This window comes from Callospermophilus lateralis, chromosome 13 (genome assembly GCF_048772815.1).
Source record: "Callospermophilus lateralis isolate mCalLat2 chromosome 13, mCalLat2.hap1, whole genome shotgun sequence".
In the NCBI taxonomy this organism is placed as follows: domain Eukaryota; kingdom Metazoa; phylum Chordata; class Mammalia; order Rodentia; family Sciuridae; genus Callospermophilus; species Callospermophilus lateralis.
In genome coordinates, this window is record NC_135317.1 from 74,061,642 (window position 1) to 74,133,730 (window position 72,089).

Genomic DNA, 72,089 nt, shown 5'->3' on the forward strand with positions numbered 1-72,089 from the left:
AAGTGAAAGAACAGGGCCAGGGGAGACTCTGAAACTCTATCTGATTGAATAACAATGGTGCCACTTACAGAAATAGGGACATCAGTGGGAGACAGAGGGAAATGGTGGAGTCTGTTTAGGTGACAGGCCTTTTATCAAAAACAGTTGCCAAAAGGTTAATTGAAGTGTGGTTCTTGGTCTCAGAAATTAGATGAGATCTGAGACACGGGTTTAGCAATGATCCTCAAGATAGTCCCTATATTGGTCAGCTTTCCATCGTTGTGACAGAATACTCGAGATAATCAATTTATAAGGAATGAAAGTTTATTTTATCTCACAGTTTCCTGTGGTTTAGTTCATGGTCACTTTGGACCTGTGGTGAGACAGGACATCTTGGTGGGGAGCTTATAGTAGAACAAAGCTGCTCACTTCATGATGAATGGTTAGCAAAGAGAATAAGGAAGTGGCTGGTGTCCCCTCAAGAGGACTTCCTCAATGACCTAACTTCCTCCCACATAGCTCCCTCTCTTAAAGGTGTCACCATCTCCCAGTAGCACTTCAGTTTGGTGACTAAGCCTTCAACACATGAGTCTTTGGGGGCATTTAACATCCAAACATTAACCATCCAAGTAGCACTCTGAGGTGGGGTCAGCTGGAAGAAGAGGTCCAGCCACTTAAGCCCACTCATGCCATGGGCCCAGATTCTCCCTCTTTTCCTCACCACCTATTTTGGCTCCCTCATTAGCCCAGAGGTCTACATGGATTTAAAAATTGTTCTGTCATTGGCAAGAAGAGATTCACAAATAACCTGTCTTTCCCAATTTGGATTCCAAGCTTTTCGACTGTAGGGACAATATCTTAAACTTCTTTTTCTTCTATTCCAAATGATATTCTAGTAGGTTGTTAGCACAATACCCTATTGGGTTTTTCATTTTTATAAGAGCAAATTCCAAAATGCAACACAGATAATCATTCCCCTTCAGTTCAGGGCCATTCAAAGCAGGAATATCTAATTCAAAATGCTCTCCTAAAGTGCCTTCATCTACCTCATTTGATCCTCAGACTTTGGCAGGCCTTTTTCCACCCTTAACCTTCAATTTCTGCTTATAATCAACATTTGAGCCTCCCACCTTCCCTCTCCAGTCGCTAGCCTCAGGCAGTTGAGACATAGGAGCTTTGCAATTAAATTCTTCCCTCCAGCCAAACTGACCCCAAACTGTATTTATGAAATTGCTCAAGTTTATTGATTGTGTTGTTTTTGTTTCTCCATCTTCTAAGGCATACAGGTTCCCCCTTCCCAGGCAGGGATGCTTTGCTGCGCTCCAGAAGGTACACTCCTTAGGCCAGGAAAACAGATTGGCCAGAGAGGAGCTTAGCCTTTTGTCCTGTCAGATCCACAGGTCTCTTTGACCACCATAGCAGGTCTATCAATGCCTGTGGGCAGTTCAGGCCCCTGCTAACAGGAGGAAGGGGAGAGGAAAATCTGCAAAACACCCTTGCTCCCCTATCCCCATTGGTATTATCTCTGCTGACCAGTGCCTACCAAGCTGTGGCTAACTCCTCGATTCAGCCCCCAACCAGGTCCATCTTATCAACAGTTCAACACAGTGTGAATATGCACAGTGACTGCTTATGGGCTAAACCCCAGATTAACTTTGCAGGAAGGATTTCATATTGAACAAAGCAAGGTTCTTTTTTTCCAGGAAACACCCAGGTTAGAGGGAGAGGCAGATGTACAAACAGATAACCACAGTACAGAATATAGAGCAAATGTAACATTACAGGGAAGTATATAGGGACATTTTTGGTGCTAAACTCATTCCTTGTTAAGAACAGGAAAGGTCTCAAGGAGAATAGGAAGACAGACAAAGTCTCTTAGATACAGGTCAACTCCATCAGGCCTGTGATGCTCAGTGCTCAGAGTCCAAATTCTTGACACTTTTAGGAGTCCATGAAAATTAAGTTTATTTTAAAATTAAAGCAGATGAATTTAATATTAATAAATAGATAATGATGGATGCAGTCGGTATTATATGTGTCTTTATACCAACAATTGCAAAATATAGTATGTATTTATTTGCTTTTTGGAAAAGGCTTCATAAAAGCTATATTGTCAAGGTTAATGGGAGTCATAAAATGGCCCTGCCAAAGCCATATAACTTCCAGGCAGAGTAGAAGATACCTAGGTAATGTAGGAGGGGCAGAGTGGATATTTTAGGAGAGAGACCAGTGAGAGTGTGTATCAAGAATACCAGTAACCCACTGATGCCAGGGAACAGCTGGGCATCAGGGAGTGGTTGAAAGATGAAGGGGAATGTAGCAGGGTTGTGGTAAGCCCTAGCTGCAATGTCAAGAACCTGGAATGAGCCCTGTGAGCCTGTTCCTCAAGTGTTCACTTAACCTGCCACACTCAATCACAGTTTGTCAGTTCTGTGCTTCATTCTCTCCCAACTAATATTCTCCTTAAAACATAATTTAGGTAAATCCTAAGTACCAAATGTAACTGCCCAGGAGCACTCTCTCTGTCACCCCCATATAGAAATAGAAATGGCTTAAATAAGGGAAGCATGTTTCCAAGGGCAGATAAGGGAAGATATTTGGAAATAGGAGGGATCTGGGCATTTGCTGCACCCCTCAGCCTTCAACAGGGCTGGAGCCCTTTGCAAAGGCCGACGGTGGGCTATCGGCAGCTGTTCTCCTTCTGTTTACAAAGTGCCCGAGCTCTGTTCAATCAATGACCATTTTTGAAGCATAAAGGCAGGATAAAAGAACAGGCAAAAAAATGTTCATTATGCAGGAATACAAGAGCCTTCCCTCACCTCCTAATGCATGTGTCATTTAAATACACTCATGAGAGGTGTTCATTATTTCCCCCATTATTTAGAAATGCGCTTCAAAGACCCCTCAAACAGCAGTGTGCCATCACGTTGTTTAAACATATGATTTGTTAAATCACTACCCTCACAGCCTGGGAGCTCAGGGGTTATATTGTCTCGGAGCAAACTCAACTTGGGGGTCGCCCTGCTGCTGAGGATTGTCTCAGCAATTCCCCACCCCATCCTGATGGTTCATAAGGACCAGCTTTTGAAAAGCAAGGTCAAAAGGAGGACTGAGTGAGTCCTGAAGCTGGCTGATGGTGTGTGAATTCACAGTTGCCAGAGGCTGGTCAGTGCCCAGGGAGGAGAAGGCCCATTTTTCTCCAGGATCCAGTGAGATAAAGCCTGACCAGTGGGGGTGTGGGGGGTGGGGTGGGGGGGTGTTCCAGAAGGATCCAATCTCAACTTTTAGAAATATCTGTCTTTGGGAAGACCTATTGACATGAAGATGGGATCCTACACAATGATGTGTTGATCATTCGTTATCAAAGAATTACCTTTAAGCGCCTGTTCCCCAGGGAGGTGCACTAAATATTTACAGCTCTCTAACTTGTAGTACAGAATGCTCATGGCAAGCCACTGATTATAGAAAATCTAATTCTGATGCATTCAGTGATTTGAGAGGAAAATAAGAACAATGGAGAAAAAGGTTTCAAACTTTAAGAAAAATCCATTTGTGTAAATTTACCAAGAAGATACCTGCTACTTGAAAAGAGGCACGTCTGTCCTTCCTCCCACTTTTGGCACAGTGACTGCCAGTGCTCATCTACTGACTGCCTTTTTGTCCCCACAAACCCGTCTGCGTACCTTGTCTCCCCATAGCTATTTCACAAGTGTATGAATTTTTTTTAGGAAACCAAAGATGAACCCATAGAAAAATACATAAAGACCACTAGGGCAGCAAATAATTGAACACCTTTCTACATGTGTTTGTGGACTCGCATGGAAATCTGTAGGTGGTGGCTATCATGTTGGGACAGCTGCAAATATTGCCACCAAGAGTAGAATCAGGCCTCAGATGATTCCCCTTCTCAGAATCCCTTTATTCGGCTAACGGTACTACAGATCCACAGAAAGCAGGTTCAAGCTCTTGGAGATAATATCATTTTCTCCCTTTTCTTAATCCCTTCTGTGTTGCCCGCCCCCAAGTTCAAGCTGTTTTTCCTTGATAATCATCGCTCACATTCATTCTTGCCCACGCCAGGCCTGAAGATCTGCGGCAGTCTTTTCTCTTTCTTCCCGCTACCCTTCATTCTCAATGTTTCAGCATGTTCAATTTCCTGTCATGCTACGGCGGGCAAACCACAGAACAGTTTAGGCTGAGCCTTTCCAGCTCCTAATCATTTCCTTTTGATGGTCCCTTCTCCAGCATGTGGTGCAGATCCTGCCTGCAGCTCCGCCCTGTTGTCTCAGAGGCCTGAACGCTCCATCTCTTATGAGCGTTGCCGCAAACAAGAACACAGAAGAGCCAGCCATGGTTTGTGGGCATAGTTCAATCTAAATTCAGACTTCAGAGAGAAACACCCCTTCAAAGGAAAGAGACTGAGGAGCCTAGCTCCACTAACCACACAGACAATTCCTTCCCAGGTCACAGAGAACAGTCTCCTTTTGGAGCAAACACTTCTTAGTCACCTCCAGGACAGACTGGGGCTGGAGTCTCACAGTTCTGTAGCTACAAGGTGGATTTCCTAGGCCATGGGAAAAGTCTATATCAAAGATAGTTCTGCATGGGCCAACATTTCAAGTGAGGTTTTCCCGCTCTACTATTCTATCAAGTTTTCAAAAGTCATAGGCCCAAGTTTCATGCAGAAATGAAGCTCAAGAAAATCTGGCTTTTTATCTATCTCCAGATCAGAGGATAAGGGGCAAGGTAAATAATTTTAGCAGAAATACTAATTGTCCAGGCTATAGCTGATGTCCTTTCCTAATGAGAAACGAATAAACCAGCCTGAGCATGAAAGGAAAATTCCAGGTCTCAGTGTGAAATCACAAAGAAAAAACCCTGCATCCCTTACCTTAAGAAAAGAAGACCCCTCCCTGTTCACATCACTATTTTTTTTTTTTTTTTTTCCTGAAAAAGCCTTGAGTTAGATCTGAGTGTGATTCCTAGCTTTCTGCTCTCGTTGGCTCTTCATTTCCTTCCTCTGGCCAATGTTTGTGTTCCTCTGTCAAATAAAGGAAGTTGGAATGTAAGATCTTTTTGGTCTGCTTTGATTCTTACAGTGCCATGACCTTGCAGGAGCTGCTAGAATGTTCTTTACCAAGTGTGTCCTGAGGCTGTTGGGCAGCTCTGTGAACAGACAAAGAGACGTGTCTCCAAAAGCTTCCTGCATTAACCAACCACAATGGCACTCGACTTAGGCTAACAAATCATTGACTTCCGATTTTAGATCCCACAAGAGAATGGGAGGAACACAGTATTTTCTTCCCTAATAAAAGAAGAAAGGATTTGTTCCCTAGTTCATCATCCATCCTAGCATGTTTTATATAAATGCCCCTAGAAAGCTCACACTTTCCCTCTTTGCCAAAACTGGCTGAGCTCCTGGCTGGGGCTGGGGAACAGAGGAAGAATTACGAGTGCGGTTGAGCGCTCTGGCATGCGTGTCGCTGAAGCAGCTCCGAGTATCAGTAACGTGTAATGACAGCCTCCCATCTGTTCTCTGGAACTCTACATCGGAGCCTTCGTCGAGCTGGAAATCTGGAAGGAGATAAATGCAGGGGGCTGTTCAAAAGTCACACATGAGCTTCAAAGTACCTGCAAACATGGATTCAGCATGGGTTGGCAGTGGGGAGGTTGGCCAGCTGCAGAGCTTAGGGATGTGGGTCAGGAGCCTATAAGGTAAAAGGGAAGAGAAGGGATGGGAGGGACCTTCTGCAGTCCACACTTGAAACACTCTGTGTTTTAGAACAGGATCTTGAACATTTCCCGCAATGAAGTGTCAGCCCAGAAAGAAGTAACCATTCCCCGAACTCCATCACTATAACGAGACAGTGATTTTCCCAGCATCCATCGCAGCAGAGACCCGTTGGCCGAAATTAGAACTGAAAATCTGACCAACAGGCAGAACATCCAGTGCTCCTGCTGCTACCCTGTCTCTGCTCTTGGGGAAAGAAGAGATGAGTATCTGGGAAGGGAGAAGTTCTGAGACAGCATACCTCTCTGGCTTGGTGATATCTGAGAAGAAAAGAAAACCGAAAAAAGGTCTAGGTTCCTTTGAAGGTACTGAGCTAGAGCTATGTGAGCCCCCAGGAGCAGTGCAGAAGCACAGCCCAGAAAAGGCAAGCAAACAGAAGGTAATTTTCCAGTTGCATTTTGAGCACCGACTCTGCGGTGAGTGCCCGGGTGCCAGCATCTCTCACTGCCTGATCTGGGAGCCCAGGACTGCTAGTGTTTGCCTCAGGTGACTGATTGGCCTGCAAGAAAAGTTATTAGCTCCCCGGCTTCCCCCTGGTAAAGATTCCCCCTCAGGGGACAAGAGGGGGACTTTGTCAAGGATTTGATAAATGCTCCTGGGAATCTGAGATCACTGGCTTGGGATAAAAGAGGAATGAGAGCAGGAGATTATGGAATTTGTTGAGGTTGACACGTGACCCGCGAGAAGCCAAGGGGGAGAAAGATGCCCGGCTTGGGGTTCGGCCAAGGAACACTTCCTGGCTGCAGGTCTCATCCTCTTCATCCTCCTGATTGGCCTTCCCAGGCCTTCCCAGATGCTCCCCGGGCCTCCTGGAATTTCTCCAGCCAGCCCCTTCCATCTTCTTTCCCCAAAATTAAGGCCCCAGGGATACACCCATGAAATAAAATGTAAATCAATGTTACCTAGCACTTGAAGTCATTGCTAAACATCCCTCTGAAAACATCTTGATAGAATAAACACTTTGAAGGAGGTCTCATTTCATTTGTTTAACATTTTAGAATGTTTCCTAGATGGTTTAGGCCTAAGGATGGAAAGACCAGGAGCACACGCATCTAGTCAGAGAGAAAGAAAGAGTATATGTGTAAGAGGCCGTTATCGAACAAACCAAAAGCAATTTTTAAGCAAGGAGAGAGGATAAGAGACGAAATGCAAAGTGTTGCTATGGAGAGAAATGCTTGGGGGCTTGACCTGATCGTGAAGAGCTCAAAGGAGAGGAGACATCAGGCAAACCATACAGGATGCTACAGTTTTGATTGGGGCAGAAGGGCAGGGGTGTCCTAGGAAATAGGACACTCCTAGGAAGAGCCCTAATCAGGCGCAATGTCCAAACCCTACCCTTCCTCCCATCCTCCCAGAATTAACAGCTGGAAGATGTAGATCTAAATAAGACCTCCACAAACCACAACCACTGACCTAAGACAGAAAAGGCCTGACGCCCACAGACAATACATTCCTAGGAGACCCTGTGAAGTGTGGGTCCCTGACCCAGCAGCACCAACACCATTTGCAAATTGCTTGGAAATGCAGAAACTCAGGCCCCACTCCAGACCAACGGAATCAGAATCTGCAAGTAAAAAATCCAGGAGATTCACCGTCATGTTGAATTTGGAGCACAGAATAGGCTCCCAGATACCCTTCCTCAGGCCCCAGGCCCCAGGCTGGTCTTCTCCTCTGCCTTCCAAGCAAAGAGGACAGAGCCATCTGCATGCACAGCCCGGTCAGACAGAGGCTCTCAGTGCCCATCAGCAAATCTCAGAATGCAGAGCTCCAGGCCGGACCCCTCCCCAGCCAGCCTGTCTCAACAGCCCCCTCTCACCCATCCTCGCTGGCTTGCGGGATAGAGTTACACATTCTGGGAGTCCTACTTTTGGGAACACACCTCAACTTCCACAGGCCCAGCTTCTTCATATATAACCTCACTCTGAGATGCAGGACTGCTGAGATGATAACAGCAGGCCCTTTGGAGGAGAATTAGACCTGAACTTGAGGAAAGAACTGGGGTCAAATATATGACTCTGTTGTGTGACCTGGGACCAGCCACCTTTTCTTCAAGCCCCAGGTTTCCTAACTGTAAAGATACCCAAGCTATGATGCAAATGATAGAATCCCATAGAAACATAAAGACAGGAAAACAGAGTGGCTAAAATCATAGACTTCAAAGCCAGATCCTGGGATAGATTCTGATTCCACTACTTAATTACTGAGTGATATCAGGCAAGTTTCTTTACCTCTCTGTACCCCCGTATTTATAAAATGGAAGTAATACTAGTAACTACCTCAAGTGTAATTCACTCAGGAGTATCAAGTTAATATTTAAAACAATATTTAGAACCATTTATAGCACATTATAATTGCTACATAAGTGTTTGCTATATAAATAAAATAAAGCACACAGCAGAGTTTCTGATCAAAAGCAAATGCTGGGTGAAGGTTTGTTGTATTTACATTTGAAAGTCAATAAGATAAAAAAAAATAAGTCAAAAGCAGGAAGGAAGAGAGAAACAAAGAGAGAAGCATGAGTCCTAGGAAAAAGAGACACACACCCTCCTTTACTTCAGTGGTCCAAGTACCAGATGAATGAGGTGGGGATGGCTGAACTGGGCTGCAGCCTGCTAAGTGGGGACAAGGGAGAGCAAGAGAGAAAAGGGTGGGGACCAAGGAGATACAGCAGGGTATAACAAGGTAGGCAGACATGCCTGCCTTTTAGTCCCTGTCAATCATTCACCAAGCTGCTGATGTGCTGCCCTGTGTGAGAGGGGAGACAGTAGCAATCTGTGCTGGATCTTATGCATCCACCCCTGGGGAGCTGGGTTCTCACACTTAACTTCCACACAGTGAAAGCACAAAACAGAAGCAACATTTCCCAGACCCCAGGTATACAGGTATACAGGTAGCTTAATGGCCTGGCTGCCTAGAGCCAGGAAGTAATTCTGCCCTGGTCCTTGTCTCTTTCTGGTCTATCCTCTGGAAAGACCAGTGCTGAGGGTTTCACTGGATCCTTCCACTTCTGCTGACAGCCTATGTCTATACCTTAGTAAGTCTTGTCCATTCCTGATTGAATCAGTTCTGACACTCCTACCAGATGTATCTGTCAACAACTGCTTTCCCTGTGTGGTGGTCTGCTAAAACCTTTCAGTAACCCCTATTCCTACTATTTTAAGTTGAAGCCACTCCACCCAGAGTGGCTTCAATGGTGGCCCAGAGCAGCTGCCTTCTAGTAAAGGTTCACTTTGTAATGGTTGCATGCTAAGAACTTTGTGTACCTTGTCTCACTTTTCTATCATCATAACAATCCTAAAGCATGACTCAAGGAAGTTAAGTGATTTGACCATTGTCACCATCTAATAAATTGCTGAGTTGGGAACAGCTCATCTGAGTTTAAAGCCTACAATGTTGACTCTTGTGCCTGTTTACCAGCATGTGAGTCATAGAACAGTAGTCTCAAGGTTTGATAATAGTTTTTATTACCAAGAATAGTCTAATGGATGGCAGGGGTGCAGGGAGGAGTCTATGATGCATATTTGAGAAATTTTATGTTAAATTAAGTCAAGGCATTTCTTTTTTGTACAAATTTTCAAAGCCCTGAAAATATAGGTAGAAATAGCAAAGCTTGGAAATGACTACTACTTATTTAACTGAACAATCCCCTTCCCCCTCCCTGTGCAAGGGTCCAGGTTAGGGTTCTCTTAATGCATTCAGGAAACACTTCACTATGCCATGTTGGCACTTAACAACTTTTTCCCTACAATATACACCTCCTTCCATGCGTTCTGATCTCTTAGTCTCCTTCCTGTACCATGACTTCTTCCTGTCATTCATGCCTTGCCTCAATGCCTTGGCATATTTTCTCCTTTTCTCATTGATAAATTTTTGTCTTTCAAAAGTTCATATAGCCTTCAAAAGCCAAATCAATCCCCACCCCATCGTGAAGTTTTTCTTCATACATACCAGCCTTCTACACTGTGTGTTTCTCTCTGGTTCTCTCAAACTTGAAATCTTACTTGGATAGTCTTTGGGTTACTCATGGTTTCATGGATGGTTGCCTTGTGTCCTCAATTAGTCAGAAAGTCTGATTAGGATAAGGATCATATCTCCCACTTCCCTATTGCTCCTGGGGTTCTCATAAGGCATAAGAAATACAGCCCTCTCTTGGTGTCCCTGAGGGATGGGTTCCACGACTCCCATGGGATACCAAAATCTGCAGATGCTCAAGTCCTTTATTTAAAAAATGGCATAGTATTTGCATTTAACCTATGCCCATCTTCCTGTACACTGTAAAACATCTCTACATTATTTATAATACATGAAACAACATAAATGTTATGCAAATCGTTGTTACTTTGTATTTTCAAGGAATAATGACAAGGAAGAGTCTATATGTGTTCATTCCAGATGTGATTTTTTTTCTGTTCCGTTGCTTTTGATCAGTGCTTGGTTGAATCCCTGGGTTTGGATACTGAAGATACAAAGGACTGTCTGAACTTTATTGGGACTTGCTATTGGTTTATGGATTATTTAAAGCAGAACTTGGATTTCCCTCCTGGGTAGCAGCCAGCTCTGAGAATACAAAACCGGACAAGAGTAATCCTGCTTCCAGACTCATTTGGTTCCCATTTGGGGCAATGTCGCTGTCTAGGGTCCTGGAGGACCCTGTTCCAGAGCACTGTTCTCAACCTTACCAGGCTTCAGGAGGCTTTTAGATAACTGCAATGAGTCTACTGGTTAAAAACAAAGCAAATCATGTTAGGGGACACACGTCTAGCTATAGCTGGCCAAGCTTCCCACCCCAACCATAAGTGAGATGGGAAAGGATTACAGCCTGCTAACTCCCCATTTCAAGTCAGAAGGGATGAAAGATTCTTCAGCCTCTAGGATCACTGCCCATTTGTAATCTTTTTCTCTTCTTGAACTTCAAGTCTGCTTGTGTGACTCATTGTGTCTGTCTCTGCCTGTCTATCAATTTGCCTCCTTTTAAAAAAAAAAAAAAACCTGAATAAAACAGAGTAAACTGTCTCCCTTTCCTTTCTGAGAGAAGAGAATAAAGCAGTCACATGTCGGAGGCACATTTTGCAGGTTTTATTTCCGTCAGCAATATTCTCCCCCCCCATAATTGCTATAGAAACACAGAATCCCTCCATTCTTTTGTGCCTGCTGACAGACTTCACTTTAACTTACCCTCAGATGAACCTGACCCCGGCTCAGGGCTGGCGAGAGCACACGCCAGCAACCAGGGACGTGGAAGAGTAGCTTGAAAAGCACCTATCCTGTTGATGCCAGATGTGCCCTCCCTTCCCCAAACAGAGCTCATTCTCATCTAACTGAAGGTGCAGCACTGAGTGTCAGAAATCAGACGTGATGCCACCCACATGGTGACATGAACCACAGAGGCAGTTCTGGAGAAAGAGCAGGAAAGGGTGTGCATGCTCTCTGGAGGGCTGCTGGATGTGCCCATGCCTGGGCACCTGAGGGTCAGCCTCACAGAAGGCTTCAGCTTGGATTTGGATGTCCCAGAACTCTGAACCACCCAAAGGAGGAAGAAGAGGCATCTGCCCATCTGGCTGCATGAGTGCTCTTTGCAGGCTGACCAACAGTAAGAAACAAAGTCAAGCCCCTGCAGGTCCAGCTTCTCCATTGCTGGCACAAATGCCTTCAGCTCCTGGAAGCCAGAGACGCCGCCAAAGAAGGCTGTTCCTGTTGTGCCTAAGCTAATGTAATGGCCTGCTATGACACCTGCTCAGGGACTCTGGCACCCAGGAAAGAGCTGTGTCAGACTACAGGGACAGGTTGGTTGTTATAGCCATAGTGAGATAACACAGAGGCTCTCCGTGCAGAGGCCAAGATTTTCCTAAAAGCCTTTGCATGGAGATTTGATTAAGCAGAGACTGGCCGAACCTGTAATAACCCTAACCCTCTACCCCGGGGAAAGATTTTGTTCCAGGCAATGTAGGCTGCCCAAATACACAGAGTGTGGGTTATGCATTTCACAAAATTATTCCATAAATCCTGAGATGAGCTTCTAGAAAAAGGAAAATCAAAGTAGATGAAGATGAATAAATATTAATGAATCACTTCCTGTCTGTGGCAGGAGGAATGTGAGGCAGAGTTAATGACTGTTAACAGACAACATCAGCACTGAATATTGCATGGAGCAGTGGAGGTGGACCTCAGAGACGGGGTCACTCACCCATGTGTGCAGTGGGCAGCACTTAGAGACCTTACAAAAGCTATAGGAGAATGACATTTCTCTGAGCAAGAGGCTAGACTTTCTAGCAAACTTTTCAGAGTGAACTGGTATATGGTATACATACTAACAGCACATTTACTAAGCAAAGACTGGCAGATGCAAGGTAGCTATTACTATGCCCACTTCCTTGTTGAAGAGACTGAGGTTTAGAGAAAACACTGTGCTCCACATCATATGTCTGGTAAATGGCAAAGCTGGGATTCAAACCCACAACTCTCTGGACTCCAAAGTCCAGCCCTACCCAATATGGCTGCTCAGCACGTTTCTTCCTTCCCGCATTACTGTGTAAGCTTTGGACCACATCTGCATGGCTGAATGTAGACCCTCCATTGGTTTAGCATAAGGCGCAGCATCTCACACATAGTAGGTGTTCAAACAATCAATAAATATTTGTTGAATTAGATTGAGTTTCCTCCAGGGAAAGAAAATAACTTTTCCTTCTTCTCATAAGTAGGTAGAGGTTCACGAAATAAATCCCTCCCTCGGGGAAAGATAGCTAACTGGTGAAACCTGACCCCCTTAGAGGCAGACACACCGATACCGTCGTCCCCATCATTATGGTTATCATTATTATATGGCTGCTCAGATTTTGAGCAGCTGATGCAGAAATGAAAGATCTGGCAGCCCATAAGTGGTGCTTTAGCAACAGCCCCCACTTCAGCACCTTTTCTTTCAAGGGGGACCTCCCAGGGGCTGCCAATCACACCTCTTTTCCTCAAGCACAAAACTCACTTAAAACATTTTTTTTTTTTAAATTAACAAATGGAAGAATGGGAACAGACTTTCTTTAGCCTCTTTGTCACATCCCCACCCAGACAGCTAAAATGTTTCACTTGTCAGTCAGCAGTAAATACCAGGTTCATGCTTTGTACTGTACCTCCCTAGAATAGACATCGCTAATGGCCTTGATGGCATCCCTGATTTCTGAAGCACATGTGAGAAGGCAAGAGACAGGGGAGGCCGGGGGAGGGGAGGGGGTGGGAAGGAGAAGTTTGCAGGCTGGAGTGGATGCTGTTGCATGTCTTTGTTTTTGGAAGCCTCGTCTTTCTAATTCTGGTTTCATGTTTTTTTTGTTTGTTTGTTTTCATGTTCTTCTGAAAGTTTTTGCAAGTGTTCACAATACTCTCAGTGATGAGCGGTTCTAACCCTTGGATCTAAGGGAGAAAAATAGCCCTTCTTTCTACTGACAGCTTGGCTTGGATGGGGGAGGCCTGTCTCAGCCCTTTCTATGGGCAGCGATGGAGACCACAGGCATAGAGGCATCCTCACTGCCCCCTCGGATGCAAGCAGATGCCACCCATCAAAGCAAGAGCCTGCTTTCCTGGGACCTGAGTGTTCAAGCTTCGCTGCAGGAGATGGGCTAGCGGGCCTGGATGGCAGAACACACCCGTTAGTGATGTGCAGACAGTCTATTTGTCTGAATAATTGATGATCATTTGCCAGGCAATAGTTGGGGCTAGCTATTCCTTTCAATAAAAACAGAAGGAGGAAAAAGGCAGAGAATGATGGCCAGCTAGGAAGTTTCTTTCCTACAACCACAAGTTATTGGTATCATGCTATGCCCCGTGGCTGTTTAGATGAATAAGACCCAGCCCTGCCCTCAGGCAGCCATAGTCTCTATTTCCCACCCCTAGATTCACTGATCAGATTGCCAATGAGCAGATGTTGTTGGAAAGACTTAAATATTAATTACATGGTCCTGAACAAGGGATGCTATTATGGCTTAGATATGAGGTGTCCCCCAAAACAACGAAATGATTGGGTTATGATAACTTTAATCTAATCAGTCCATTAATCCACTTGCATGGATTAACCCAGTGGTAACTTTAGGTACGTAGAGTGTGGCTGGAAGAGTAGGTTTCTGGGGACATGTCTTTGGGGTACAAATTTTCTCCCTGGTCAGTAGAGCTGTCTCTTTCTCTGCTTCCTGGTGGCCGTCTCCTGAGCTGCTTTCCTCTTTCACACTCTTCCACCATGATGTTCTGCCTCATCTTGGGCCCAGAATAACCGAACAGCAGCCTATGGACTGACACATCTGAATCCCTGAACACCAAATAAACTTCCTCCTCTATCTTGTTCTCATTGGGTCTTTTGGTCACAGTGGTGAAGAAGCTGACAAAAACAGACACAGTAAAAAGTATCTCCTGAGCATTTTCCCCCAAACATGAATATCCTTTCTGTGATATTATGTGCTGCTCATGTAAACCTATTTCCCCAATCCACCTCTCTACAAAAATACTGGCTTTCCCATCACCACCTTATTCTAGTTCTCTAACCCTGAACATCCCACAGCTCTCTTCTTAATACCATGGCTATTCAATCTGTTTCACGTTTACTGTGTGTCACTTGCTAGTCTAATTCCTTAATGGGCATATGACATAGATAATTCAAATATTTCTTTTTTTTTTTTTTTTTTTGTACCAGGGATTAAACTCAGGGGTACTTGGTCACTGAGCCATATCCCCATACCTATTTTTTGCATTTTTTTTAGACACAGGCTCTCACTGAGTTGCTTAGCACCTCACTTTTGCTGAGGCTGTCTTTGAAATTATGATCCACTTGTTTCAGCCTTGTGAGCCCCTGGGATAACAGGCATGCGCCACCACCCCTGACCAAATATTCCATTTTATAGATGAGAAGACTGAGGCTCATCTCTGATAAGTAATTTTTCCTTGTCGATCACTGCATGCTGGTCACTTCGCTGAAGAATTCCCCTTCTGACTTTACTGTCTGGCTCAATCAGCCTTGGTTCTCATCCTGACCCCTCTTGGTGACAAAGCTTTGCTCTCTTCTTTCCACAAGGGAAAATAACATCAGCTCCTGCGTCTGCTGATCATAGCATGAAAATTACAGGTGTGGATATACTTAACTTCCTCCCTTCTGTTCTTGTAGAGAACTACAAGGTGGCCTGTGTCTGAACCAACCCAGTAGAAGAGGCTTCAAGGCTCAGGTTGGCATTTGTACCATGCCACATCCAATGGCACAATCTATTCATTTGTGTGGTTTTTCTTGACTTATAATATAAGCATTTCAAACACCCTGGGAAAGAATGCCAGCTTTCCCAACAGTCCAGCGACTCCTGATGCAGGGTTTCCATAGACCGATTGACATACCACACACAGTCAGATCATGAAGGGTTTATTTTTAAAGGTAATAATAAGATCACAATTTTCACGAGCCCTGATTTGACTTCATCCTCTCTGGAGGCCTGCACCCCCATTCTCTCCAGAACATCAACTTTAATTTAAAGGCCTGTCAAAGATCTTTGAAGGCCTAAATCTTTCCCTTCCAGCTGGTCAGAGATATTGGCATATTAATCTATTTAGTAATTATGCGAACAAGCTCTGACCATGTGTTATTGAAAATTAAACTATCAAAATGTGTCCAATCAAATCGCTCAATTCCTCAATCCCGTTGTGTCATTAGATTCAACACCAAGATTAATTACAAAGCAATGGGCCAGGTTTGCCAGATGTTCAGCTGACACTAGTCAAGGTACATCTGTTTCCCCACCTTACAACTGCAGACTCGGCCTCTGATTCTACAGTTGCTGAACTGGCTTGGGTTCCATTAGCCTAAAAATGCCTGGTATTGACTCCATCAAAACGTCACTGTGCCACCTGCTCTTTGCAACTGCTGCACAAAAGCCCCTGTCAGCAGATGATCAGTCCTAAAAGAATGACAATGGAGTAAGAACTGCCCATTTTGTGCTTTGAGATAAGGGAGGAGGCTGTTGCTTTGAGGAGAATTAAAATTACAAGGACTTGGAAGTCACAGATTTGGGCTGTAGCCCAGAATCTCTGGCCTTTTCTCTCCTGGTGCAATGTTTTGGTAAATGACTTCCCTTCCTGTCTCGGCAGTGTCACCACCTGTTAGGTAAACACCACCCAGCTAGAGCGCTCAGGGCACACACAGAGAGAAGAATCTCAACCGTAATGCAGAATGGGTATTACCCTGGCTCCCTACCACTTCCTGGATACATAACCAAGAGAAAATCAGGCTTGCCATTTCTGAGCTTTCTCAGCTATAAATTGAGGAGATAAAAATACTTACCTTGCAGGGTTTTGAGAATTGTGAAAGAATATACAAAAAGTACCTGGCAGATTGTGTAGTATTAAGCACTTAGATTCTTGAGTTAGACCAACCAGACTTCAATTCTTGCTCTGACGTCCACTAATTGCAAGCTACATGACTTTGAGCAGTAACTGACCCTCTTCAAGCCTCTGTTTCCTCATCTATACTGTGAAGACGACAATAGGACCTATCTCAGATAATATGCAATATGTAATTCATGTCAATGTGTAGTAGATTGCCTAGGAAAGTAGCAAACATTTAATACTGAGGAACATTATTTTATAATTATGTATAATAATATATATATTATAATTATGTAACAATTATAATTATAGGTATCATCACGGAATATGTAATAGCTATTGTGATAAATATTGGTTTCCATCTCAATTCCCTTCTTTCCTTGCCCCATTTGTGTTACTATGTGGTCCCTAGATTTGCAGGCATAATCCAACCCCCTTTGTAATACTTGCCTTTCATAAAATGGCAAGAACAGGAAGAAGCAGAAATAGTAGCAATGTAAACCCAATTTCTTCCTTGAGAGTGTAGACCCTATTACATGGAGTTATTTTTAATTAAAAATTTTAAGACATGAATGTTATGCATGAAAGGGAAAGAAAATAAGGGCATCTCAGGAGGGAAGTCAGGAGGGAAGGGTGAGCAGAGAGAAGGGAAAAGGAGAAGAATAAAGAAGTAGAGAAGGTGGAGGACAACATTTCATAAAGTGATCTTCCTCCCAAGGATTGCTTATAATATTAGTGAAGTCCCACAAAAAGTTTGATGTGACTTAATTTCTCACAGAAGTCACTAAAAGAGTTCATTTTTGTTGATAGAGGAACAAAGGTAAAGGAAAAATCAGATGAATGAATATAGAAGTTAGAGGAACAGGGGAATCAAACAGGTCAGTCATAATGTTACAGGTAATTAAGTAATAAAAACTTCTCAGGGGTGTAACTCGGTGGAAGGGCCCTTACCTAAGCATGCATAAGGCCCTGGGTGCAATCTCCAGGATGGGAAAAAAATTGAAAAACAAAATTTAAAAAATGAAAAAAAAAAGAAGCTTAAAACAACAAAGTTTGACTTCAACTTTGGAAGATACAGAAAATCATAAGAAGATGTTGGTACCACTCTAACCAAAAGAACAAGCTGTATAATCCACAAAAGCCAACCCAAGGGCCCAGTCTGTACCCAGAAACCCTAATGAACCCTTATGATTCAGAAAATCATAAGGCCTTCTAGCAGAGAAGAGACGCATGATGGTTTTCATCACCATAGATAGTAGAGGGAGGAAACTGGCACAGAAACGTTTAAGAAGAAAACAGTTAAGATTTCAATGACATTATGAAGTTCAAAAATGAAACTGAATTTTTGTTGTATAATCAATAGGAACCCTAGACACAAAGAGAGTCTGGACCTGCTTCCTGACCTCTTCTCCTTTGGCCTTCATTAGGTACTCATAAAGAACACTGAGGGTCAGGTCAGGAGAACTGTGGAAGTCATCTTGGAATGTCAACATGCACAGTCTGCTGAAATCTAAAAAGGTAGAGGCCTGATGTGACTCTCCCGGAATTCAGCTCCCAAATCCTGCTAGGTCTAGTGTAAGCAACAACAAAGCCTTGATCTAGTTCCACTACAAACTGGATTAACCGAGACGCCTCCAACCTCCAACACACACACACACACACACACACACACACACACACACACACACACACCAGGAGCCTGACAAAATGGAGGATGTCCTATTCCTGAAGAATGATGGTCAATTTGGCACGTCTACTTGACTCAGCCAATGGGTGGCCAGACATTATGCCAAACATTATTCTGAATGTGTCTGTGACAGTGTTTCTAGATGAGATTAGCATTTTTACCAATAGACTTAGTAAGGCAGATTGGTCAACCCAATGGAAATGGACTTCACCCAATCAACTAAAGATCTAAATGGAGCCAGAAGATTAAGAGGAAATGGCTCCTGACTGATATATTGAGCTGAAACATGGTCTTGTCTAGCTTTTGGGCTCAGACTGAAAATCATTTCTTCTTGGGTTTTGAACCCTCTGATTTTTAGAGTAGAACTTACGTCATAGAATCTCCTGATTCTCAGGTCTTCAGACTTGGCTGGAACAACATAAGAGCTTTCCTGGGTCTTCAGTTTGCTGACCTCAGATCTTCGGGCTTCTTAGCTGCCATAATTGCATGAGCCAGTTCCTCACTATCACAATGATTGGCTGGGGTTAGGTTCTCATTACAAGGCTTCACTGACAAAGGATCCACTTCTAAGCTCGTGTGGTTTCTGGCAAAATTGAGTAACTTAAATTCTTTTGGGCCTTAAATTTGTAACTTTTGTAACTTAAATTCTTCTGTCCTTCAGCAAAAACCTGAGTCCTTTGGTCTAACATATGTAAGTAACTGAATTTGCTAACCACTACATGAGCTAGAAAGTAGATTCCATCTCAGTCAAGCCTTGAGATCGTAAACCAGCCCTAACCAATAATCATAATTGATAGAAGCCTAGAAAAGAGCTAATTTAAGCCTTGAACAGACTCTTGACCTACGAAAGCTCCCATAATTGCATGAGCCAGTTCCTTACTATCACAAGGATTGGTGTGATAGTATTATGGTGCTTTAAAATCACTAGGAGTGCAGTAATATTGTTACACAGCAACAGCTAACTAATACACCATGCAAACACTAAGCTTCTATAGAAGCTTATGCTGCTATTAAAATGATGTTATATTAAAATCAGACACAGCAGGTTTCAAGTTGAAGAGAATTACTAGTGACAGTGAAAAATACTTTCTAAAGATAAAAGGGTCAATTTATGGTGTCAACTTGCCATCAAGACATAGCAGTCTTCAATGGAGGTGCACCTAGTAACGAATCTTACAAATATGTGAAGCAAAAAATAAGTAAAAATTGGCAAATTCACAATCATAGCTAGAAATTTTAAAACATTCTCTTAATAATTGATTGAATAAGAAATCAAAATAACCAGTGAAGTATTCTAACCAATAAAATGATATCTTTTGAAAATTAGCACCAAATAGGTTTTTGGTAGCAAAGATTACATTGAAAATAGAGATATAAAAAAAAAGTGTGTCACATTAGATTGGATAGAGAGAAAGGATAGGAGAGGAGGGGAGGAGTAGGGGGGATAGGAAGGGCAGCAGAATAGAATAGACATTATGATTGATATATGTACATTCCATGTATGTATTATATGTCAAAATACATTCTGCTGTCATGTATGCCTAAAAAAATAAAAATAAATCATATGGTTAAAAAAAAGAAAATAGAGATATCAATAAGAACTATTATTGAAAAAGCTTTCCCACAGAAGGATCATGATATCAAATAGAAGAGTTGGAGCTACACAAACAGACAGGAGTGCCAGAAACAGTAAAAAGTAAAGACACATACTTAAAGGCTTTATTTTTCTTATTTTATACACTTTAAAAGAAAAATGACTCTCAAAATCAAAACAACATACTTTTATGGATTACAATATTATAAAAATAATAACAATTTATGAAAACAACAGGACAAAGGACTGGAAAAATAAAGACGGAACAAAGGATATGGAAAGATCCTCACACCTACCTCGAGTGGTTTTAAGATCGATTTTGATAAATTAAAGACACTTTGCAAGCCATGAAACCATATTTAAAAAAAATAAAGATGTATAACTAAAAAGAACAAGTAGAAATATAATGGAATTCAATAAATACTTAATTCAAAAGTAGACAGAAAAGGAGAGAAAGGCAAACAACCAATCAACAAATAGAGAATAACTAGCAAGGTTACATATTTAAATTTGACTGCATCAATATTTACATTGAAGATGAAAGATCTAAACATTTCAACTGAAAGACAAAGATTGCAGAGGTGGATGGAATTGAAAAACCCAGTTGCATGCTATCTACAGAATTTCTCACATCAAAGACAAAGATAAAGAAAGGTCAAAAGCAAAAGGATGGTAACAGATACACAGTGAAAGCCCTCATCCAAAGAAAGGTGAGTCAGAGATCTGGGCACGGTAAGCACCCAATAAATGGTAGGTGTTAGTCATGTTATTAGCAGTAGTCTTAATTATAATGGGGTTTGCACTAGGATAATTGATTTTATTCAGAAAGGAGAAGAGCTTTAAAGCAAGGTGGGACCTGGACATCTAAGCAGTGCCTATTAATTGAGCATGGGTGTCAGGTGTTGCCAAAACCCTGGAAACCCATTAGGTTCTTAGGCCAAAGTAACATTTCCTGCTCATTGCTAATCGGACTTTGTGTTGCTTAACAAAGCTAAAGCTGTATTCAAGTTTTGTTTCTTCACATTCTTACATAGGTATATATTCCCTTTAACATTTTTTGTTTTTTGTTTTTTTTTTTTTTATTATTATTCTTTGTTTTTAGTAACTGAAATACTCAAGGCCCAAAGAACAATTTGGGAAAGTAAAACGAATGTGTTCAAATTCCATTTCCACCATTATGAAGTTAAGTGATCTTGAGCGAATTATTCAACCTCTCCCCTTCAAAAGCCCCTTTCCCTCTCTATACAATGGGTGAAAAAATCTTATTTCACAAGATTGTTGTGGAGAATTCAATAAGCTAATCCATGTGAAACAGGTAGTATGATATCTGGATAACCCCTGTTGTCCTAGCTGCCTATAAAATATTAGTGTATCTTAAACATATCAGGGAGTGTGATGGAAACCCATCTCTCTCTGAGGGTTGGAGTACACATTTTTTAGTCTGGATGGTTAGCCTAGTGGGTTAGACTGATTTCCCCAACCTGAGTTGGCAGCAGAAAAGTCAAAACATCAAAACACTGTTGAGCTTTTATTTTTGTTTCATCTGGGGCAAAAATGGAAAACTCATGTTCTTTGTCATTCAAATCGTTGAATTGAAGATGTTAGAAATAGCACAACCATGATGTTCCAAAGAGGTAAAGAAGTCACCAGCAAACTTTAGCAGTTCTTTAAAAGAGGCAAGATAGAGCTGGACTTGACAGAAAATCAATCAGACTTGCAAATATAAGTAAAATCTACAAGTCCACATTTTTTAAACATTTCTCCATTCCTTCAATCATTCATTTATTTATTCATCTTTCCTATCCATGCATGTAAACTTTATTGAGGATCAGCAAAGAGCCAGGTATTACATTACAAAATCAATAAAACTAACACCCTTCTCCATGCCTTGGTTACAAATTATACTTATTTCAGGGAGCATATAGGAAGTTCTTTATAGATGGTCAACCAAATTCCTAATCCACAATGTTAGTACTTCATTTATGATCAAGACTAACCAAACCACCAACAAGCCTTGGTTGGGGCTGAAACCAAGGCCCAGATTCAACTCCTTTGCCTTCAGGAGATAAACACAATGGAGGAATTAATTACTCATGGAAATATTTCCAGCAGGTGATTTGCCTGACTCATTAGGGAAACTACTTGGTTCATTAGTCAATATATCTGGTTCAATGAATCATGTTTTAGATGAAGCAGGTGAAGAATTGTTTCTTTTAAAAGATGGACCTCTTTACATCCCCAGTCCTCAGAGTAGCAGAAAATATAACTTGTCATAGCAACTTTTGTTACTCCTATATTCTTCTCCTCACACACACCCACACACTTTAATGCCTGCATGCATATTCTGAGGGACAGTATACAGGTGTTTGATGCACACTGTGCTGATACAGATAGAAATTTGAATTTGGCTATTTCAGTTAATCATGTCATCCAGAGTGGTTCTGAATTCTGTCAAAAAAAAAAAAAAAAGTCTCAATTTGCTATGTAGACAGAATGGGGCTGTTTTTAGCCTGCTGAAATTCACAGCTATGAAATCTTTTTGTTTGCTTGCAAATCAGGTGTCTTCAACAATGCTGGGAGTGGGGACCAAAATAGCAATTCTACAGTCACTTCTCACCCTCAGTCTCCACCTTCTTACGTGGCAGGAGGGGATGAAGCAGGAGATGGGATCCCTGGAGGAGGAGCAGTTGTTCCCTTGCTAATACTCATGTCACAACCAGGGATAAAATCCCAGGAGGCATCCAGGGCTCAGTATCATGAAATGTTCACAAACCTGAATTCTGGATGCCTTTTGGCATTGGGGAAGAAAAACTAGAAATTATCAGAATCCCCTGGAGGGCTTGTTAAACTGTGGATTTCTGGGCCAGATGGTATCCTTCTAAATTTTTAACAATTGTCTTCTTTAGGAAGATACAATTTGATTTGCATTCACCAATTTCTGTGGTGTAAATATTCCCACAATAGCCAGTTTCAAGCTACCAATATGACTTTACTAACCATGGAATTAAGAAGAGATGCACACCATCTCTCTCAAGAGCATATACCAGCCAGCTACAGCAACACTGGCTGACTCCACCCCAAATTTCTGATTTGGCAGGTCCATGGGAAAGCCAAGAATTTGCATTTCCAACAAGTACCCAGGTGGCACAGATGCTGCTAGTCTCAGATTATTAAGTGCTGGATATCATGGATCTTTCTTCTGGCTTTGGAGGCCTCATAACCATCCAAATAGCCTTTCTTAGAGTCATCTTTTTCTTTACTATATACTGATGGGACCCAACGCATACCCTTGGAAAGAACTCCATCATGGGCACTTGGTTCTGTGCTCTAATCTTTGGGAAAGATAAACATACCAATTTTTCCAAAAGAAAGTCACATATTCTGCTATCTTTTGTTTGTACCTCTTCTTTTTATGAGCAGAATTGTATAGAATCAGGTCTTTTCTCAGTTTTGCCTAGCACAGAGCCAGTAAAACACCCTGAACTGAAATGAGCATAGTTACATTGGCCCACATACCTGAAACACAGATGTCACAGTTCCTATCCCTCATTCAATCTTTTTTAAAAAAATTTTATTAGTGCATTATAATTACACATAATAGTGGGATCAATTGTGCCATATTTATACATGCACATAACAATTTGATCAATCTCATACCTCTGAACAATCCAACTATCGTGCATTTATTAGTTCATTTGTGCAAGAGATACTTGTATCCCTATTCTTGCCAGTCACTGGGTGCTAGGAATATAGTAGTAAATGAAATAGACACCTAATCTGACACATGGAACTTATAGTAGGGAAAGTAAATATTAAATATCAATTAGATTGGTAATAAGCTTTTCAAAAAGATCTCTTTTAAGCCCAGAATTCTACATGGGCATATATAAAGGTAGGGACTATCTCAGTGCTAGGCAGGAAGTAATTCTCTGAGGAAGTAAGGCTTAAATTGAGACCTAAAAGAGTTTTCCCAATGAGAGGTAATGGGGAAGGGAGGAGGTACATGACAGGGAACAAGTAATCCAGGGAAAAGAAACTCCAAAAACAGAGAAAGAGGGATGGCATCCATTGTATGGAGACTTTATCCAATGAGCCAGGGGAAAAAATGTTTGTTTTTTTTTTTTATTAGTTGCTCAGGACAACACAATGATCTTGACATATCATACATTTGATTCAAATGGGGTATGAATTCTTATTTTTCCACATGTACAGATTGCAACATCACATTGTTTTAGTCACTTTGCACCACTATGACCAAAGCATCTGAAAAGAACAACTTAGAAGAGGAAGAGTTTATATGTAGCTAATGATTTAGAGGTCTCAGTCAATAGGTGGCTGAATCCATTGCTCTGGGCCCCAAGTGAGGCAGAGCATCATGGTTGAAAGGAGAGAGGAAAGCATCTCACCTAGGGAAAGCAGCGAACCTTAGGGAAGATACACCCATCCAGGACGGTCCCTCTACCTAAATTAGCCATGCCCCATCTGCCTGCAATTACCACCCAGTCAGCCCATTCAAACTAGGATGGACTAGCTAGGTTCCAACTCTCATGAGCTAATCCTTTCACATCTGAATATCCCTGCATTAACACAAAAGCGTTGGGGGAATGCCTCATATCCACACCATAACATCATGGAAGGATTACAAACAAAGGATCCCCGAATCATATCTGACCTAAGAAGATGTTGTCTTGAGTGTGATTCAGCTTGTGTTGTTTCTGATTTACAAACACTAAATATTCCTCATTGGATAAGGTTCTTAATGATTGGCTTGTTCTTGATTCTTTTTGGGTCAGCCAGATCACTCTGTATTATTCTCTAGTTATTTTACTCTTGTCATCTCACTAAATTATAAGCAATGCAAGGGGAAGGAGGCTGCCTTCTATTCTTTATGTTGCCCTATTGTGCCTAGGGGGGTGCTGGATCACTGATAAATAGGCACAGGGACTCAAAAGAGCACTGGACCTAATAAAAGGAGACCAGGATTCCAGTCCCCATCCTGCCACTTACTAGCTGTGAGAACTCTGAGCTTAGGCATTTATCTTAGTTCGTTTTGTCTTGCTATTACAAATACCTGAGGCTGGGTAATTTATAAAGAAAAGAGATTTATTTAGCTCACAGTTCAGGAGGTCCAAGAGCATGGCCCCAGCCTCCACTCAGCTGCCTATAAAAGTTAGATGGTGGTTCAACTCATGGCAGAAAAGGAGAGTTGAGTGCATGCAGAAGAGCTGGTGTGCAGGAGAGGCTGAGGGGCGGAGCCAGGCTTGCTTTAGAACAACTCCCCCTCAAGGTAACAAATCCATTCCCACAAGAGTAGCTCAGCTCACTTCTTCCAGAAAAGCAGTCAGCCTTCACAAATGGCCAAACACCTCTCACCATCATCACAATGGGGACCTCACCCCAACATGAGGTATGATGGTGGAGACAAATTATATTCCAACCGTAGCAACATTTTCCCTCTTCCAATTTCAGCTTTCTTGTCTATCAAGTAGGGAAATCATACACATTTCATAAAATGATCGTAAAAAGATTGAGTAAGATACTACCGGCAAAAATTCTAGAATGCAGTACATGGATGAGATGACATAATTAATGATGGATAGGGCAGGAAAGTACAATGGCCCAGTCTTCACCAACCACTCTACCTAACCTCCCTGCTGACCTTCCTGCTCAGATGAATAACTCAACCACCAAGCTACCAGTAGCCTCACCTTGAATTTTGCAGACTTTTGGGAGTGTCAGTTTGGGATTGTGACTAGGATTGGGAACCCAGGAGAACAGACATTCCTTGAAGTTCCTCTGACAACTTGCGTTTGGCCATCTCTGCCATTGACAGTGCCCTCTTGTCAATAAAGGCAAATCCCCTTTTTGGTTTCTTGAGTGGAAGGTAGGATCATAGACCACTCAATTGAGAATGACTCAGGTACTTTTGAAACCCTCAAGTATGTGGGCCCCACACCAGATCTACTGAATCAGAACCTCATGAATACTTGAGGCCCCCCGAACTTACTGTGGTGAGTGGAAGCCCATGCTTTGAAGTCACCCCAGAGACAGGAATACACAGATTCCACCTTCCTGACCTCAGTCTCCTCATCTACACTTTTGATTAAAGATTACATTAATCTCTTCCTCAGATAGGGGTTGTGAGGGTTAAATAAGCTACAGTATGTACAGTGCTTAAAACAGCACTTGGCACTTGGAAAGCACTTGATAAATGGTCACATTTATATGTCACCCTGGCCTCTCAGCAGTCCTGCGTGTGGGCGGATAGGGAGCTGATGTCTAGGAAAGCAAAATGAGTTACCAGAGGTCACACAGCTAATTAGCAGTTGAGCAAGACTAAGGCCCAGAACACCTAACTCCCCATCCAGCATTATTTCCATCACACCAGGCTGCCTCCTTTCAGCCCTGAACTTCCCTAATGTTTCTCTTCCATATACCAGTCTTTAGGTGGCCAAGGAGAGCTCTGCATAGTTCCCTTTCATTACAATTTATCTGCATGTTGCTTTGTATCTTGCACACAGATAACTAGCCTGAGCTCAGTTGACCTCCAGAATCCCTTTAGAGGTAATTGAGTTTACATTATCTGACAGGTAGCCCAAAGTCTAACATTCAGGTAAATTGCAGAGCCTCTACACCTGACCTGGACCACCTGCCCCAGGGGCTCTGAATCCTTTGCCTTTCTTGCAACAAGCCCCCTTCGCCCTTTGCCAAGCCACCTCCCCTTTTTCAAATAGCAAGGGACACTTCCATTCAGTAATGTGCGTACTGATGCAGATGCTGGCTGAATGCCAGGCAGGCAGGAGTACAAAGCCCAGACCACTCCCCTTGCAGATCCCAGCTCTGCTTTTTTGAGACTGGGGGAGATTTAATTTAGATTGAGATGATTTCTGATGATAAGGATGTCCCAGTCTACCCTTGAGGAACAAACAAATAAGCAAAGAGCCTCTTGGAGCCAAAGGCTGAAGCACAGCAGGACAGTCCCAGCATGCTGGAATCCTGTTTCTGCTGTCCTCCATCTCTCTTGAAGACGTCAGGGCTGTCTGTGCAAAGACATGTTTTAGGCTCCCCCTTTCTCCAGGCTGCTCTTTATCCACTTTCCCCGACCCAACTGCGGGGAAAGAGGGAGCAGGTGTGTGATGCTTATGACTCAGTGTCCCCTTCTCTTGTTGAGATGGCTGTTGGCTTCCCAAGGGAAGGCACCTCTCCCTGGCTCCTCCACATCCATCAGCCCTTTTGGGCAACTCATGTTGCCTATTTGTAAACTGTGGGCACTAACCTGGATGATTTGAAGTCTCTTTCATCTCTGACATCCTGTGGTTGGTCCTCTATCTCATTCATACTTGGCTCTTCCCAGGCTGTGGGCAGGAACAGCCCTCAGCCAATGTATAGTGCAAACTTTTTAGCAGACTTTATAGCCAAGGATTCCAAACTGTTCCCATTCATGGGATCCTCAATATTGTAGAAAGCTTTTTTTTTTTTTTCATTTCTTCACAGTCCTATAGGCCAAAAGAAATACCTAACAGTTCTATTTATTAAACAGATAGTACTTATTTCCTAACCACACAGCAGCCATTTTTAAATACATATAAATTAGAAGGAAAACAACATTCTATTTTACTTCTTAAATAATAACATTTACTCTTGGGATGGATGTGTCTGTCAGGCACTGCAAAACTTCTTAAAATGTCTAATCAGATTAGATACCATTTCCCCTATTTTTTGTTCCACCTTAATTTCTGCTAAGTATTTTATTATGGAAGCCACCAATAACCTAGCTTTATAAGACTAAGATGTCACAGAAAAAAATGTTATGTGATCTGATGTTAGAACTGTGGGCTACCTTCAAATGATTTTGCACAGTGTCTGGTAGATGTCGAGTATCCTTGTTTTTTCTTAAAATTGTAAAATGACCTATAGCACCTCTGTGAGTTTGCTGTAGCACCCCAAGGCACCTTGGTACAGGGTTTTGGCATTGGGGTTCAATAGCATCATTTTCTAAACTCTTATATAAACCTCCTGTTCCCCAACCTCTCCAAGAAAATCTCAGTGAACTCTTCATGTTACTTGGAACTCTGGTCTCATAGAAGACTTGAGAATCTAGCCATTTCAACAAAAAGTTTCTAGAGATAGCTGATTTGACCAACTGGAAAAATGTTATATATTTTCTTTCACTGCCCAAGTCCAGACATATCAGACCAGAAGATAGCTTACACATAGGCAATTCAGACAGATTGTCTGAAGGTGCTTGCTAAAGGTGTACACAGATACATTAAGCCGTAAACATGCTTGCAGCAGGGAAAAAGGAAATAAAAAGAGGTGTGAATTAATCAGGTTGGCTCTATATAGGATCTGAATTCCATGGGTAATTTTTTTCAGCCATATATGGAATGTGTCGGAATATACACAGTCAAGATCAAATCAGGCATTAAAAAATAATTTAGAAAGCTATTGAGCATGGCCACACAGGTGCTATGCTAGCATTTTTTATACCTATAAAACAGCTCTATAACATAGCTTCTATTGTGTCCCCATGTAATAAAGATATCAGGGCTAAGAGCAGTTTAACACAGCACATGAACAGTGAATCCAGAACTTGAATTCACATCTTTCTGACTCCTGGGCCTAAACATTTGGCCACGTCTACTGCCTCTTTTAACATGTGATTTTTATCTGCCAAGGATGTCAAGTAGCTCACTTGGCAGGAACACAGAAATTATATTTTGGGGTCCTTTGACAAGCCAACAGTGCTCAGGCCTCATATCTGTAGACTGAACCAATCTTTTCCTCTAGCACCAAAGTAAATGTATATGATTCCTGTTTGCCATCCATTGTTATCAATGCATTCTCCGTGAACATATGCTCTTTCCCGTGGCTGCAGAGATGTTTCCTCTATATTTTTCCCTTGATCCATTGACAATACTGAGAATCATTTCCTTTTTTTGTTCCCCTTCTCCCTTGGCCCAGTTCACATGGTGACTGGGAAGGAAAGATATCAAGTGTCCTTTAAAGGGAAAAGTCAGAAGCTATAAAAGAAAAAGAAATGGCATGTGCATAGAATCGAGGCTAGATAATTTAGAGGCCATTGCTTAAGTTACAGGGAATCTATTAGACCAGGTTCATGGACATTTATTTCTCCCTCTTGTCAATGGAGGTCCTAGAAACCCCAGTTCTATCTATAAAGCAAATGTCAGGAAAGCTGTATCTCTTCCTCCTTGACCAGCCATTAATGCAGGTGGTAAAGTGCTAATGCTTTGAATTAGTTGGTTGGCTCCCTCCTGCATTTTCTCAGAAATTCCCTTTATCGACAGCTTTAATGTATTAAGACTTTGGGGCTGAAATAAATGACAATCCTGGTGAGGATAAGCAGCTGACTCATTCTCAGTGGGAATGCTGGCTCAGCCATTGCCTAAGTTGTCACCAAACTTCACCTGCCACAATGGTTGCCTTCTACTCAGAGCACTCTGCTTGATTTGATGCTGTTACTATAGACATGCCACACTGCTTTTCTTCCTCCTTCTCCCAGTCTTCCTTGTCCTTCCTTCATTTTTCAAATAAAAGGTTTCACACATTTATTGCTGAACCAACCTACTGGAGACAAAAAGAAAAATCATATTCCCAATAAAACATATCCAACTGCCCAGTGGTGACATTTTTAGCCCAGCATGGTAAAGTGACAGTGACCCTGATTGTTTTAGTTAGCTCTTTCATCACTGTGACCAAAAGACCTGACAAGAACAACTTAGAAGAGGAAAAGTTTATTTTGACTCCTAATTTCTGAGGTTCAGTCCATGGTCGGCAAACTCCATTAACTCTGGACTGAAGGTGAGACAGAACATCATGGTGGCAGGGCCTGGCAGACGACAGCAACTCACCACATGGGCAACTGGGAGGCAAAGAGCTCTGCTCACCAGGGACAGAATATAAACCCTAAAGACAAGCCTCCAGTTTTCTACACCTCCAGCCACTACTTACCTGCCTATAGTTACCATCCAGGCTATCTCACATAATCTAATAATTTCACATCTGAACATTTTGCACTGTCTCATGCATGAACTTTTGGGGGACATCTCATATCTAAACCATAAAACTGATAATCTAATAAAAATGGGTGCTATTTCATGTGCAATCCTTTATAGACCCAGTTTGACTTTTCTCCAATGTCTCCTCTTAGAGTTGTACCTGAGATCACCAGTTTTCATCAGAATCCTTTGGGGAATGGGTCAATGTTGCTTCTGTTTCTTGGCTACTAATCACTTGATCCTGAAAGTCTATGAGATATCACGAAAAGGAACGGAGTTGAGAACACACACCATGAAGGCAGAGAAAAGGAGAGAGTCTCTTATTCTCTTATTGAAATACAATTCTCTTTTTGGTATACCGTTGAAGAGTTTTACAAATGCATACAAATGTCAAAACACTTATGCATAAACACTACTACATTGAAGATGTAGAAATTTTTGATATCAACCATAAATTTTCCCTATATTCCTAATGGGGGGTTTGTTGACCTCTAACCCCCAATTGATCTTTTTTCTGTAGTGCTTCCCTTTTCAGGATGTCCAATAATTAGAATGGCCCAGTGTGTAACTTTTTAATTTTTTAGTACTGTGCAATTGAGATTCATCCATGCTGAGATTCATGTATGTCAGTGGTGTGTTGCTAAGTAGTAGTCCATCGTGTGTATGTACCACAGTCTATATATTCATCAGTTGAATAATGTTCACATTTTTTCAAGTTTGGGGTAGTTATTAATAAGGCTGCTGTGAACATTTGCATATGGGTTTTCTGTTAAAAGAAATTTTCATTTTTCTTAAGTAAATACCAGGAGTGAAGTTGCTGGATCATTTGGTAAATATATTTTTAATTTTATAAGGAGTTGCAAAGGTGTTTTCCATAATAGCTCTACCAATCTGCATTCTTACCAATGTTGCATGAGAGTTCTGCATCTTTTCTAGTGTTTGGTATTGTAAGGTGTTTTGTTTTTCCTTTTTAAATTTCAATTATTTTAGTAGTTGTGTAGTGATATCTCAATTGTGTTTTTTAACTTGTATTTTCCCTAATGTCTTTTAAAAATATGTTGTCCAATTTTTATTGAGTAGTTTGTTTTCTTATTATTGAATTTGGAGAGTTTCATACATTCTAGATCCAAATCCTTTGTGTTTTATAAATATTTTCTCCTATTCTGCAGCTTGTCTTTTTATCCTGTTAACAGTGTCTGTTGGAAAACAAAAGTTTTCAATTTTTTTTAAAGTCCAGTTTATGAATGTGTTCTTTTATAGATGATGCTTTTGATGTCATATCTAAGGAATCTTTGCTTAGCCCAAGGTTACAAAGATTCTTCTTCTATGTTTTCTCTAGAAGTATTTTAGTTTTAAATTTTATGTTTTAGTGTATGGTCTATTCTGAGCTTCATGCTTATTATTTTTTTTTTTTATTGGTAATCTTTTAAGGTCAGTGAGGCAGCAGTAGAAAGAGAAATTCAACTTAATTTCTTCAAGGAATTGGTCTTGTGACAGCCCATTCCCCCACAGGAGGTCACATGATATAGTATAGTATTAAACTATAGGCTCTGGCATCAAATTTAGAGTTTGGTGTTTCATATCTGTTTTCCATATCATAAGTTTTAATATAGGGTGATGAATAAAAATGTTTGATCTTCAGGTAATTGAATCATTATCAGAAAAATTAAGATTTGGACCAGTACTATTACACTGGGCTCTATAACACAGGCATAATGGCTCAGACTGATTCTGAGTGAGTAGAAAAGAACTCTCAACTGGGAAACCATCCAAGAATGGTCATGAGAATGGTTTACCACTCATTGCTAGAATACCCACCGGGACCATAAGATCAGGCCCATTCTATCCCCCATTCTGCATGTGGCTGAGTTTTCAGCATGGTGGTATGGGCTCTGACTGCCTTCACTGCATTGGAGTTCATATGGACTATTTCCTTCCTTGGGTTCTTTTTGCTGCTTAGACACCCTCACTTACCGTTGCTTTAAATGCCCTCACCTTTCCCAAGCTCTCTTTCAATCTTTCATTTTAAAGGAATGCCTTTCCGCTTTTGTGTGGACTCTTTATTCCAACAAAGACACCCACACTGTAATCAAGAAGAAAAGACTTAAAAATCACAGCCATATACGATCAGGGCAAGTATACCTTAAATTCATCTGGGGAACAGATATCCATCTGTTCATGTGGGACAGGAGGATGAGAACCAGAGCACACTGGTTTGGGACTTGAACTTGAGCTCAAATCACAATTCCAGCACTAAGCTGTTGTGGTTATTGTGTTACCCTGGGCAGAGAACTTAACCATTTAACCTCAATTTCCCAATCTCAGGGTAAAGAATATTAAGACCTTTATTTGGTTTTGTATTCGGTGATATAATAACTGTATATGAAATATTTGGTACATCATGGCCACTCTCATGATTGTGATCACAAAGTTTACTTAGCCTTCCTCAACCCTCATTTCCAGGATTCACAATTCTCATTCAGAGGAACTTCCTTCTCCTCTCTAATCAAAATACCCCCTGCAGTTGGCCCATCTGATTTCTGATGATCATGTACTGTCAATGGCCCTCAGACTATCAGATAGGAGTTAAGAACATCCTAATGGCTTTTGAATTCTTTGAAAAGTACATGTGTATGTATAGTGCAATCCACTTGTGAAGAACTTGTAGCAGATCAATTACTGTAAATGCCCTAAACAGTTTGAATTGATTGCCATGTGTGATCTGAAGTTCTGATTAATAGAGGCTTTGTTTAAAAGGGAAGGCTTTTCAGAAAGAGAAGAAAAAAAAATCACAATCTGCTCTTGCCAATATACTGAATTATGAGGCTGCAAAATAATCTCCACTAGTATTGCCCTGTATATCCAGCTACCTGCTACTTGCCAAGCAAGTTTTACTTGGGCAGATACAGCAGTTTATTGGGATTTTGGAGAGAATCAGCTGCGATGACCTTGTTCCAGCATAAATTTTTCCCAGGTTGCTATCTTGTCTTCCTGGGTGAGGAGCTGCCCTGCATATCTTAATCCTGTGCAACCCTGGTGACTCCCCACAGCTCTTTGGGGCTTAGTTTTGAATTCCCTTGACTTTGAGGCTGCAAACATCAATCCTTCCACGTGGCTCTACCTTCATTCCTGGAGCACTCGTGTGCATATCTAACCCCTGCGTGCACATGAGTATTCATTTGCCTGGAAGTCTTAAAAATGCTAATATGAAGTTGGGTTAGATTTCTACAGGCCAGACTCTGACCTCAAATATTAATCATGCCTGGGTAGCCGAGGGGAGCCTTGGCCATTGTAGAGAGAAGGTGGAAGCTCCCCCTGAAGCACAGCAAGGCAAACTAATCAAAATCAAACCCCCATTTAAAAACATTTCACTCAACAGCAGGCTATTCATTTTTCTCAGGTGTACATCTTGTTTTTGATCAGACAGAAGCAGTGATCTGATCAACTTTTCGGTTGAAAAAGAAACAAAACAAGACATGACCAATTCACATCATGTTTCTCGAGTGGTTTTGGATAGAAATTTGCTTCTTTGAATTCCATTCCTGTTGATTCAACACGATCTCAAAGATGCTTTTCCTGTCTTCTTCTTCTCCACCTTTATCTTCTTTCTCTCAACAACTGCCCTCCTCAGCCTTGGAATACTTTCTTATACTCTGGAGAGTTATTTATAGATTGGATCTGAAGTTCAATGCTCCAGAGAGTTGTAGCTTATTAACTCTGCATAGTGCCTGGCCAGAGATCTTGGAGTCTCTCAGGAGTACACCTGCTCTGGTAGGGACGGGTGCATTTGGTTCTGAACAAGGTTGAATTCAGTCAGCCCGTGATCTGCAAGCAACTCAGTATGGACACTCTGCCCAGTGGCCAGTGTAGAAATGACTCCCCATCTCTGGGACAACCTGGCTTTTGTCTACACATTAAGCCCCTTATTTGTATCAAATCCCTTCTAAGCACTTTGACTTAGAACAGGATTTGATCTCAGTTGGTCCTAACCACCATCATGCGATTAAGTAATATTTCCATCTCCACTTCAGGCAAACAGATGACCTAGAATTAGAATTAGAATTAGAATCAGATCTTAGGACTCCAAAGCTTATCTTTTTAACTCCATATCTCACTGCCTTTAAATTACCATGCAATTTCCTTCCAGGAAAGTAGGACTTATATTCAGGATGAATTTCTCTTTACTGGGAGCTGAGATGAACTTCCAGGCCAATGGGTACAAAACTTTGAAAGAACAAATGGAAACACTGAATCTGGGGGCTGTGTGGCTTAACCGACATTGCACAGCTATTGAGTGGGCATTGCTTGGACTTAAATTTTTATCTTGCTGATTCTAAGGATTGCATTAAATTTTTGCTGCAACATTCTGGATACCTGCCCAGTCAAGGGGATGAAGAGACTTCGCTTTAAAAATAAAAGGAAAAAAGCCAAACACATACCACTCATCCCTGGAGGAAGGAAGCTGTTGCCTCTATTCAGACACAAAGATTGCCAGATCCTGATACATTTTGTGCCCATAATGTGGTCTTCCCACCACTTCTTAAACTCTCTCTGGTTTATTTTAACTCTAATTTGATAGTCTTTATATGAATATGGGGAAGAAAACAAAACAATCAAGTATCCAAAAACTGCCATGCAAAATTGGAACAACTATGAGCTTTTCTTTGGATTTTCCTAGATTTCTACTAAATACATCCTCTGTAATTTATGGAAGAGTCTCACTTTATCTCAAGTGACCTAGTCTATATGGTTGGCGTAGAGCGAGAGTGAGGTGACCTCAAAGACACAGCATTCCAGGCTCCAACTATCACTTGTAACTTGAGGGTGAGAAGGAGTCAAAGTGGGGCTACATTTATTGGGGAGACATACTTCATCACTCCTGTAATTTTCTTTTTAATAACAGAGTCTCCATTGAATTACCATCCTACAATTAGGCTAAGATTTTTAGTTTGAGACTTTCTTACTAGTGTCCCCATGACCATCTTATGGTTTGTCTCTTCACAGTATCTGTCCTCCCAAGGTATCTAAACATGAGAAGACCGAAAAGAAAAAGAGATATTTCTTGGTATTAAATTTCATTTTAGCTCAGGGTCATCTCCAGAAAGGAAAAGGAATAGCCCAGATGTGTTGGCCTAACTCTACCCAGTTCCCACTGTACCTTGCAAAGCAATCAATCAAATCTGCACCATACATGCATTGAATTAAATTGGCAAAGATTTTGTAATTATCAGCTCTGACCTTTGACCCACTAATAGGTCAGCCCCCACCCCAACTGAGCTATTGTATATTGCCTGTCAAAGCAGAAGTCATTCATGCAATGCCAAGCACTGTTTTATTAGGTGTTGGGGATATAACATTAAACAAATTCAACAAAATTCTTACCTGCTTTATGAGATAAGAGATAAAAGTAACAGGTCAGGTGATGCATATGAGTCATTCACTTTCCCAATCATCCTGTCTTTGTCTCCTATTTCCTGTTGTAAACCTATCTCTTGTAGTTGGTGGTCTCTAGACTCTCCAGGGAAGGGATTCCCTATACTCTTTTTTTTTCCACACCCTGTTTTGGGGAATCCAAATCGTGGTCTCTGATTGATGTGGAACACAAAGTTTGCTCTCTTGTCTGTCTCTAGCATCCAAATACCTTTAAGCAAAGAAATAGCCATTGCTCCTGCAAGCACATTTAAGGGTATTTTCATCAAGTCTGCATCTGAAGGAGCCCAAGCCTGCCTTCAGCCTATCCCCCACAATGCTTTGTTGCCCCACAAATTGAAATTTATTCAAAGAACAATATTCCCATGGAGATGGGGCTGCCCTGTTTATTCAGTCATATGCCTAATGTGCTCTGAATTTCCTTTAGTCCTTTCCCTGAACAATGTCTTACTGCAGCCAGGGTCCCTGGGTTAATTATATACCTTCCTGCATTTAAAATAATTTCCTTTCTTAATCCACTTAAAATATGTGTCCTTTAGAATCAGAATGCTGGTCTCCCTCATCTGGAGATGTCATTTAACTTAATGCCTAAGTGGATTTTCTGATGCACTAATTACTTTCCAGCTATCTCTACCAGAGCTGCCCCTTACTCTGTCCTCATAGCCACGGCTATTGCTGCTCACGGGCCCCACTGGCCTGATTGCCCAGCTCTGCTGGTTCCTTTAGGCTATGGAACTGGCCTTGGCAGACAAGCCATTTTCCTGACTCCTGTTCTACACAGACTTTCAGACATCAGTTTTAGATTATTTCCACTGAACTACCAATATCCACCCTATTGCCCAAATGAGTAAACCTGCCCTATCACAGTTACTGTTAACAACTACTAATAATACTAATATTACTAATATTAATTACAAATACTAATTACAAATACTAATAATACTAATATTATGAAAGCTTCAAAATTAACACATTCACTCCTTGTCTTTTCAAGAACATTCCATTTTACAGGAAAGTTAAGTTGGCAAACTCTCTGTTATGCAGTTGCCTCTCAATACACAAGGATTCAGCTACCCACCTTCATTTCAAAAGTAAGTTTACAATGGCCTGAATGTTTGCTCTGGCTCCTGCACGGACCATATCTCTAGCTCCTGTGGCACTACACTCCGTGTTTAAACAGTAGATTTGAAATAAACAAGGACAGCACAGTGACTGGAAAAGCAAAGAAAGAGAATGTGAGTTATTTCAGTTTTGTCATCCTATGTGACCACTTGAGTATTTATTTGTGTTTAATATTTAAAACAGTAAAATGGAGTGTAAACTTTGAATTCTATTTTTTTAGTAAGTGCAAACTTTAGTTCCCATGTGAAATGTCTGGCTAAATTTGAAAAGTAGCCTTACAATTGAAATTTATTTGATTTAATTCTTAACTTTTAAACTGAAATATGAGTTAAGGGAAAAAAATGTGGGTTCATAAAAATTCATTTATTAATTATTAGTCAACCATGTACATTAAATATTAATATATCAAACTAATTTCAAAGGATCAAAATTGAAACTACTAGGTGGGTATAAAAATATAGAATAAATAGTTCTGCTTTTGATTTTATTGCGTTAGCAGCAACACAGAGGATCTTAGTCATGACTGTATTTGCTCATAATTATTCTGCATCTTGTAAAGAAATTTAAAGTGGGGAACCAACTTTAAATGACATTGACCCAGTGAAGCTCAAGACAATTGTAAAAGCATAAAAAACAAAGTAGAGGCAGTGAAGCAATGTTCATATCTATTTTGAAATATATACAATGCCTTCCACATCACATATAGCTTCAGTTCATGATTGTTACTGACAATGGTTTTGTTGCATAGAGGAGGGGGCGTTAAAAATTCATTACTCCAGGTGTCAAATATGCTAGATACACCACAGAATCACTGTTGCTTTAATTAGCATTTCCCTAATTACTGGGAAATTGAGCATCTTTTTATGTTTATTCAGCATTCATGTTCCTTCTTTTGTGAAATGTCTGCTAAATCCTGAGCCATTTTTCTATGGGGTTTTATTATTAATTTGTATGAGTTCTTTATATATTCTTTTTCTTTTTTACAGTACTTAGGCTGGAATCCACGGCATCAGGCATGCTAGACACACACTCTACCACTGAGCTACATCCTAGCCCAACTTCATATATTCTTTTTTTAGTTGTAGTTGTAATACCTTAATTTTTATTTAGCTATTTATTTTATTGTGGTGCTGAGGATTAAACCCAGTGCCTCAAACATGTGAAGCAAATGTTCCATCACTGAGCCACACCCCCAACCCCTTCATATATATATATATATATAAAATTTTTATTAGTTATAGATGGACACAATACCTTTATTATTTTTTATGTGATGTTGAGAATCTAACCCAGTGCCTCACACTTGCTAGGCAAGCTCTCTACCATGGAACCACAACCCCAGCCCCCCATATATTCTTTTTTTAAAAATATTTTTTAAGTATGGATGAACACAACACAATGCCTTTATTTTTATGTGGTGCTGAGGATCGAACCCAGGTCCTGCCCGTGCTAGGCAAGTGCCCTACCGCTGAGCCACAATCCCAGCCCCCCTCATATATTCTTAATAGTAGTCATGTCATCCTCAAACATAAGTCTCTGTTTTTATGTCCCCAACTACTGATATCATGTATCAATATTTTGTGGCATTCAATAAGCCAATATTTTGTTTATGAATATTTAATTTATTGCATATTGGTAAAAGCATTTGTTCTCTGTGACAGGAATTCCTTCTTATTCTAATTTCATATCTCTCAGTAAATTAAACTAGTTGCTGTTTAAGTTTCTACACAAAATTACTTAAGTTTCATGTAATGACCTTACTTATTCCAAAATATTATTTTTTTCTTACAGCTTATTTTTAAAAATTAATATCGTTACATGCGGACTTGTGCTTCCAATCGAGAATGAGTAATAATGCCTAAATTTACCTTCCTGGGAAATAGCCAAATCCAAAAGATGAATAATGTTCAAATCTCTAGAGAGCAGGTAATGAATAACAATTATCTATGAAAGATAGAAAACAAATGAGGTGAACAGTTGGTCCAGTTCACTGCCTTGAGAATTTTTCAGATGTAGTACAGGGAGGAGGAGCCCAGGTAGAGATTGACAGACTGTCTGAGTGAAGGAAATAGAAATGAATTACAGTAGATGGGGTAGAGAGAGAAGATGGGAGGGGAGGGGAGTGGGGATAGTAGAGGATAGGAAAGGTAGCAAAATACAACTGTCATTAGTATGGCAATATGTAAAAACGTGGATGTGTAACCGACGTGATTCTGCAATCTGTATACGGGGTAAAAATGGGAGTTCATAACCCACTTGAATCAAATGTATGAAATATGATATGTCAAGAGCTTTGTAATGTTTTGAACAACCAATAATAAAAAAATTAAAAAATTAAAAAAAAACAAAAAAAAAGAAGTGATCACAAGTCAGCAGAGAACAGGATAACTACTGTGATGAAAGAACTACCTGGAAAGAGAGCTAGGGAGGACTTGGGGTGTAGTTCTTGAATATTCAACTGAATCCTAAATGCAGGAATGGGAAAAAAAATGACTGAGGATGGGAAAAGATCCACCCAGAAAGGATTGGAAGGAACAATGACCAGTGTTCACATAGAACAGTAAATAGTTCCTCCTTGTACCAGACAGACAGGAAAACTTCATGGTTCATGGACCTTCACACAGAATATTTTGAAGGATGTTCCTTAGTGGTGGAGAATGCTAAGTGCTAGCTCACACATGGGTCTCTTTCCTCCTAATAAATATTAAAAGCAAGACCCAGATGGTCTCAAAATAACCTAACTGTATTTAAGAATTGGAATCAAACCATTCCATTTTTTTTTTATAAAAGCATAAGGTCTATGTGTATATTCATTTTATTTGCATGTGGATATTCAGTTGTTCCATCACACTTTATTAAAAATAATATCTTTTCTCCATTGTATTTCTTTTAAACCTTCATCAGAGAAAATAATAAAGATCAGAGTAGAATTAAAAATTAGAAAAATGATAGGAAAAAAACACAATGAAATCTAAAGTTGATTCTTTGAAACCAGCAAAACTTATAACATTCTAGCTACCCTGATAAAGAAAAAAGAGAATGAATGAAACTACCAACATCAAAATTGAGAAGATGACATCACTACAGATTCTATAGTTGTTAAAAGAATTATAAGGAAACATTATGAACATCTTCAATGCCAATAAATATGATGACCTAGATTAATTGTATGAATTCACTGAAAGATAGAAACAACTAAAGTTCACCAGGATGGAAAAAATAAACCAAATAACTCTATATATGTAAAAAAAATGAATTTTTTTTGTTAAAACTTTCCCATAAAAAAATTAAGGAGAGAAGGGAGGGAAATGAAAGGAGAAGAGACAAAGAAATAGAAAATAAATCAAGAATGAGAAAAAAAGAAAGAAAAAAATGTCCAGGCCCAGATGACTTCATTGGTAATTTCTATTAAATACTTGAAAAGAAATAATGTAATAAAGTATTATAAAAGAGTGAAAAGGTGGGAATACTCTCTAACTCATTCTATGAAGGCAATATTATTCTGATACAAAATGAAACAAATATATTAACAGGAAATTAAATTACTAACCAACACCCATCACATATACAGACATAAAAATTCTAAATTCAGGATATGTAACTTAAGAACTTATAAAAATATGTCAGGTCCATTTATGGTTTAGCCCAGGAATGCAAGATTTGTTTAACATTTGAAAATCAGTGTAAGTCACCATATATTAAGAAACTGAAAAAAAAAAAATGATACCTCATCCCAATAGACAAAAAAAGCACTTCACAAAATCTACCTTCCTATCCAAAACCCATAAACAAGCAGACTAACAAACAAATGAAAAAAAAAATCTCATCAAAGTAGAAAATAGAAGAGATTTTTTTTTCAACCTGAGAAAGAACATCTGCAGAAAACCAACATATCATATATATATTGGCAAAAGAATGAATGATTTCCCCTAAGATCTGGAACAAAGCAAGATGTCAGCTTTCAACACTTGTTTTCAACACCCCACTTGAGGTTCCAACCAATGTAATCAGACAAGAAAAGAAACACACACACACACACACACACACACACACACACACACACACAAATATGTCATTGCATTGCTTTTCTTTTTTCTGGTTGGTAATGAGTTAGTTCATCTTTTATTCAATTTCTTTCACGTCTCTGCATGTTTCTAGTGGATTTGTAGGTATTCTAATATATTTTGGATATTTTCCTTGGCATAGTTTTCATAATCAACGAACTCTGCATCTAGTATCCTTCCTTAAACAGAAATTCTTAAAAATCTGTGTAATTTAATTAATCAGCTTTTGCTTTACAAGCTTTACTTTACATTTTTAAAAAGATTTCAACAACTCCTATGTCATAAAGATGAATGCATTTAAGCTGTTTTACCTTGCACTTGGACATTTCAATTGATCTGAAGGTTCTTATTGTGTATTCCTTTAGATAGTGATCTGGCTTTACTTTCCTTCATACATGAGCCAGATTTACCAACAACATTGACCTTCAGAGCCTCCATTATCTTCTCTCAAGCTTCCATGACTCTTGGTACCATGAAGGTCTGTTCTGCTTCATCGTTCTGTTTGGCTTTCCTTGTAGTGGTGCCGTTCTCTTTGTGTGGCTTTGCAGAGTGCTTAATATCTTGGAAGGAAAGTCTCTCTGCTTCTTTTCAAAGTTGGCTTTACTATTTGTGACACATATTCATATATATAGCCAAGTAAATTGATCTAATATCTTTAAAAATACTGCTAAAATTTTTATTAAAGTTGAGTTGAAATTATAAATTAATTCAGGGTCTGTGTTCTTATAATAATTTTATGACATCTTATTTAAGAATAGAAAAGATTTCTGCATTTTTTTTCAAATTTTCTTTATTTTTTTAAATATAATTTTATTATCTCCACACAGATCATGCATAGTCAGAGTTAATTCACGAATATTTTGCTGTTTTGTGACCCTGGTGAATGGTATTTTATTTTAAATATTTTCTTTATTTATTTCAAGAGCTTATTTATCCAGCAATTGTGCTTTATATATACCTTAACTTCAACATTTTGCCTGTTAATTTTGCGCATTTTTATATAAACAGTCATCCATGAATAATGACAATGTTCTCCCTCCTTTTCCAATTCCTTGTGTCCTGTTTCTTTACTTTCCATATAGCATAGGCTAGGATCATTAATATGACAGTTGCTCGTGACTCCCAGATCCCAGAGAAAACATATTAAAGATTCTTACACTTTTGTCACGTGGATGAAGTTCCCTTTTGTTTTTGTTTGCTAGAATTCTTATCATATGTGTGGGTAGTATTCTGTGTCAGATAAGATAAATAGAATTTGGAAACACTATTTCATTGTCTTTAGGAATCTTTTATTGGTGATAGAGCATTAACTACATTTATTTAAAGTTAATCTGATTTTTCCTTTTAGATAGTTTTTAAGAGCTTCTCATTGTTACTCTAGAATTCTCCTACATAGTCCCTAGATGTAGGATAGGTTCTTTTTTGTGTTGTTCTTTGTTGTACCTAGGGGCACTTTATCACTGAGCTAAGCCCCCAGTCCTTTTTATTCTTTATTTTGAAACGTGGTCTCAAAATAAGGTTTTTTTAGGTTGCTTAGGTCCTTACTAAGTTACTGAGCCTGGCCTGGAACTTGCAATCCTCCTGTCTCAACCTCCCGAGTTGCTGGGATTGTCCGTGTGTTCCACCATGCCCAGCTAGATACACGCTTTTTAATGTACCTACTTTGGATTCTGAATTTTTCTCAATCTTTGGACTCCCGCATTTCTCTTAGTCTGGACATTTCTCCATTGTTTTTTCTTCTGGAATTTCTCTTCCACAGACTGAACTGTCTCTACTCTTTCTCCTTATGTCTCATATTCCTATTTTGTATCTCCATTGTGAATCACTGTGGCAATTTCTTTCTTCTTCTTCTTCTTTTTATTTTTTCCCCTTTGGTACCAGGGATTGAACTCAGGGGCACTTGACCCCTGAGCCATATCTCCAAACCTTTTTTGCATTTTATTTTGAGACAGAGTCTCACTGAATCTCTTAGGGCCTCACTAAATTGATGAAGCTGGCTTTGAATTCACAGTCTTCCTGCCTCAGCCTTCTGAGCTGCTGGGATTACAAATGTTCACCACCTTGCAGTGGTAGTTTCTTTATCCAGTTCTTAAGTTTATTAATTCCATATTGTTCTAATGCAAAAAGATCGATTTCTTTGACCAGCTTATTACTCATCACCGCAATTCCTTGTGAGTTTCAAATTTCTCTGCTGGTTCATAGAAACAGGAGGCTGTGGAAAGTTGGCTCATCTGTGCATAGCCACAGTGGACCTGCTAGATCTGGTTTTAGGGGAAATAGAAAATCAAGCAAAGGAGCAACGCAATGAAAGACAGCTTTACATTAAATAAATGTCAAGTTTCCTCAGATTTTTGAAAAGTAGGACACAAATGCCCCATTAAAATATACTTAGGGGACAGATTCACTTTGAGAATTTGTAAACCTACTTTAAAAATCCATCAAATATGTCCCTTTTTGAAAGGAATTTAGACGTTTTATTGTTTTTCTTTATTGTAATTATTATTAATCTCAACACAGATTCAATGCGTCTCGTGGTTTTGCAAGGCCCTAAATGATTTATGCTTTCAGTCTGGGCCCATCTGACTAGAATTCCAAAATGGACCAGCACATGTGAGCTGCAGTCTGATCCTCCACACACAACACATGACAAAGTGAATACCTGGTAACAGGTCCCAGGGTGAGAACGGATACCTACAGAAAACTATATTCTGCCCTCAAAATGAGTAAGAAATGGAGAGGGATGGGCTCTGTACCCATTGTTTACCAGTTAACAGAGAGTTATACAAAATCAATTTTATGTAGATTTGGTAACTATTTGTTGTGAGAAAGAGAAAAAATAAGGTGTTTAGGAAACTTGATTAAAAATCCTACTGGTTTCTCGACATGACCCAGTTATTGTGCTCCTTGGTATTTATCCTAAAGAACTAAAATCAGAATACTATAGTGATATAGTCACACCAATGCTTATAGCAGCAGAATTCACAATAGCCAACTTATGAAACCAGCCTAGGTGCCCAACCACAGATGAATGGATAAAGAGAATGTAGTATATATACACAACAGAGTTTGCTCAGCCATAAAGAAGAGTAAAATAATGGCATTTGCTGGTAAATGGATGGAACTGGAGAACATCATACTAAGTGAAATAAGCCAGACTCGGAGAGTTAAGGGTCAATGTTTTATCACATATGCAGAAACTACTTCAAAATAAGGGAAACAATGGTGGTGAAGAATCCCACAGAAATAGAAAGGAGATTGGTGGAGTAGAGGAAAGGGATTTAGGGGGAGGGAGGAAGAATAGGTTGAAATTATATGATGCACACATGTGAATATACCATGGTGAACTTCAGCTTTATGCATATCTCTAAAGCACTAACTAAAAAACTGTAGTTGGGCTCAGTGGCGCATGTCTGCAATCTGAGTACCTCAGGAGGCTGAGGAAGGAGGATTGCAAGTTTGAAGTCAGCCTCAGCAACTTAGCAAGGACTTAAGCAACTTAGAGAGACCCTGTTTCAAAATTTAAAAAAAAATATATAAAAAGGGCTGGGGATGTGGCTCAGTGGTAAGGCACCTCTAGATTCAATCCATTGTACCTAAATAAATAGATAAATAGGATAGGAATAAGGAGGAGGGGTAGGAAAGAGGAAGTACTGGAAACCGACGTGGAGCAAATTATATTCCATGCAAGTATGATTATATCAAAATGAACTTGAATATAATGTTTCACGATAATGTACTAATAAAAAACATTAAAAATACCCCAATAAAAATCCTTCTGCTTTCAAACATAAAAGCAAAATAAAGGCTTTTCACAAGGATTTTAAACCAATTCTACTATTCATAAAATAATACAAATGCAATATATCCTTACCAATCATTGAAAGTTTAGCTGGACTGTGTAGAAATTGCAGCTGCCAATTTAGAGTAGCTTTGAAAATAATAAATGGTGGCTGGTGGAGGTTCTCCTCTGTCTCCACCAGAAGAGGTGAGTGGGATCTTAGAGGATGGGGATGGTGTGAGGGGTGGGCTGACTCAGGGGCATGGATCACATACTCCAAGTACCTGAATCTTAAAAGAGGTTTGAGTTAAAAGTTTTGGTAAGGCCAAAGAAGAGCTCTTGGAAAACACTCTAGCAATCGTTTCATAGGTAAAACGGAGTTCTGTGTGGTAGGATCAAGATGCAAGGAGAAATTTTCACTGAAGAGCAGCAGTAGTTATTAGCCTAGACTGAGTTGCAGAACATCCCCCACATTTATAGTCTGTGTGTTGGCTGCAGGCACATTCTGAAAGCAAGCCCATAGAGGTTGTGGAATAACTATCCTGGAATTTGTGCTCTTTGCCCTAATTTTACTCTTCTTTATTCTCTTTATCCATTCATCTGTGGGTGGGCACCTAGGCTGGTTTCATAAGTTGGCTACTGTGAATTATGCTGCTATAAACATTGGTGTGGCTATATCACTCTAGTATTCTGATTTTAGTTCTTTAGGATAAATACCAAGGAGCACCCCTGCCTTCAGTTCCTTTATTTCTCCTCTTCTCTACCTTTGCTCCAGTCTGGTTTGGGGGTTTTCATCGTGGACTCATAGTACCTGTACTGATCTGTCTTAGAGCATATGTACGTGGAGTGATCACTTGTTTTCTTCTTTGTCTCCATATTAGACTGAATTTCAGGAGAATGGGACCCTTGTGTTTCATCTTGGTGCCCCCCATAGCTAGTCCAGCATCCAGCACACAGAAGATATAATGAATGAATAAAGAGAAATGAGCAACTGTGTCTGAGAAACAAATGTTTGATGTACAGCTCACTCATGTATCTGTATTGACATATGAAACCGTCATGTTTATAAACCCCTGTGACCTTCTGCTGCAGATTGCTAGGCCCTGTCTTCCTGACTGTTGAATGTAGACCTAGGAGATGTTGCCTTCTGCTTCTATTTTTCATCTTCACTGTCAACAGTTCTAGCGTATCATCTCTGGAACTGACGTATTTAATATAAGCCATGTGAATTCAGAGCATTGTCTGAGATTCTCCTCCCCTCTGACATTTGTCTGCATCCTCTCAGCCTCTCCTCTTTAGTTGTTTTTCAGCATTTTTCTCTCTTTTAAGAGGAGGGCAGCAGCAATCTGCTTTCTTGCCATGTTTATGTGTTTGCCCAATATCTATTTGTCATTTTTATTGTATTTCTCTCTCTCTCTCTGAATTCATCTTTGAGTGAGGCCTTGTCCTTAGCATTTGCTTTCAGAAAAGAGAACAGAATGCCTTGCAGAACTAGGAATTTATGTCATTGGTTTGAACCCAGCTACATAGGAAATGGAACTTCTCATACCCATCAGGGACTGCAGGAACTTAAAACGATGCAGTGAGTTTACCTTCTTCAAAGTATCTTCAAAAGCATTGTTTCCTCCGAGACTCACGGGCTAATATAGGGCAGGTGTCATTACCCTCTAACTATGCATCAGGGTTTTGAAAAGAGCACTAGAAATCTGGTTTGTGTTTGAGCATTTCCTGTGTGCTAGTGTGACTCTGGGCAAGTCACTTACCACACCAAACCTCTCTTTTTTCCACTTCTTAAATAGTGACTAATAATACCTATCACATTTCTACCATCTAGTTTAGAATAAATATGTGTCTTGACGTTTGCTAGCTATCTCACATAGCTGTGATAAGGCGCGTATAAAATAGTACAGGTAAAGGAGTTTTTGAGGTCACAGAGCATTATAAAATCTAAAAAAAAAATCAGGATTCCTGCCAAAGTATTGCTATAGCATGTATTATACTGTCAAATTCCAAGGAGGACAATTCTCAATAATCAGAACTCAAGTCTCCTACTTCATATGCTAGAGTCTTTTCCTTCCCATCATGATGACTACACAAGAATTGACAGAATGCCCTAAGACACCTGCTCATGTCAAGGAAATGGGTAAAATATAATATCATATGTATACGCACATACACACACATGGATACACAGACACAGACTTTCTATTTCTGGATGGAGAAGCAGGGCTTCCTCCTCTTCCAAAGGGCCCAAAAGCAAGTTCAATTTCTCTCTATGTTGGTAACTCATGCAATGGATATTCTTGAGTCAGAAAAGAGCATCAGACTTCTCTAAGCACATATAACCTACTCAGCCAGTAGCTGTGCAGCCAGCCCTAAGATCTGCTAGAAAAGATAGCAAGGAGATTCACATGTTCTTCTTTTGTTTTCCTCCTGGGTCTCCACGGTCTCTCACTATTGGCTCCCAGACCCGGGCAGTCTTAGATTCATTGAATGATTCGACTCTCTCAAAAGCACTCCAGCTTACCAGCAGATTTTCTTTCTGGCAACTACCTTGACAATTGCCACCTGGGAGCTTTCTCTTACCCAGCATTAGTAATTCTGTCACTGAGGCTGTTTTTAAAATACATTTGCGTACTCAGTCACCAATGGACTGAGACCTACAGTGAGAAGCTAGCTGTGGCCGTGTAAATGGATTGCAGGAAAAGAGTGACCTCAGAGAGCACCACTGAGGTTAAAGACAATTCTGCACAAACAAGATGAAATATAATTTTTCGATTCAAAAGTAACGTGATGGAAACATCTCAACCTCAAATCCAATTGCTTTCACCAGGACAGTGATGAAACCAGCTCTGTTGATAAAAGCCAGCACATTTCCCTCCCTAATTGCATCAGCTTGACCCTCTCTTCTGATTAAATGCTTATAATTTTTCTCCCAGCATGTAATTTTTTAATTATAATATGTTTGAAGAACATCAAAATTATTTGGCTGTTTGCAGGGTGATTGTTGACAGAAGAGTCAATTCGTTTCTTCTCTGATGTGCTGGGTACTCAGTGGGTGCCTGTGAAGTAATAATTGATGATAGTGGCAGAGATGTCCCTGTGGATGGGTGATGGGCTCACAGGAGTGGCAGTGGGGAGAAGGCAGCTCTGCATTTACTGGTGCCAAATGCCTGCTTCCCCACACATTTGGGATGGTATGAAGGAGAGGAAAGATATTGAATTACCTACCCATTATGAGAGAATTTTCTGCTCAAAGGCCTCCAATTTGTTGATCTGGTTTTCCCTGGGGCTTGATAATGGGCGATAGCAATTTTTCAGGAGAGAGATTCTGGTTAGGAAATATTTACTTACTATAGTTAAAATAATCTCTAACCAAATAAATATTTTCTAGACAAAAGCCCAAAACACACACACACACACACACACACACACAAAAAAAAAAAAAAAAAAAAAAAACACCAAGATTTCTGGGAAGATGTGATGATGAGAGGAATAGAAAAGATAGATTTAGGAAAGAGTCTGTACCAGGAATGCAAATGGAGGTCAAGCTTCCATCTCTGAATTTCAGAGTGATGTGCAAAAATGGTTGGCCTCAAAGGAAATATTCTGGAATTCTGCTCCACTCCTGGCCAGCTGTGTAACCTTGAGTGGTATGTTTAGCCCTCTAAACCTCACTTTCCTCATGACTGAGAGTGATATTAATGCATCTGCCACGTGTGTGGTGATGGTCACATGAAGTAAAATCTATCACAGAGCTTAGCGCACCACGTCACACAAAGTGCTTGGTGACACATGCCAGCAAATTTCTGAATCAACACTATGGGACAGCCCTCTTCCTCTGAAAACAGTAAACACAGTTTAAGTTCCCAGCAGCCTGGATCTCTTTGGGTCTGCCCTTTCTGGAAGTTGGTGGCAGAAAAGCATGACCTCTGGGAGACTCCATTTGAAGGAGCTATTGGCCTGCACCTCTGCCATCAGGGCCCTCTGGCTCCAGTGCCTGCTTGTCTGATCTGTGTGGGTTTTGTTTGTGTGTTTTTGTTTTTCCTAGAGTCAGCCGCATGACCCTCAGACCTGAAAAGGATACTGAATTGCCAATTCAATTTACCTAAAACTGGTGGAGCCTGAAAGCCTGGCCTGCATTGACATACGGCTAATCTAATACAAATTGATTTTGGTTTTAAATCCAAGCAAGTCAAGAAATTGCTGTGGACTTTTTTTTTTTTTTTTTTTTTTTTTTCAAAACACAAAGGACCCTGCTTTGCTATAACAGCAAAGCATCTGACCTGGGCTTCCTGGTTCTCTGCAGCCCTGTTCATGCTCCCTATAGCTGGAACTACTACTCTTCTACCTCCAAAATGCTGACCTTTGTAGAGATTTGGAGCTCCAGGACCTCCTGCAGCAACCTGGCATTCAGTTGCCCTTGGGTCAGTTTGGCTCTGCCCTTGACTCTGAAGTCTGATCACTCTGCTTCTGGCTTATTTCTAAAGCTCCATCACCATGCACTCCATCGTGGTCGCTGTATCTTGGATGATCCCCATTCCCAGGTAACTTGTAACTGACTCAGCTCCTCTAGAATCTGGGAATCTGCTCTGTTTGGGACAGCCACCTCCATCATCAAGGACTGATTTCCTGAATTTTGATACCGGGCTCAGAATCCTACAATCCAGGAACGTTCCCTAGTGTTAACCATCAGCCTACTACCTTTGTGGCTTAGATTTCTTATACAGGGACTCCTTATTAGTACATAATCCATCTCAGGCTTCCTAGATGTCATCTTCTTATGTGGACCAGTCTGGTGTTCAAGCAACAAAGACTTCTTCAAAAGAATTTTTACTGACTTGTCCAGAAAACAACTTTCATCTGGGTTTTTGAATGTGAAGGAATGGATAGGACTCAGATGTGACCATCTCAGGGGATATGGCAAGAAAGATCAACATAGCCTGTGCTTATAACCAATTAGAAGTCATCTTCTAACTCTTGAGATTATGTCCAAATATAGCAAAATGATAATATTTATCTGGGGCTTGCAAAGACTAAATGAGACAATGGCACACAGTAACCATTTAAGACTGACCACTACTATGTTTTTTTAATTGTCCTGAATCAATACAATGGGAAATGAGCCAGTGGAACATGGGGTAGAACCTAGGAGAACATACTGAGGTGAAACCAGGCTTTGGGGGAAGGACACATCCAGCTTCAGGTCTCAGGGAGAAGTCTGGTCCAGTGGACAGTACTCTTTATCTGGACACTATGACAACAGATGGTTAGCATCAGTCTGCATATGGAGATCCAAAGAAGCTACAGGTAGGCAGGAAGTCAGCAAAGGGATGATTAAGAGGTCTTGAGCCTGAGATGGAGATGAGAATTGCTGTCCTTATTTGCGTGAGACTATGATTCTTAAACTCTAATGTGTGTACAAATTATACACAGTGCTAATTAAAGTGGAAATTCACTGTCATTATCTAGAGTTTTTGAATCATTAAGTCTGGGACAGAACATTTTTAATAAGTCCTTTAGATGATTCTGATATGGATGACTTGAGGACCATTTTGGGGAAAATTGAATGCAGAGAGACAGACAATAGCAAGGCCTGCAAACGATGAGCTATTAGAAAGCTCACCAAAGGAAGACTCAGACCCAAGGACTCAGTTTTCATATTTGCAAGGCCAAGATTCTGAGCATCAGGAAATAGGTAAAATCCCCTCATCCATTTGACTATGTGGAGAATCAAACTACTGTGGAGGAGTGGTTTAGATATTTTAAAAAATGAGTCAAATGTACATGAACAATTTTCCTAAGCTCAAGAAAAAAATGACTATTTTGCCAACAGTTATATACTTCTGCCTTTTGTTCCCCTATATTCAATTCAGGTAAGTCATTTACTTATTTGTTTATGTATTGATTACATCATGACTCCCATTTCTATTATTCCAACTATGATCTCACTCCTGAATCCAAGAACTACACTTAAAAATTTTCTTAAAAATTTGATATATACAAAGTCTCATTAATCATTTTTTTATCTCCAAATAAACTTCTCTTCTAAATTCCTATTCTCCAAGGGATCCAGAAAGAAAATGAGAATCACTTTTAATATCTCCATATTACAGTTTAGAATATGAAGAAATTTATACAGGCTAATGTTTTTTCCTTTTGCAAAATATCTTTAATATGTATGGCCGTTTCATACATATTAAAATAAAGGCTTGAAGTTGTCACGCAATTAGCACCAGAAGTCAGACAAGAGCCCCAAGTCTTGATTATTAGCTTAGGGTTCTCACTTTGACCCCATTGATGAGCTGAATCTTCCTGATGTGGTTTGGAAATGGGAAGCAGAGAGTTACCTATAAGGACCCAAACTATTGAGTGGATAATTTGATTCAAGAAGCATAAGGAGAGTCTCCATCACTCAAAGTCAACTCTAACAATGGCTTGATGTGGTGCCCCAAATTCTTTCATTAGCAATGCTTTTCTTAGAAACTGTATTTTAAAATATAAGTAAATGTCATTGCCAAAGTAAACAATTACAGCAAAGATTTTTTTTTTCTTTTTTTAGTTGTAGATGGACCCAATGCCTTTATTATATTTATTTATTTTTATGTGATGCTGAGGATTGAACCTAGTGCCTCACACTTGCAGCTTATACATACCGTGTGTGTGTGTGTGTGTGTGTCTGTGTGTGTGTGTGTGTGTGTGTGTGTGTGTGTGTGTATGTGGCTGAGGATAAAACTTATGGCCTTGTGCATGCTAGGCAAGCACTCTACCACTGAGCAACATACATCCCCAGCTTGAAATCACTAGCTTTAATCAGAGGAATTACTTATCTCTCCTGAGCTTAGAAGTTTTCATGCAAGAACGTTTACAGAAAATGTACTCTACCTTTAGAATGTTAAAAATCATTTGTAAGTGAGGAAAAAAATGGAAACAGTCTAAATGCCTATCATCCTCAATTACAGAGCTTCCACACAGTGAATTGACAAGGAAGCTGCTCAAAAGAGAGATAGACCTACATATTTTGATGTGGAAACATATCCAGACACATCATTAAATGAAAAAGTCAAGTAGCAGGAGAGTATCTATGGTATAGTTCTAAATGTGTTTAAAATGTACATTTATATGCTTGGATATGCATAAACTAGTTTGGGAAAGATATATAACTTTTGGCCTGGAAACTGGGACTTGGAGTTTGATACATGCATATAAGATTTTATTGCGTTCTCCTCTGTACTATCCCCACCCCCACCATCACGAAGCATGTATTGATCTTTGAATAATAGTAGTTTTGAAATGCATGAACATTATCGAATTCAGGTATCACGGGTCATTATCAACATCTTACTGATATTAGATACCACTTCTTTCCACAGTGACAACTGTCTTCAAAGAGAGGAACCCTGAATAGTAAATTGTGATATGAGTCCAGTATGAGAAGGTAAGAGTCCACACATGGAGTGAGTTGGAAAGGTGGGGGAAGTTCCTGACCTCTTTGGGACACTGACATTTGACAGGGAAGTATCACTTTGTGGGGAAAAAGTCAGGCAGAGAGTTAAGAGAAAAGACTCCTTTTCCATAATTTCACTTGGTCCTCTCATGAATATAATCTAAACAATTCCCAGCAGGGAAACCAGGTTCAGAGGGCAGGGAAGCAAGAGTCAGCTATTCAGGGAGAATGATTTTCTTTGAGGGATTCAAAGGCTGTTATTTGGGTTGGACAATGATTCTGATGAAATCAACCAGATTGGCGCTCTTCGCTGCACTTTCTGAGTCTGGCAGGAGGCACGGTACTTACAGCACAAAGGCACTGGAATCAGAAAGCCCGGGGTTGTCCTCTAGCTCTGCCAATTCATACCTTATGTCTCCTGTAGAAAAGAGGAATCCGATTAAATTTTCTCTAAATTCTTTTCAAACTCCAAGCCCTGTTATAATTCACACACTGGCATAAAAACCTCCTAGAAATTCCCACTCTTGACTTCTGGTTCCCGTTTCTTAAACAGACTTCAAGTAAAAACTATGCATGAATGTTATCTGCCCCCTGTCCCTTCTGTGCACCGTCGCCTTGCTGGCTCCTGTGGGTAAGCGCCAGTGTGCGGGCTTTGAACCCATGACCCTGTGCGTCCTCCCTCGAGAAAGATGAGTTCTCAGCTCCTGCCAGAGCCCTGGGGAGCTTTGTGGTCAGGAAAGTCCATCGTGTTCGCTCAGAACATTATGTTTGCAATCTGAACATCACAGTTAATTAATCTGCATTCTTCAGTGGCTTCTCAGTTTTCACTAGGGAATGCAATTTAGGTGTCCCTGGCCAGACTGTCTCTTGATTTATAAATCACTCTTTCTGTTTTCCCCTGCAGGTGAGAAACCCCCACTCCCTCTGCTTGGCCTTCATGGAAAGGTGGGTGGTGGCTGGAGGTGATGTCAGAGTGGAGCAGGGGCACAGGTCATATGTAGCGGCACCTTAGATCAGGCACAGAGCAAAGCTAAACAATAAACACACTGCTGCTCGGAGACTTCTGTGTCATGTTAACCCTGTGGCATCTTATGGCTTGCTAGGCTTTTCCCTGGGTGGTCTTGCTAAAAACCCATGATTTGGAAAGTGTCAAAGATTTTTTGCTTGTAAACACAGGATTCCAGCCAACGGAGACCATGCACACTAAAGAGAAGGGCCAAGAATTCCTGACTTACATTTCTTCCCCTTGCTTACTCAGGGAAGTCTCTTCTCATGGACAGGACATTTCCTTCTCCATAACTCCCATCTGGGAGCCCAAACTCCTAAAAGTGTCTGAGAGTCATCCTTGACCTTCTATCCAGTCAGCCACTGATTATAGTAATTCAGTTCCTTAAAAGTTTCTGAAATTCATACACTTTGCCCTACATTCTCTGCTTCTCTGCCCTTATCATCCCTTTCTGAAGGATTGGTATAGTCTCTTAATTGGACCTCCTGTACCAATCCTGCTCTTGAAAATCCATACTTGACTTTGTTGCCCAAGTGTTCAATAAAGCAAATGCAATCATGAAATCACCCAAATGCAACCAGGACCCTCACGCAAAGACATTCAGTAACCCTCCTATGTCTTCACACACTCAGGAAAAGGCCAATCCATGTGATCTACAGGGACTTTGGCAATCTGCCTTTCGTTCTCCCCCATATCATTAGTTTTAAAAAGGCATTAAGTGATTAGTATATCCCGGATAACCAACTGAATATCTTGCATATGGTAAATATTTTTACAAGCCAGATGCATCTAACTTCTTGCTTCTCTCAAACACGTCCTGCTCCCTTAAGCCTCGTCACTTCTGTCTGCACCATCCTGCGGCAGAGGGTATTTCTCTCGTTTCTTATTGGCAGTGGTATCCTCTGTCATTCAAGATCCAGCAGAATGACATCCTCTCCTGAGTCAAAGCTCCCTTATGGGTGGCTAATTGGTCTCTATGGAAGATTATAATATTATGGTGCTTATTGCATTGCACGGCAAGTATTTAACACATTTTCTCTGCTAGGGCTGGAGCCCTTCAGGAGACAGGGACTATTTTTCATTCCTCTTTGTGTGGTGTCTTACACTATGCTTGATGCTTCATAACCTGGTTTTCAATTAATGGATAAGAGACAGAAAAACTATGTGATTGTAAGGCAGGAGTTTAAGTTCAAGCAAGACATTAACCTGAGAGGGTTATGTGGAGAGATGGAGAGATGCAATTGGATCTCAGGTTAACTCAGGAGAAGGGTCCCTTCCTTCCTCCTCATCTGCTATACACAAGGTAGAAATGAGTCTGGAAGGTGGACAAGGGTCTCTGAAAATGGGGATGGTGCTAAAAACATACCTCATTCTTAAAGGGCTGAGTAGTTTTGCTACCTTAAACCACACTTTTGCAATTATGAGGTCACTTTCTTCCAGTTCCTGGATGGTATTGAGTGAAAATCAGGCTCAATCAAGCCAGATGTAAAAACTATTGGGCTCCCAGATGGGCGTTATGGAGAAGGAAATGTCCTGTCCATGAGAAGAGACTTCCCTGAGTAAGCAAGGGGAAGAAATGTAAGTCAGTAATTCTTGGCCCCCTCTCTTTAGTGTGCATGGTCTCCTTTGGCTGGGATCCTGTGTTTATAAGCAAGAACCCAGCTATGTTCTTCACCCATGTAGGCAAGCTTAAGGCAAAGAACCTTCATCTGATAGATGGGAGGGCTCTGCCTCCTTGTGTCTACAGGGTGACTGATAGAGACTGCCCTCCAGCTTGGAGGTGATTAGGCACAGGGAAGTCTTTGAACCATAGTCCTCACTCCTGCTGTGTTGTATCAATGGCCCCTCACCGCCTGCCTGCCCTTCCCCTCTCTCACACGCTGGAATTTCATCTGCCATTCCTGTGAGGTGACATCTTCACCACCACCCCGCCCCACCCCCACCCCCCCACCCCCACACACACCCCCCCATGTCCTGTAAGCCATCCTCCAGGAGGGCAGGCAGGACATTCTCTGTAATCCTTATCAACAGTGCAGGTTTTCAGTCACTCCCACCAGACTCACTGACCAGACCCAAATTTCTGGGGGTGGTGGGCAGAAGTCTGGGCTCTTTACTATAGGAAACACCACAGGTAGTTCTTGCATAAAATAAAGTATGAGGACGTTTGTTGTAGAAAAAAAGGGTCACTATCTGTGACCTGTTTAAGACCCTTCTTGAAAAATCTGTTCCTTCCATCTTGTTTACAACTTTATCTCACACTACTGCATGACCAACACCTGCAGCCATACCAACGCTCATACTTACATCTCCCCAAATAAAATACAGACTCCTACCTCAAGGACCTGCTTATGCTGTTCCTCCTCTCTAGAACACTGCACCTCTCATCGAATTCGCACTTTTCCATCAAAGCTCACTTCAGTTACAACATTCTTGCATATGACTCCTTAAGAAAGGTATGAGTAGCCTCTAGTGCAAGGTCCTGTGCCCACCATTTATCACAAAGAATGACTGTGCTCCCGCCCTCCAGGAGCTTTAGGAATGAGTGAGGAGATAGGATGTTGTAGTCAGCAGTCAAAAGAAGAACATAAAAGTAACAAAAGTGTTACAGGAGGGGGATGTGAGGGAATCAGAGGAGGCAGTGCAGGAATTGGTATTTTCTAAAGAGGCTTTGGGTGTGGATGGGACCAAACAGGCAAGGAAGTAAAGACCAGGAGAAGGGGAGAGTTTGAGCAAGGGCACAGAGGTAAAAAAGTGAAGAGAAAATACAGCAAATGAGAAGTAGCACCTTAAATTAGCTCAGCTTGAAGGTACAGTCCATGCAAAAATGTGAGAGAATATTAGTTTAAAAAACGGATTGGTGTGTCCTTATTTCTCTTGCTCTTCTAAATTCCCTTAATTTTTTAATGACATGTGTCCCTCAAATTGTTCCTCCTCTGTTTTCAAAAGCAAGAATTTTTTTCATTATAAAACAATTTAATTGGAGAAAAATTAGAAAATACAGAAAAGTAGTAAATTTAAGTTACTCATAAATTCACCCCATGGAAATAAACATTAAAATCTCTTTTCCCTTATCCATATCTACATGAGTGTTTATCCATATAAAACTAATACAAAACTGCAATAGTTTTGTTCCCTATTTTTGTCACTTAGCAGAGAAAAATGAACACGATTCCACATCACTGAATATTTTTTGAAAACACAATTGTTAATGGCTGTATAATATTCTGATATATGAATACTCAAGTCTCCATTTAACCTCACATTTCCCAAGTGTATATCTATGAGATGTTAATAAAAGATTTATTAAAGTAGATTAAGCTAAATTAATTATTTTCTTTCCTTCTGAATTCTGTAAGTTGTAGAAAAGTGTCTATTTGAATTTTGAGTCTTCAAAATGAGGCTACTGCCAGTGTTATTTCCAAATACATTGACTCTGGATTCTTTTTTAAATGAACACTTAATGGGACTCATATTTTAATAAATTTTAGGAAGTCCTGGTTTAACCTTTCCCCCCCCTAGTACATTTAGATTGCCCTCAGTTTTTCACTATTATAAAAAATATTTTGATAAAGATCTTTGCACATAAAATTCTGGTACTGTTCTCATTATTGTTTTTTTAAGGGTAGTTTATGAAAGTAGAAATGTGAGGTCAACATGTACAACTTTCATTATTTTATTTAATTTAAAAACAACATAATGTTTGTGCTCTCTCTCTGCCACAACCTATTAAGCTTTGCAATTATGATTGTACCATGTATTTTTTTTTGCATGTCCCCAGTAAATAGTCTTGTACCCTTGTAAACATTTGATGGAAGAGATAACGATCATAAAAAAAAGAAGAAATATCAGGAGAAAGCATAGGTTCTGAACAAAACGAGTTGTATCTTTCGGTAGAGTTTAAAATAGTCCTTAAAGTCAGATTATTTTGTGTCAGAGAGACTGAGTTCACAGTTGTGCCAATGTCCCTTTGTGTGATCTTTATTAAATTACAGTGTTAGTAATTTCTAACTCAAAGGTTTATAGAAAGCACTAAGTGAAAAATAAGGTCTATAGCATAGGCCTGGCACATATATACACGGAATAACGATGGCTGTGGTTTTGTTGTTGTTGTTGTTATTATTATTAGCTGATACCTGCAATCCAAAGGAAAGGCAGTCATTTCTTTAAGAAGTTTAAAGTGCATGAGAAATTTTACAGATTTGAGCAAATAGGTGCTGATTTGAAAAAAGCCTGTGGCAGGAGAGGCATCCAGAAGCAATGGCTAGGGAATGGAGAGTCTCCACCAGAAATGGCAGTAAAGGCAGCCAAAGTGAGCCAGTGGGAAAAGGTGGACTTCAGCCAAGGCAACCTGCATTAAAGATGAAAAAAAGTCAAATCTGCTTTGGCATGGTGAAAACTAACATTTCCATTCTGAACTCCCCTCCCAGCGGAAAAACTCCATTTGGATCCCATTTTCCATTCCAGAGATAATCAACCATCTCCCTCTGAAACAGTATGCCACCCTCAGCCTGGCTCTTACCTGTCTACTCTCTGTCACTGCCTAATTGACGGAAGGCCCTCCAAGCTGGCATTTCCTGTGGAGAACCTGACAGAAGCGACTTTGAAGTCTGGCATCTCCCTGGACCTTTATGTACCCCTGTTTTTCAAAGAAGGAGTCTTCCTCTATTTTTAAGGACATTACTACCCTTTTTCCAGGATTTCCTGGACATACCCAATTCCAGAATCAATAACTCCATCATTTGGCTGCATTTCTGAAACCTGAAGAGACCTGCAAATCAAAGGCCTGAAGTGAGCTCAGAATACTGGGGACTGACGGTGCCAGGCTGAGTCCCAGCCCTCCTTCAGAGGCCCTCCCCATCATTCTCAGAGCCACTGAGAGTTAACAAGTATTGAGACCCCTTAGATCTATTTAGAGGGAAGACCAATTTACTGTGATTAAATGCAAGGTAGTGTTCGATTAGAGGAAGATAAACACAACACATTTAACCCACTATGATAATTTTTAAATCAAAAGTTAGAGCACACATAGGCTGCTGCGATAATAATTTACTAATTTAATGATGATGGAGCCTTTTAAGATCTTGCCATTCTCTCGGAGTGTGTATGAAGGACACCCCTAATGTTAATTAGAGTTCGCTTCATTAACAACTTAACCAAAAGACCACACTTTGTGAAATTATTTGGGAGCCTATGAGGAATGAGAGCTGATGGAGGCAAATTACCATGAGTATCTTTCCCATCAGTTAATGAAGGATATGATGTATAAATCATTAACAAGGGCCATATGGTGACAGTCAGTAAAAGAAAGGAGAATTTGGAGTTTGTGTCTGGGAGCAGGGCAGATGGCCGTGAATAATGTGTGAAGGCACATGCCTCTTCATATGTGTGCCCCTTGTGGTAGCAAAGGCACGCTTTGCCATGGAAACTCTGGGGCGGTTTTGTTTGGCACACAGCTGCTGCTTACACCTCTGGGCCTGATAGAGTCAGAATCACCTCCAGCAGAGTATTAACGCACATGGCAGACAGTAAGTGCCTAGGAACTGATGATGAATTCATGGACCTGCACTCTGATTGGGGGATGACTCTCACATTCATCCAGGTTCTTTCTGTCCCTAGCAGTGGGCTCCTAGGAAGATGCATACTCTGATAGGTTCCAAACTGACTTGAGATCATAGAGGCCAGGGCCTCCTGACATCCTGGGGCAGCAATTCTGAAAGGCTGTGCTGATTGGAATCAACTGGGGATCTTCTAAAAGTAATTTCGTACTCTCATTCCCAGACATTTAATCTGTATGGGCTATGATTTGAGCATTGAGATTTGGAAAACTTCTTCCATCTTGGTGATTTTAACATGCAGAAAAATTGGGGAATCACTAATCTATGACCCAAGTTCAATGTCTAATGTGGCCAAAAGACTCTGAACTCTATAGCAAATGCAGAATTTGGGCAAATCCTGGTCCTGGGAAGGCTGTTCTCTAGAATGAACAGTCCTGGGTTTGGTCCCAGCACCACTGCTTACTTTAGATAATCATCATGTCTCTCTGCCAGGTGGAAACAAAGGTGACAATGATTTCCTCAGAGGTTTTAAGAGAATTAAATGTAATAATATGTTTCTTAATGTATAGTTGAGTCTAGAATACATAAGTGGAAGTATGGTTCATCTAACAAATGGGTAATAACTAGTAAAGAAGAAGAAGAGCAAGAAGAATCATGAAGCACTCAGTATCTTTTGAAGTTATTGGTTTGAAGGTTCTAAAAGAACTGTGAGCATTTTGTGGACCTGCTTTCAATAAACCCAGGAAGCTGGTCATAACATTAGTGCCTCATCATGTGCACCCTATTAACCAAGCACTGTTCTAGGCACTTCACAAATGCATCTTAGGTTGCTGGCTAGTAATTTTGTCCTGTCAGGTGGATTTTCTGGCAAGGGATGGAGCTGAAAGGAGCTATTCATAAAAAATTCCAGTAATCCAGAGTACATGCTCCTCTTGCTGAAAGAATGCTTGCTTATCTTCCAAATGGTCAGGACATGATGTGATGGAAAGAATACTTGACTCAGCAGAGACCTGATTACAAGTTTGAGGTCTGTGCTCCATGGCTGACTGAGCGTGCATGCATTTCTTACCCATTCTTCCCATTCTTTCTGAGTGTGTTTCCTCTTCATATAAGGTATGGATAAAGACAACTACTTCACCGTAAAGCCTGACATCAGGTAATAGAGATAAAAGTGCAGGTCATGGTTCTAGATATGCTGTAAGAATTCAGTGATCAGCTTGCTGCATTACATATTCTAAATACCAGAAAAGGAAATGGTGTAGCATTTTTAATAGGTGGGAGCCTGGAAGTCATTTCCATGAAAAGTTTTATCTCATTTCCCAGCAAACCCCAGATGTCATGAGCTCTTGACTTGTCCACTCTGGCTCTCACATATTCATACACCTATGGACCCTGTGTTCCTAGCAAGCTCCCAAGTTGGAGTAACAAAACCCAAAGGGCTGGACATCAATTGGTGCCATCCCGCTGACTAATAGCCTGGCACTTCCATCAGAGCCTCATCTGAGAAAAGCAGATCCCCAAACCCTGCTTGCACCAAGTCTTTCTGCAGAAACAACCACCCCGCTAACTAGGGAAATCAATGGACTTTTCTCCCCTCCGATATCTAAATAGCTTTGTGAACATGCTCTGCGACAGGAGGAGCAGTTGAACGAAAGGTCAGAGCTGATGTGTGGCTAGTCTTTGTACCAGCAATTGCTTTTAAAGATGCAATTCTCCCAACTCTGAGCTCCCGAAGATAAAAAAAAAAAAATTATATAAATGTACAAATGACTTTATGACTTTGATTATACAACTTCTAAAGAAATATCCATATGAACTATTGAGGAAGACTAAAGATATTGTGATAAAGAGGACTCTTTGAAATTTCTGCTTTAAAAAAAAAAATCTATGTCATGAGATATGAATGTAGCCAAAGCCCTGATAAAAGTCGTGTCATCCTTTTGCCATAGAAGCTGCTGAGGCATGAAAGGGACCACGGGCCTGGAGATCTTTGCTGCCTTTCATGTCTGGCTTATTAACATGCATTAGAGTCTTCCTGAAGATGGGTCTGGCCAAAGGTTATCAACAGAAACTTAATTTAATGAGCCCAGAACACAAGGAGAGGAGCCCCGCAAAGCCAACACGGAGGGGAATGTGGGGCAAGGGCATTTCGTTTTCTGAAGAGGAGAAACAAAGATAAACTCATTAAAGCAGAAGGCACTACATCGTTGGTTTTAATCCTCAGAGCAGCAGTCTCTCAGTATGGGGGCCCCCTCTTGCTCTCATTTTGGAGACTAAAACTTCACCCTACCCAGATTAGAACCTGAGGATAATAAAAGCTTTTGAAACAGAGAGGAGCTACAGGGAAAACTGGTTTACAGACCAGTGTCAATGCTGAGACGGAAGAGCTGACGTGGATGGCAGTCCAACAGGCTTCTCGGAGGAGGCTGGGGCTGTGCTTTTTGATCAGCAGTGGATCTGAGCCAGTGACTTCCGTTAGGGTTGTGTGGAGGCCAGCGAGAATTCTGCAGGACAGAGAAGACCGCCTAGAGAAAGACGGCAAATGTCACCGAGTCTTGAGAATAACTTGTTCCAAGGAGGGAATGGTGAGGACATGCTTTTAGGGTTTACCATGAAGGGGTAACAGGTTGAAACACCTACAGGAAACAGGATTTTGTTTCTTTGTTTTGACATTTTGTGGCCCAAGCAAAATATGTATGGGATGGATATAGCCTGAAGCCTCTTGATTTGGAGCAACTGACTAGAACATCAGATGATACTGTCACATGTATGCAAATATACAGGTACATGATACTGTGGGTGCTGTATCTTGTATAGCTCCAGGGTGCACCATTTATAACAAGACTACATAAACCTCACTCTTAAAGTTGCAGAGTACAAACCTGCACACCCGTACCCACCAACCCTGGTTGGAAAATACATCCAGTCCTTCATCTTATAGATTCTCAAAGGACAGGGGGAAAAAAAAATTCAATCCCAATTTATTGATTCACATGGGCCAGCACGCTCCTTCTTGGCTCTCAAATGGAGTTTTTCCAAATTTAGTTATAAACAGCTCCTTGGTATTATAAATAATAATCAGAAAGAACTGGATTTTCTTTCTTACCTTGCTGGCCAAAAGTCAGGATGATCCTCAAAGTTTTATTAGCCTAGATCCAGTGGATTTTATTGTGGATGTGACTTAGTCTAAGTTCACTGAATATGTGACTTTTTAAAATGAAAAAATGCAAATTATATAAGTCCCAGTGGCTTTGTTGGTGATGGGTTTATGAAAAATCATCATGTAGGATTAATTGTTGGGCTGCACATCCTGCACTAAATTAATATAATAATGAAACACTATATATGCCCTCCCTAGTTATAGAATGTTATCTTCAATGGCCCCAAGGCTTTGAGGGCAAAGATAGCACCAGCTGGACTCTGGAACAGTAAACCACCTGGACATCACACCACATGGTAAAGAATAGAAAGGAAGCACCAGAAATTGATGGAAGAAAGTTTTCTTATGGCTTTTGAATCCAAAAACGATTATTTTTTTTTATCTTCTAGGAAGAGAAATATAGAAAATATGTTAGTGAATGTGATGAGCTGTATTTCAGTGGTTCAGAAAACATGTAACCAGTAATTCCCATAAATATTTAAAAACAAGCCAGATATATAAAGACAAAGAGAGATACACAATTTTAACACAGTATTAAAAATGCATCATAAACATTTGTTGACTAAAACGATATCTCAATATACATAATCCCCCAAAGACAGAGTTTCACTCTTGAGGACAGTGAAATTTCCTAAGGGAGGGGACCCTGCTGAGCTACTCCTGGTGGGAGTGGTAAAGCCTACCAGTCTCTGGCTGCTGGAATATTCACATGGGCCTTCGTAAACACAGAGGATCTGTGTCTTCAAGTGGGTCCAGACTGTAGCTTCCAGAAAATAAGCAAAATATTTGTAAGACACTTATCTCCTATGTTAAGACTGGGTCAGTCTATAAAACTTAAAAAAAAAAAAAAAGTGTTCAAAGTAAGAATGGCTAGATCTGAATTGTTGGAGGCTTTACATGGTTAAAAAAAAAAAAAATGAACTGACACAAAGAAACATTAGATCAGAACGAGGCAAGAGCCTAATAAACATCTTCATGAAAAGTTAAAACGGCTGCCTCATTTGTCTGCAGCACAAGGCAGGCTGTACCGGGAGGGTGCTTCTGACTTCCTTTCCAAATCAGAGGCAATTTGCTGGCTTCAAAATAAAGAAAGGAAAAGAGAGGGGGGCCTGTCTGGTCAATGATTTATTCATAGAGCCAAGAAAACTCTTCCCCTCTAAAATGATATTTTTCCTGGGTTCTAACCCTTCAATCTTCCTCCAGCCTGGGAATATATGTTTCTCTCCTCCATGTATTTTTCAGTGGTTTCCATTATTACATGACACACCGTTCACCTCAATCTACAGTGCAGAGATCTCAGTGGAGTTGCCCTTGTTTGGAGGATTTCGCTGCTCCAAAACTCAAAATTGATGCTTTGTTTTGCTCAAAGAGCTGAGCAGTTTCTCCTCCAAAGTGAAGCCTTCCTCCCCATCCCAGGAAGAGGCCATAGGCAGAGCAATGGGAAAAAATGGCATCCGCAGTCAGCAATGTCCACCATTGGCACACAGATGACTTTTTTTAAAAAGTACAAAGAGAGATGAGTGGTTAGGCAAGTCGCATAAGAGGAAGCCTGTTTCTGAGCACAGACAAAATCTTAGCCCATGTCTTTAGAGGGCTGCAAACTGCCTCCCACTAAAATTATTATCCATAGGCACATACAGATTTGGAGAATGGAGATAGATGAGATTTCAGGCTAAGTGCCCTGGGCACAGGTAAAAGTATCAGAGAACTCTGTAGCAACCAATTGTTGATGTATTAATAAAGAATCAAACCCCAAAGTGTGGATGGGTTTCCAGCATTATTTAAACAACTAACAAGATACCATCTAACCCAAACTGGAATGATACATCAATTTGGGATTGAGAAATATCCCCGTCTACTTACTTCTCGGGCTATTCTAAAAGCGAAACTCATGGGATAGTATTTATTTGCAGAATCATTCCATGAGGTAGATACTCAATGGCTTCTCGTTCCCAGACCATAAATCTGCTTAGAGAATGGTCATATGCTGGAGTTCAATGCAGAAAGGAAGGATCCTTTCCTCTCAATATCCTGAACACACTTATGCAGTGGCAGTTGCCATAGTACATTAGAACCCCATGGCACAGTGATTTCTCCTATGGGGTATGAGTTCTTGAAGGCAGGACCAAGGCTTACTTAGTTCTGCATCCCAAATACCTAGCACAGAGCCCGACAGGTGACATCTAAATAATATATAGTTTCCAATTCTGTTAGTTAGTTGGAGTTTTATTCTGATTTCCACTTTCTTCCCCCATGCACTATGGCAGTTCCTATAGTTTGCAGCCTTGAGACCATTGTATCTGGTCCTGACCTTCTAGTCTTCCTGACTTCTTGAAGACCATTCTTTCTGCCAGTAATCCCTACGGGTTTCTCGGAATTTTCTTGAAGAAAAGCTAGTTTTCAGTTCTTAGACTTTTCATGGAATCACTAAAGACAAGAAAAATTACCAAAGGATGAAACCTCTCAATAGGGTGAAGGAAGAAGAAGCACCAGTGCCATTTATTCTTCCTGATGGAATAGGGACCTTCACGGGGACTGGAGGAGCCTAGAGTGACAGTCAGCTTTGAACCTCACCAGACAATACTTGGGCATCCATAAAGAGACTTATGCCTACCAGTTGGGGAATTTTTTCATTTAGCACAACAGGTAGATGGAGTGGATCAGCGCTCCTATCACGAATCTATTTTCTCCTTACTCAATAGGGTCCAACCAAAACACCATACATTTTTTCTTTCTTGGAAAAGGATAGTCTCACTAAGTCCAGAAGTCAGGAAATGAATAGAACCATCCAATGGCGGACTCCATTAGTAACATCTCAATGCTCTCTAAACATAGTCCTTCCCAGACATGCCAGATTCAGCAATTCTGAGATATGCCCATGGAGCCTGTGATATTAATCAAATTCATGAGGGAGGCTGAGGCCAGAATGCTTAAGGCCAGTGCATTCTAACATGTTCTTCCCCCATTATGGGGAGAAAGCAAGCCCCAGTGTAACGTGACATCATCAATCTAAGTAGGCAAGTGGAATAGATTTCCCGATTACCAGGGTAAGCGATGCATCAAACAGAAGCAAGCCTGGTCATTGCCAATCATTTAAATTTAAGAAGACTGAGATCAGTGACATTATCAGGTCCACATTAAAGAGTGACTTCTCTCTGCTATCAGGAATGTATTGGTGTCCCCTCCAGGATTTATTACTCTGGGAAGCTGCAGGATGGGCTGAGGCAGCAGCTATCTATGGCACCAGCTCCCATCCATCATCCTCATGACCCCTCCCCTAGTCAGCCTCAGGGCATGGTCTTTTGATCTCTCCTCTTTGCTGGGGCCAAGTCTACAGGCAGACCAAAAACCAAACATCTGGTAATGAGTTCAGTTAGAACAATCTTGGTTATATCATCATTAAATTCCCAACCAGTTTCTTTTCCCTCTGATTTTCATTTTGGGAAAACACAATTCTGTATCATACTCTTGATTACAATGCAATAACCATCTGTACCAGAAAAAATGTATTTTACCCATGAGATACATGTTTAGATTTTTTTCAATGTTGGGGTCCAAACCTAGGATCTCATGCATGCTAGGTAAGTACTCTACCATGGAGTTATACCCCCTGCCCAAGATAGATGCTTCAATTCACCCTCAGATTCTATTGCACTTATTCTAAAGTGGAGACCAAGGGTGTAAATTTAGAATAAAGTTCTCAAGTGATTTGGGATCCTACATAATTAATATGCACTGGTTTGCATCGCCCACCTCTGAGGAAAGCTAAACAGTGAATCATATATATGAGGACTACCCATCAACAAAATCCCTAAACAAGGTATTGCAAACTGAATTTAAGAGCCAAGGTGAAGATATGGGTCAGGCACAAGGCCTTAGGGCATTGTTGTCTACATCAGTGCCTCTCATACTTCAGTGCATGGGTGGATTGCCTGCAGAGATTATTAACATCCACATTCATTCAGATGTAGTAGGTCCAGGGTACAGCCTGAGATTCTGTATTTTTTACATGCTCCCAAGTGATACAGTGCAACCGGCTTGTGAGCCACACTTGGAATAGTAATGATTTATAACAATACTTCTCAACCTTGACCTCACATTCGAAACACCTAGGAAGTTTTAAAAACTCCAATGCCAAATTCACCCCAGACCAATTGAATTAGAATCTCTAGGTGTACTACCCAAACATCAATGTTATTAAATTCCCAAGTTGATTCCACTCTATATCCAAGGTTGGAAATCACTGATATATATGGATTAAAAGTTCTGTTCCCTGTAGCCAAATTCACTAATTACTGAATCTTCACAGTTGGACAAGTGTAAAAATTACCTTCAATCCAAATGCACAGGCTAAGTGTTTGTAGAGAAACTGACTCTACTCCCATCTTTATCTGTAGGACTGAGTAGCCCAGAGTTTATTTGAACCCCAGTCACTTGCCAGTGATTATTGAGGAATAAGCACGTGATCTAATGTAGGCCAGAAAGATGTCAGCAGAGTCCCTGAAACTTGAAACTTGCCTTAACTATAGATATAAGTGAGCTGATAAATTTCTTATTGCTTAATCCAATTGGACTTTGATGAAATTATTCTTTTTTTAAAGAGGGTGACTTTGGGGATGGACCTCAGGACCTCACATTTGCCAGAAAGCACTCTATCACTGAGCTTCATACCTAGCCTGAATAAAGACATATTAACTCACAATATCACTTGGTTTATGCAGACAAGGAACTGGATCATAAACCAGATCCCTCTTAATTGTGCAAAAACAAAAATGTATCTAACAAATTTGGCTAAAATCTATCCCAAACTCCATTACCTTTCTTCATCTTTATTTCTCCTACCACTCTCTCTGTGAAGAAGGCAAGAGAGAAGGTGGAAGGAATGACCTTAGAGCTGTAATCCTGTTTCTACCCTCTCCTAAGAAGAGTGACCTTGAAAAAGTCTCCAACTTTATCTGAGCAATGGCTTGCTGGTATTTACCAGAATAAGAGTAATATCTACATTATAAGCATCAAATGAGCTAATGGATGTGCAAGCATCCTACAAATGGTAAATTGCCATTAAATGTCATCTGTAGCTCTTCATAGTGGTTTTTACTGTTGAGAAAAATAACCAGTAATCCCAGGGGTAGCAGGTCTTCATAAGGAAGGCCATTGTGCACACATGGAGAATCCAAGCAAGTCAGGGTGTATTGCTGCTGCTGGCAAAGCTCCCACCTGTGAAGATGTTCCTGCATTATCTGAGCCATCCGGATGGAGTGAGAGACATAAATCACGCTGCTCCTTGAAGGTGGAGGGAAGTTGAGTGGGGGGAGGAAAAGGGAGGTTGCGATCTAAATGATTTTTAATTATTTTCTGATTCACTACATCCTTAGGGAGACAGGGAAAACTCTTAAGACTTAAGACATGGTGATCTAATGTCATTGATTTTCACATATATTTTATGAGTGATGAAATATGACGAAGCTGGGAGTGCAAAGCTTTTCAAATATGATAATACTTGCGAATATCCAAGCCCATTCATCAAATGAGTCACGTTGTGGGCTCAAAGTGTACAAAAGTCAGAGTTCAAGATGCCTGCAGGTGAGGTTGAGTCTTAAGAAGTTCTGGATCCCCTAAGGGTGTCGTAACCTCTCCTACCACCAAAAGTCCTCATTCTCAATTTAAAAATTTAAGAATGATTGAATTTTTGTCTACTAAAATATGTGCTTATCTATATTATTTCCCATCATATCCTCAGTTTTTAGCATAGGGCATGGCACATAGTTGGCATTTCAATATATTTAGAATGAATACAATTCAAGTACCCAGCATGGCTCTGTGTCCTTCAAGGATATAGGAGCCTTTACCCTCACACCATCTTCATTGAGTTGATAATTATTTGGAGACCCATGTGCAAAAACAATTTAACAAGAATCAAATAATAGGCAGTGATGGAAAATCATGCCATCAAGTACCAAAGAGCTACTACAAACAACGAGGTACTAGCAGTCACTGAGTCAAAGAAAAATGGCATACATATTGGCTGGATTTGAATAAGGTGGCACTCCAGACGGCACACAATGCATGCTTAATGCTCCAGGGCATAGTATATTGCCTTGAACAATTATGAAAATGTTAACATTTGATCAAGTGGCTTTATTTCCAATTGATAAGGTTTTCAGTTTTTCCACAGAAGAAAATAAACAAACTTTAATCAATCCACCTGAAATGTGAATTATTTATAATGCTAAAATGTACATGTTGAAGTTTACCATGCAAGAATATCTGCTGTTTCCCATCTTTGGACTTAGAATAAACTAGGCAGAGCTGTAAGGATAGTGGAGTCAGAAGGGTCAAATATCCTCATGAGTGAGATGGAGTGGGAAGAATATCAAGGCAGCCTGACTGTACTGGAGGGTTTGTTCTCTGAATTTAGTTGAGGCATGAACTAAATTGATACAGGAGCAAAGAAGGGGAGTCAAAAGAAAAGGGCAATTTCCACCATCACAAAGTTTATGTCCTTTGCATTATTGTACCATCCTTGACTTCTCCGACCATTCCAATAACGAATATCTAGGAAGAAATAGCTTTAAAATAATAATAATGTCAACAATTCCCTATCATTTATTTGAGCAACTTTTTTCCCCAGTAATCAATATTTGGCTAACTTTCACTTGGTATGTTCTGACAATAACTCTAAGAGATATGTCTTCTGCCCTGTCTTTACTGATAGAGTAATACAAAGCTTTAATAATCTCCCCCAGAGACATATAGAGAGTGACGAGTAGAAGCAGGGTGATAGGAGGGGTATAAGTGATAAAGAGAGAGTAGAAGGGATGATAAGATTTGGTGGAAGGATCTTAAAATTGCATATACAGCTAGACTTGACATAGCAAGAATAAACAACATATCTATATTTATGTTAATTAAGGGTAACGGTATGGGCAGGGGACTCATATAGTAAATGCTAAGGTAAGGGCTAAGAAGGGTGCAATAATAAATAGTATAATTGATGATGTCAAGGATTTTGGGGGTCCTTTAATAAATAATTTTATTTATTTGTTTGTTTGTTTATTTATTTATTTCAGGTAGGAACCCAGACCTACCTGATTCCAGAGACAATGCTCTTAATCTGGATCCAATATCACTTATCTCTTCTGTGGTATTAAACTAAGTTTGCATAAGAACCAGGTGACGAGGCATCACCACTTTCCTGGGTCCTTCTAGGAAGGAGTGAAAGCCATTTCCTAATGTTCTTCAAAGCTTGGAGACTCTTTCCACTCCTCTAGAAGCCTGTGACCCACATGTTAACCAGAAGTGAGCCAGGTTTCAAAAGAGAATTCAAGTCTCAGTGAGCGGTGACTAAGGCGCAGAGCCCTGGAGTCCCAGAAATGGTAATACAATGGCAAAAAGGAAGAGTCCCATCATTTAAAAAGATGATTTGGCAAGGCCCACAGAATGACTGGGTACCTCAAACTTAAAAAAAAATAAAGGAAGGAAGGAAGGAAATTCACAGCTCATGGAATCTGAGAAGTGGAGAGTTGTGACTCGTTCATAGGACAGAGGAATTACAAAAACCTCTGCTGTGATAGGAGAGCCAGAATGTGTGCATTACTTCCAGGCAATAAAGTTTAGAAAAAGTCGACAGAGGTTTTTGAAAATAGGAATGATCAGTTGAACAGACTATTTTAGGAAAACGAATCCATTAGTGAAGAGCAGGATAAACTAAAGTAACAATCTGTTAAAAGATTATGGAAGTGTAGGAAATGTTGTGCCTTAGGTATTATTATTTTCTTTTATAATCAAGGAAACCAGACGTAGGTGGAATCGTTTGCCTCAAGTCACACAGGTGGTACAAGATGGGGCCAGAATAAAGAATTCAGTTCTAAACATGTTGAAACTGAACATCACAAAATAAAAAGTGGGGAGACAATTTGGAAAATAGGGTAGAAAGAAAATCACCCAGAAAAAGTCCCTGATGAGTCCTTGGAGCCTGAGAACAACAAGGCTAGGAAAGGGTTGATTCTTAACCAGGAATCGACGTGTGTGTCAGGTTATGGAGGCCAATTACAGAGCATTTTTCATGAACCTGAACCAAGAAAAGATTACTTTTCTAAGGAAATGAATATTTTTTAAAAAGTGGGGGAGAAGTTCAAATGATAAGATTTTGTGAATTCTAACAAATCAAAGGGCAGTTGGCCCATAGGTCAGCTACTATAACAGAGAGGTGGGGTTGGGGAGAGGAGGTGGGGGACAGAGAGAATAACACGTGCTGACAAAGATGTGGGGAAACCTTTATGTATAGCTGGTAGGATCATAAAACAGCGCAGCCACTATGGAAAATAGTGTAGCCATTCTTCTAAAAGTTAAACATGTAATTATCGTATAATCCAGAAATTTCACTTATATATCCCCCAAAAAAATTGCTAAAGGGACTTGAAGAGATATTTGTACACCAGTGCTCAGAGCAGCACTTTCACAATTGCCAAAAAGTGAAAATAACCCAAATATTTGTCAAAGAATGAATGGACAAACAAAACATAAAAATACAACATAACATTACTCGATCTTGAACAGGAAGGGGATTCTGCCAGGAGTGATGGCACCCACCTGTAATCCCAGAAACCTGGGAGACTGAGGCCAGAGAATCAACGTTTGAGGCCAGCCATGGCAGCCTTGACAGCTTTGAGACCCTGTCTCAGATTTTTAAAAAGGGCTGGGCATGAAGCTCAGTAGTAAAGTGCCCTTGGGTTCAACCCTCAGCACCACCAAAGGGAAGGACATTCTGACATATGACTGTGGATAAAGGTGGATAGACCCACAAAAGGGCAAATATACTTGAATCCACATATGTGAAATACTTAAAGTAGACACATTCATAGGGATGGAAAATGGAATGGTGGTTACCAGGAACTAGAGGAAAAGGGGCTGTGGGGAATTGTGTGATGGGTACAGATTTTCAGTTTGAGGTGACAAAAAAAATGTTCTGGAGATGGATGGATGGTGATGATGGCTCTACGATAGTGTAAATGTAGTTACTGTTAACAAATTTTATGTTAGGCATATTTTACCACCATTAAAAATTTTTAAAATACAGTAGCAGGCCAAACATAGAGTTGGAATTTAGATGCAGGTTCTACCACTTTGTGTTATGAGGAAGTGAGAGAGAGGAAGACACTTTTCACTCAAGGGACAACCCAACTGATCATTTTTAAAAGAGGCCAGCATCAGGTAAATAAATTACAGGCATGTGGGTGGTTGTTTTTATGTTACGACCCACCACCTTATTAAAACAGAGACAGGGATTAACAATATGATTTTTTCAAAATTTAGTAGCAAATTCATTAATTTATTCCTTCAAGAAATGTCACCTTCAGTGTGGCACATAACCAGCTCTGGTCCCAGCATGACATAAGAATAAAGGGCATCCCATAGTTGAGATTAAAGAATTAAATAACAAGATGAAAGTTAAGGACAGATTTGCTCAGAGTGAGAAGTCTTCAACCCTGGCACTGTGTACCTCAGGGAGTGTGAAATCTTGCTTTCTAAAGATTTGGGGGCACAGGATAGCATCAAACCTAGGTTTGAAGATAAATACAGAGGAAGGACACCATACTCCACAGCCTCCTCCCTACCTTGTGAGCCCATGAGTCATCCAGCTAGTTATTTACTGTTGAGAGTCTCATTCAGACTGGATGAGATTCCTCAAGCCTTCTCAGCTTGAGAGAAAAAACAACATACAATGCTCCAACGCTATGCAAACACTTAGATGGGGCTGAGGGAGAAGGTTGAGCATTTAGTGGAGACAAGTCTCACGAACATTTTTCATCTCAGAGATGTTACAATTCCTGACGGCTTCAATCTTTCATTTTAGAGATTTCTATTGATTGGGTAAAAATCACACACATTTTGTCCACAGCACAGAGATATCAAAGTAAACTTTTCCCCTAGTGCCATTCCCCCAGAGGATGGGAATGATTGATTTTTATTGGTTTAGCTTCTAGGATACTCACATCTCAATCCAGCCAATTTTCTTTGGAGAGAACCCACTCCAGTCCACTTAATTGTATTTTCTAACCAAAGAGTTGAGAGAGATTTGTCATCTTTACAGTCCAGAGGAGATGAATCTCCAGCCTCCTCTTCCAATTGTGTGGGCTTGTTTCTGAAGTTGGTAATCGAAGGGTGGGAGCCAGGGCTTAGGGGAAAAACATCAAGTAAAAATGAAGAACTGAAAACCTAGTGACTATAACACAGGAAAAAAAAAAAAGAAGTGTGTTTGTGTGTGTGTGTGTGTGTGTGTGTGTGTGTGTGTATTAATCAGGACATAAAGGAATTGAAAGATCCGAGGAAAAATAATTTACTCCATGTTTTTCTAACTTTTATTAGGTAACAATTACTATAAGCAGAGTCTTTTACTGGGATCAAAACAAGGAAGCCCCATATATTAGCTTCAAATGGCCCTCTCAGCTCTGCCTGCCTTTCCCCTACTACTGGCCGTATCTCACCATTGACTCTGCTCTGTGCACTCTTGTCACGCTGCCCTGCTGATTTCAACCTTCATTTAACCTTCCACATCTTCTCTGCCTCTACCTTAGTTTGTTCTTCAGGGAGGTCATGCAGATCTAGAGTAAATTAGAAATGTTCTCCTAGCTTGGGACTTTGGAGAAATCGGTTCCCGTGCTGAAAGAGAATGCCTTGTTCATTCTCTTGGCAAATGGGAAAAGTTACCCAACTGAGGTCTCTTCTGCACATTGCTACTTCCCAGCTCACCATCAGACATCTGTCCCTATTAAACACATAACCAACCTCTCCAAACTCCTATAGTGCCATGTCACCTTATATATTTCTTAATATATAAGAATTTACCTTCATCTTCCCGATTGGACTTTCATATTCCTGCAGATCCTGCAAGACTCTCTTCTTTCATAGCATCTGTACAAACTGCATGAGCTACAAGTCTTATAATTTTGAGAGTCTTCCTCTGTGGAACAACTGTGTCACACATGCAAGTAATATCAGGCCCTTGTCATATTGCCTCATGGTTGGCTGAGTCACAGGGAACCAACACTAAGCTCTACATGAGTAATAAATGATCTGTTCGCTAATGCAGAGGGTGTGTGTGTGTGTGTGTGTG

At 40.4% G+C, this 72,089-nt stretch overlaps 1 pseudogene; it reads right to left on the reverse strand.

Annotated features, from left to right (window-relative positions):
- Positions 1–29,522: 29,522 nt before the first annotated feature.
- On the reverse strand, positions 29,523–30,913 carry LOC143412226 (large ribosomal subunit protein eL39-like; annotated as a pseudogene).
- Between the last annotated feature and the right edge of the window lie 41,176 nt (positions 30,914–72,089).